Source organism: Fundulus heteroclitus, unplaced genomic scaffold (assembly GCF_011125445.2).
Source record: "Fundulus heteroclitus isolate FHET01 unplaced genomic scaffold, MU-UCD_Fhet_4.1 scaffold_28, whole genome shotgun sequence".
Lineage (NCBI taxonomy): Eukaryota > Metazoa > Chordata > Actinopteri > Cyprinodontiformes > Fundulidae > Fundulus > Fundulus heteroclitus.
The window spans coordinates 1,734,900-1,806,988 of NW_023396689.1; the positions used below are offsets into that span (position 1 = coordinate 1,734,900).

The window sequence follows — 72,089 nt, forward strand, 5'->3', positions numbered from 1 at the left end:
GTGTGTGTGTGTGAGTGAGTGTGTGTGTTTGTTCTTACATCAGAGTGAGGACCATCACCAGTTTTTAACCAACAAAGTGAGGTCAATTTTGGGAAGTGAGGACATTTTCCTGGTCCTCACTTTGTTTCATATAGTAATGAGCTCTACTAGCCATATAGATGTTACGCTGTCTTTTTTATAAAAGGTCCTCATTTTTAATGTAAAATGAGTCTGAAGGTTCACACTTCTCTTCTCCCTAGGTCCCTCTAGTGTATAGTTCTGCAACTGCACTCAGGTTTCCACCAAACTGGTTCTCTACTGCTCCCCCTATAGGTGTTCTTTTGGCACTGCACCCAAATTGGACAAATCTTACCAGATTGAATGCCTTTTTCAGTGATCAGTTTATTATTTAATATATAGGCAGTACATTTTTTATAGTGTAGGCAAAACATAGATTGAATAAGTATCAACCAAATATGTATTTCCAGGCTTTATGCATAAATAAAAATTGTTATATGCCTTCAGACTTATTCAATGCCCAGACAGGGAACATGATATTCAAGCTAGACATGATGATGACATTTTTTGTAATATAATTAAACAATGTGTAGATGACAGAAGAGTCCCGGAGAAGCAGGTAACAGGTAGACATGAAAACAGACTGGTAACAGCGGGGATGATGGGGTTAACGGGCTGGTGACAGGCTGAAAGCAGAGCTCAGCTCATTAAGGCTGCTGAACTCTCGGGAGGACCATTGAGCAGGAAAAGACAGCGTATATTTGAAACTTGTACTGAGAAACGGTAAGAACAAGGTTGTATTCCGCATTACCAGGAGATGCTAAACTGTGAGATGAATCAAAATCCTCCACTGAAAAGTGCCTCAAAAGGAGGAAAAACCTCAAAGGTCACAAAAGGTCAGCAGTCAGATTAGCCTCATTCAGTAACAGCATCACCAAATCTGGGTCAAAACTGAACTTTTGACCACAATGGGATCTAGTGTCATTTTCTATGGGTTGGTGACGCTATGGTGCCCAGAGTTATGGTGCAAGGAGCCTCCAACCGGCTCCTGGCAGGTTCAGAGGCCAGACAGCAGATGTCTCTGACATTGATGGAACCCCTATTCAAACTTCTGTGCGTGTTCCTAGGGTTCAATTGCTGCACCCAACTCAGCCCCAGAAAAAGATAGCTTTTAAGCTTTTGATGAAAAAGAGTCGTTGCTTCAAGCCTATACCTGATAGAAGGCCTTAGTTATCATGTTAGGGTTGAGTTCTGGCACTTGCCAACTGGTTATGGAGGAAGGGGAGGTCTCGTTTTAATCGTCTAATCAGGCTTTTCACAACTATAACATGCACATCCAGTTTAGAGCTTCCTAGCCGTAGCAGCCGGGTCAAACACACTCCCATTTCTGGTGTATCAGTGGAGCATAGCAACCTTCCTACAGCTACTTCAGGTTAGCTACATGACAGTCCTTAGCCGCTAATGGGGTTGTGTTGCGCAATACCAGGAGATGCTACATTGTGAGATTAATCAAAATCCTTCACTAAAAAGTGCCTCAAAAAGGGGGAAAACTTCAAAGGTCACAAAAGGTCAGCTGTTAGATTGGCCTCCTTCAGTCACAAAGCCTCACCAAATCTGGGCCAAAACTGAACTTTTGACCAAAAAGGGATCTAATGCCACTTTCCATAGGGTGGTGACGATATAGTGCCCGGGTGGGTAATTTCTGGGCCTCTGACCGGTTCCTAGCAGGTTCAAAGGCCAGACGGCAGAGGTCTCTCTCTCTCTGACATTGATGGAATCCGTATTCAAGGTTCTGTGCATGTGCCTATGGTTCACTTGCTGCCCCCCACTCAGCCCCAGAAAAAGATAGCTTTTAAGCTTTTGATGAAAGAGAGTCATTGCTTCCAGCCTATGCATAATAGAAGGCCTCAGTTGTCATGTTAGGGTTGAGTTCTGGCACTTGCCAACTGGTTATGGAGGAAGGGGAGGTATTGTTTTAATCGTCTAATCAGGCTTTTCACAACTATAACATGCACATCCAGATCAGAGCTTCCTAGCCGTAGAAGCCGGGTCAAACACACTCCCATTTCTGGTGTATCAGTGGAGCACAGGAACCTTCCCACAGCCACTTCAGGTTAGCTACATGACAGTCCTTAGCCGCTAATGGGGTTGTGTTCCGCATTACCAGGAGATTGTAAACTGTTAGATTAATCAAAATCCTCCACTGAAAAGTGCCTCGAAAGGGGGGAAAACCTCAAAGGTCACAAAATGTCAGCAGTCAGATTGCCCTCCTTCAGTCACAAAGCATCACCAAATCTGGGCCAAAACTGAACTTTTGACCAAAAAAATAATTTAATGCCACTTTCTATAGGTTGGTGACGGTATGGGTGGGTCATTTTTGGGCCTCCAAACGGGTCCTAGCAGGTTCAGAGGCCAGATAGAAAATGTCTCTATCTGACATTGAGGGAACCCCTATTCAACCTTCTGTGCATGCTCCAATTGTTTGCTTGCCGCGTTCCACTCGGCCCCAGAAAAAGTTAGCTTTTAAGCTTTTGATGAAAAAGAGTATTTGCTTCCAACCTATGCCTAATAGAAAGCCTGAAAGGCATCAGTCGTCATAATAGGGTTGAGTTCTGGCACTTGCCAACAGGTTATGGAGAAAGGGGAGGTCTCATTTTATTTGTCTAATCAGGCTTTTGACAACAATACCACGCACACCAAAATCAGATCTTCCTAGCCTTAGCAGCAGGGTCAAAGACACTCCCATTTCCGGTATGTCAGTGTAGCACAGCGATGGACCATTCTGCAGGCTGTAGGATATAGTTAAAATGTCATGCATGAGCCAGTCTCTTTATCAACTCTTCCCCTACAAATGGTACAATGCATTCCAGCAAAAACTTCTCCCACCCGCAGCAGGACGGCAAAACAAGTGTTTCACAAAATGGCAGATTTTCCCTCATGACTCCGTTCAAAGATCTTGCTGGTATCACTTTAAGCCCTATATCAAATCACCTTGGGGACCAATTAATGCTTATTATGGGCAGATATTTAAGAAATCATAGAGTATGCTGTTTTTCCCCGTAAAGTAATCATTTTAATTTTGGTTTCCTGAGTTTTAACATTTTGGACAGTAGATTTCTTTGCTGTTTAAAATATGTGAAAAGAAGAATTGCTGTTATGATGAAATTTATGACAGCCTCAGTTAAAATTATTACACAAACCTTTTTCTATAAATTAATCAAAATGAGCTTTTTAGGACAGTACAGCATGTTTATTGTATATAAACAAAATATTTCTATACCAATGATAACTAAATTAAAATTAATTATACAGAAAATCTAAAAAGGATCCTAAACAATATGCCCCTAGAATAAAACTCAGTGCAAAGTCATGGCTATTTTTACTTAAGAAAACATCTCAGACTTAAGTCAGAGCCAGCAACCACTGAGTGACCCCTCCCCGACCCTCAACTTTGCAACATTCACAACCTGCAGATGGCCCATCAAGCTATTATCCAATCAGAGTCATGCATGTGGATTCTGCAATGTGCAAGAGGAATTCATGCTGCAGATTAGGAACAACGGTGTTAGGCTCTGAATAATGTTTATTTCAGAAACAAATAATTTTTTGTGAACATTAGCAATGTACAATGGATTATTTTGTTAAAATTATTAAATTATCATGGGGTAATAAATTAGAGCCACACAACCTCAAGGTTTAATTTTATGTACAGCATAGGTTTGTTCTTCAGTGCATTAATCAGTAAAATGTAAAAAACATGTTTATTTTCAAATCTTAAGGACATTTACTTCTCAATTACTTACAATGAAAGAAAAAAGTTGGTTGGACTCCTCGGTTCTCACACTGATGGTAAAAAACTTTTTTGGTAAATTAATTCTCCATGCATGCCCTTGCTGCTCCCCACTTGGCCCCAGAAAAAGATAGCTTTTAAGCTTTTGATGAACGAGAGTCCTTGCTTACAGCCAATGCCTAATAGAAGGCCTCAATTGTCATGTTAGGGTTGAGTTCTGGCACTTGCCAACAGGTTATGGAGGAAAGGGAGGTCTTGTTTTAATTGTCTAATCAGGCTTTTCACAACTATAAGAAGCACATCCAGATCAGAGCTTCCTGGCCATAGCAGCTGGGTCAAACACACTCCCATTTCTAGTGTATCAGTGGAGCACAGGAACCTTCCCACAGCCACTTCAGGTTAGCTACATGACAGTCCTTAGCCGCTAACGGGGTTGTGTTCTACAGTACCAGGAGATACTACACTGTGAGATTAATCAAAATCCTCCACTGAAAAGTGCATTAATAAGGGGAAAAACTTCAAAGGTCACAAAAGGTCAGCAGTAAGATTGGCCTCCTTCAGTCACAAAGTCTCACCAAATCTGGGCCGAAACTGAACTTTTGACCAAAAAATTATTTAATGCCACTTTCCATAGGTTGGTGACGCTATGGGTTGGCCTTTTTTGGCCTCCAACCCGGTCCTAGCAGGTTCAGAGGCTAGATGGCAAATGTCTCTATCTGACATTGAGAGAACCCCTTTTCAACCTTCTGTGCATGCTCCAATTGTTCGCTTGCTGCCCTCCACTCGGCCCCAGAAAAAGTTAGCTTTTAAGCTTTTGACGAAAGAGAGTATTTGCTTCCAACCTATGCCTAACAGAAAGCCTGAAAGGCCTCAGTCGTCATGTTAGGGTTGAGTTCTTGCACTTGCCAACAGGTTATGGAGAAAGGGGAGGTCTCGTTTTAATCGTCTAATCAGGCTTTTGACAACTGTAACACGCACATCCAGATCGGATCCTCCTAGCCCCAGCAGCAGGGTCCAACACACTCCCATTCCTGGTGTGGCAGTTGAGCACAGCGATGTACCATTGTGCGAGCTGTAGGATATAGTTACAAGATCACGCATGTAACAGTCTCTTGGTTAGCTCTTCCCCTTTCGCAAAATGTGTTTCGCAAAATGGCGGATCTTCCCTAATGACTCTATTCAAAGTTCCTGCTGGTACCAGTTTATGCCCCATTTTAAACGGCCTTGGGGACCAATTAATGCGTATTATGGGAGGATATTTAAGGACTCATAGAGGATGGCACATAACAAATGATGGCCTCCGACGTCCATCACCCCCCCACACACACAGCACAATTGCTTTTTGGGGTCTCCGTGGAGCCCTAAGGTCTAATGTTCTGGTGCCAGATTTATATCTTGCAGAATGAAGTGACAAAGTCATGCATGGGTTTTTGTTCTTCATATCATTTAGGCTTTTAACGGTACCAAGCATGTCCAGATCAGACTCTGCAGTGTGAAGCAATGGATTTAAACACACTCATTCTGAGAGGCCTTAAGTTCCTTTTTGACTACATTCAAATGTATTAAAGGGCCCTTTTATGGTCTAATTAAAATTACCTTGGTGATAAATTATAGCTGCTTGTGGGATATAGAAGTGGCTAATTAGGAAATGGTTGGTGTTGTTTTGATGGTCTGATTAGCCTTGTTTCAACAGTGCCAAGAAAACCTCAAAAGAACAAACACACTCCATTTTGGACATGTTACTGAATAGTATTACTTTAGTGAGCATTTAAACAGCAGTCCCTCAGCCCTGGAGCAGTTACAGACCCCAAATTCGCAGGGCATGTTTCTCTTGCAGCCTGGAATGTGCTTGGAAATCTATGTGGCTCTATATTATATACAATTTTCTCAGGTGTCTCTTCAGTAGCAAAGTGTCTTTTGGTTCTCCTACAAACCTACCTGTATCATTTAGGGTTACAAAATTGGTTGAGTTTGTCGTAGAGGGCTGATTTTCAAAAATGCTGTTCAGAGCATTAGCCTGAGTGGATTCTGAGAGTTTGGTATCACTGGACCATTTTGTCTGGGCGTGGCAGGGGCAAAAATGGGCAAATAATTTACCTTTGACACATCATGACACAGAGACGCATTGTCCAATGTAGCCCGCATTTGTTGTGCAGCTTCCCCCTTAAAGCTTCTACAAAGTAGGTAGAGCCCAACTTTCGATGACCTTCCTACAGCTACTTAGGGTTAGCAACATGAAAGTCCTTAATGGCTAATGCGGTTGTATTCTGCATTACTAGGAGACACTACACTGTGAGATTAATCAAAATCCTCCACTGAGAAGTGCCTCGAAAAGGGAAAAACCTGAAAGGTCACAAAAGGTCAGCAGTCAGACTGCCCTCCTTCAGTAACAAAAGCCTCACCAAACCTTAGACAAAACTGAACTTTTGACCAAAAAGGGATCTAATGCCATTTGCTACAGGTTGGTGGCACTATGGGAACGGGTGGGTAATTTCTGGGCCTCCAACCGGGCCCTACCAGGTTCAAAGGCCAGACGGCAAATGTATCCCTCTGACATTGAGGGAACCCCTATTCAGCCTTTTGTGCATGCTCCTATTGTACACTTGCTGCCCCCCACTCAGCCCCAGAAAATGATAACTTTTAACCTCTTGATAAAAGAGAGCATTTGCTTCCAGCCTATGCCTAATAGAAAGTCTCAAAGGCGTCAGTCGTCATGTTAGGGTTGAGTTCTGGCACTTACAACAGGTTATAGAGAAAAGGGAGGTCTCGTTTTAATTGGCTTTTAAAAACTGTAACACACACATCCAGATCGGATCTTCCTAGCCCTAGCAGCCGGGTCAAACACACTCCCATTTCTGGTGCATCATTGGAGCACAGGAACCTTCCTACAGCTACTTAGGTTTAGAAACTTCAGGTTAGCTACATGACAGTCCTAAGCCGCTAACGGGGTTGTGTTCCGCATTACCAGGAGGTGCTACACTGTGAGAGTAATCAAAATCCTCCACTGAAAAGTGCATCAAAAAAGGGAAAAACCTCAAAGGTCACAAAAGATCAGCAGTCAGATTGGCCTCCTTCAGTCACATAGCCTCACCAAATCTGGGCCAAAATTGAACTTTTTACCAAAAAATAATCTTATGCCACTTTCCATAGGTTGGTGACACTATGGGTGGGTCATTTCTGGGCCTCCAACCTGGTCCTAGCAGGTTCAGAGACTAGATGACTAATGTCTCTCTCGGACACTCAGGGAACCCCTATTCAACTTTCTGTGCATACTCCAATTGTTTGCATGCTGCCCTCCACTCAGCCCCAGAAAAAGATTGCTTTTAAGCTTTTGATGAAAGAGAGTCTTTGCTTCCAGCCTATGCATAATAGAAAGCCTCAAAGGCCTCAATCATCATTTTAGGGTTGAGTTCTGGCACTTGCAAATGAGTTATGAAGAAGGGGGAGGACTTGTTTTAATCATCTAATCAGGCTCTTCACAACAATACCACGCACATCCAGATCCGATCTTCCTAGCCTTAACAACAGTGTCAAACACACTCCCATTTCTGGTATGTCAGTGCAGCACAGTGATGGACCATTCTGCAGGCTGTAGGATATAGTTAAAACGTCATGCATGAGCCAGTCTCTTTATCAACTCTTCCCCTACAAATGGTACCATGCATTCCTGCCAAAACCTCTCCCACCTGCAGCAGGAAAGCAAAACAAGTGTTTCACAAAATGGCAGATTTTCCCTCATGACTCCATTCAAAGATCTTGCCTGTATCACTTTAGGTCCTATATAAAATTACCTTGGGGACCAATTAATGCTTATTATGGGCAGATATTTAAGAAATCATAGAAATCATAGTGTATCTTGTTTTCTTCCTGTAAAGTAATAACTTTAATTTTGGATTCCTGAGTTTTAACATTTTGGACAGTAGATTTCTTTGCTGTTTAAAAAATGTGTAAAGAGGAATTGCTGTTATGATGAAAGATATGACAGCCTCGGTTAAAATTATGACACTAACCTTTTTCTATAAATTAATGAAATTGAGCTTTTTAGGGCAGTACAGCATGTTTATTGTATATAAACAAAAATATGTTTATACCAATGACAACTAAATTAAAAATAATCATACAGAAAAACTAAAAAGGAATCCTAAACAATATGCCCCTAGAATAAAAGTGAGAGCAAAGTCATGCCTGTTTTTACATGTAGCCCGTGTTGTATTTTGGGTTCATTCATTTCAATTCAAGTGACGTTAAAAATAAAAAAAAGCAATTTCCAAACACTAGTAATATTCCTATGTCAAATGCCTTTGTTATGTATAAATTTGTATTTTATTTCCGTATTTAATAATTGCCAAATTATTTTACTAATTTGTAATTGGTTAAGGATACTGATCCTTGAACTGTGACGTAATGGGAAGGGAAAGAAAAAGAAGAGAGTTCGACAGAGGGGGTGAAGGAGACAGTCTGCTCAGTTGCTCCTCCCAGTTAGCATGTGCTAAGCAAAGACTTTTCCTAGCTAAGGAAAGGCAGCTGCAGTCGAGTGTTCGGCCAGAACATTTATAAAAGCAGTGGACTTTAGTTATGTGCGGTGGGACACTTTTCCCCTGTTGTTTCAAGAAGTCGCAACCTGGACTGTTGTGAAAACTGACGCGACGCACGCGAGAGCACGCTGGGTTAAAAGACAGCGAGGAGGGTTGGCTAACACTTTGGTGAGCTACACGACTGCTGTTCTTTGTGAATCTGGATGCGAGAATCGTCTTGGACACCGGAAGAGTTGTGGTTTCGTTTGGAAAAGACGACCGAGATCGACTACACGGTGGGGACCGGGGGATTCAGTGCTGCGGGAGTCCATGCAGGAGGCACGTGCGGAGCCACGAGCCACGACAGGTCCATGCTGTGAGCACATGAACGCTCTACTCTTCACCTTCCAACACAACGAGTCAGGTACAGAGTCAATTTATTTTGTTTGCTCATTGAGTGAAGCGGCCAGTATTTAAGTTTCCAGGCCTCCACGCACACAAGCGACGTTCAGGCCTGCAACGGGTACTTGTGGGTCATTTTAGTTATTATAAAGCCGGCATAGCTTAGGATTTACTAGTGACTTGGATGATTTTGCTTATTGTGTTTGTTTGTTAATGCCCTGAAAGTGACTGATGGACAACAAGGGTTTGATTTTTGAACTTTAAAGGGAAACTTTAATTGTAAGGTTTTGAGTTAAGACACATTCCTTATTGACTGTACATTGATATACAGGTAATTTGAGTTATTTTAAGTTGTGCCCACTTCTTCGAGTGTGTTTATGGTTTATTTACAAATGTAAGATATTTCATTTTTCTAAATTCCGGGTAATTTCATTTGAAATATATTTTCATAAGTAAAAAGAAAAAAGACATTTACTGTGTCAATCCATTATTTCATTAACAGATTTCTTCTTGGGTAAAAAACGGGTATATTTACAAGGCATTTATAAGGAAACTCATAACTAATCTGATAACAACGACTACAGTTTTATCATCTTTTAATGATAAGAACTCAGGGCGTCCCATATTTGGTTATTTTACATGATTTTGGATGTTTTGCCAGTAACATAGGCAAGGGGGCGCTATATACAGAAAACATCTCAGGCTTAAGTCTGAGCCAGCAACCACTGAGTGACCCCTCCCTGACCCTCAACTTTGCAACATTCACAACCTGCAGATGGCCCATCAAGCTATTATCCAATCAGAGTCATGCATGTGGATTCTGCAATGTGCAAGAGGAATTCATGCTGCAGATTAGGAACAACAGTTGTTAGGCTCTGCTAATGTCCACAAAAAATGCTTTGTTTCTAAAATAAACATTATTCAAAGTACAATGGATTATTTTGTTAAAATTGGTAATTTATCAGGGGGTAATAAATCAGAGCCACACAACCTCAAGCTTTCATTTTTAGCACAGCATTGGATTATTCTTCAGTGCATTAATCAGTAAAACATAAAAAAACATGTTTGTTTTCAAATCTTAAGTACATTTACTTCTTAATTACTTAAAATGTCAAAAAAGTTGGTTGAATTCCTCGGTCCTCACACTGATGGTAAAAAAACTTTTTTGGTAATTTAATTCTTTTGCAAAATCTGAAGTGGTGTATTGTGTGTCTGTGACACCTAGTGACAGAAAATAAAAACGTTATCTTTCTAAGTAGCTCAGAACTACCGGTCCTCACTTTGTGAGTGCTTTTACACGAATGTGTGTGTGTGTGTGAGTGTGAGTGAGTGAGTGTGGGCCCACATGTAAGGTTTTGTAATGTGTAATTCTTTGTAAAAGAATGGAATACTGTTAGTGAAGAAGAAAAAGTTGGATTCCAGTGTTAAAAAAAAGTGTTGAACTAGTTTTTGAAAAAAAAAAAAGGGTTGATAAAGTGCTCAAACTTTATTTTATATTGGTTTGAGGGATATTTAAGTTTAGGCAGTAGAAGCCTATGTGGTTAATAATATTATTTGTGCCATTTAACAGAGTGGGTAACCTGAGTCAAGGCTGAGCATTTGATGTTTATATTATTTTTGAGTTTTCATTAAACGGAACTGTTTTCTGTAGCAGGTTGTCTGGAATTGTTTAAGTTATTTCCTTTATAAGTCGAGTGAGTGGTGATCAGAGGAATACATTTTAATTTGATTTAGGTAAACCTGAAGGGTATCTACCAGAAATTAAAGAACCCAAAAAAATAGGCACCCCACCAGTTTATTTACGTTTGGGTCCCAGTTATTCCATGACAGGGCAGTGGGGTGCTACATACACAATGGCTGATTCAGAACATGGGCGTGCACAACCTAAATACCATAATGTTCAACATGTCTGGTACGTAAACTGAGCTTGAAATAAAAATGCCCTTGAGATCAAAATAAAACCCTTAAAAACACTTATTTTTCTCTGAAACAGCCATACGCTAACAATGTTGGAGTAAAATAAGAACATTGGTCGGTATTCACTTCAAAATACAACTTTGTATTCACTCTTCAAGTGCAAATTTGATAAAATGTCATTTTTCCCTCAGAAACAGCCATATTCCAACACCGTGAGAACATGGGCCATCATTGGAACTTGATGTAACCAACACGCATTTCAAAATACAGCCTCATCGTCAGTCTTACAGTGCCAGTTTGTTTTTCAGAGATCATACACGCTGTGTGCATTTTGGACCAATCTCCATGAAGACATTTTGCAAAGTATCGAAGGTATACTTCAGAGCCTTTGGGTAGGAGATATTCATGGCATAAAGGAAGCCAAAAAGGTATGCCAGAGCAGTTGGAGTATCTGGCATATCTTCCAAAACAACTCTCTCTTCGAGGATGACGGCAATGTTTTGCACTCGCGTAGATGTCCCTAGACCACAGTCTTTGAGAACATAAAGAATGGCCACAGCCACGCCCTGGAGAGCCACATCATCTGCATCGGTCTCCTGCAGAAAACAAAAGCACAAAAAAAGGATTTTTACACTCACATTGACTTTGCAAATCTGCTCTGCCCCCTCTTGTACCATCTACTCATGACAAAACTCATGGGGCTGGGTCCCATTACATGACACTACACAACACTAGTATTATACACTGCTCCAAAAAATAAAGGGAACACCAAACCCAAAGCAATGCAACTCCCCGTCAATCATACCAGAAAGGAAGCACTCATTGTGAATTAATTTTGCCTGCAGTTTTGTAAATTTAACAACCAATGAGCAGCAATTATAGGTAATAACCAAACTACGCCCCAGAAATATTTGTTTTTTGTCTGCAGGTGGTATCCACAGATCATTCCAACCCCCACCCAAATACTTTCCATCTGATTTTTGGTCACGTGTATTCACACCCCTGTAGCCTACCTCCAATGTAGGTTAAATGAGGCAGAGTATCATCCACTGAGGTTGCTCAGTTATTGGTTCTCAAAGATGACACATCAATGTGTGGCAAGAAAATTTGTCGTGTCCACCAGCAGTGTCCAGAGCATGGAGGGGATGCCAGGAGAAATGCCAGTACCACCACATACACACACACTCACTTATTCAGTCTGTGCCACTCTACCCTCCCCAATACCACTGCATGTTTTATGTTGAATTTCTATGCATTCCCCCCCCCCCAGCTGATCAATGACACTGAGATGTTTGAACTGTTGCCTTCAGGGAGGTGCCACAGGTGAATCAACAAAGACACCCACCCCTCTTCTATTCATTACCTCATCTTACACTAATACTCTATTTTTATTCTCTGTTGTATTCTATTACTCTGTCCTACATGTGTCAGCATACTTTCAGTTTGAGTGTGCATGAGTATAGTATACTCAGTATAAAAAAGGCACTGTAAGTCATTATATGATTTGTTGGAAAAAGCGTAGTTCCTGTTTGATGCTAATGACTACTTACAAGGCATTCTTTGAAAAGTTCCTTAGGGTCCTCACGGAGAAATACTGGAAGTCCTCGAAGAGCAGCATCTTTGCGGTGCCTGAGGATGTCAGAGGTCTATGCCAAAAAAGCAGGAAAAACTGTTTAGTGATTATGGTTCAAACACTTTCTAATAGTAAAAATATTTTTACTCATTAATTTTTTTTCTACTCCCATATTAATTAAAGATTTTCCCCAGCAACTACACTGTTCCAGAAACATAAATGGGACACCAAAAACAAAGCAATAAAACTCAAGTGAATCATGATCAAGTCAATCTATGATATCAGCCTGTCCAGTTGGGAAGCAACACAATGTGAATTAATTTTGCTTTCTGTTGTGCAAATATAACAGGCAATGGATAGAATTTCGAAGTAATAACCAAATAATGCCCCAAAAATAGTTATTCCTCTGTGGCATCCACAGATCATCTTTTTTGGTCATGTGCATCCTGACTGTTTCATATCCCTGATGGTATCATGAGGCAGTGGATCATCCACTGAATTTGCTCAGCTAATGGTACTCATCCAAGATGGCTCATTAATGTGTGCGGTACCCATCAGTAGTGTTCAGAGTATGGAGGAGATACCAGGGGACGTGACAGCACACCAGGGGACGTTGAGGACATGGATGGTTTACAACCCAGCAGCAAGTTTGCAATCTTCTTCCTTGCAACATATGGCACAGGAAGAATACTGCCAGAGCCCCGCAAAACGAGTGTTGCCGGCCACTACCGTGAATGTTTCTGCTCTAAATGATCAGAAACAGACTTCATTTAGAGGGCATGAGGTCCGGGGAGTAATTTGCTTATACCACAGGCAATGCTGCCTACAACATTTGTGAAGAGCATAGGGCGCCAATGGTGGATGTGACAATTTCGATGTTCAACAGCACACGATGTGCCATCTTGGATGAGCAGCACTACCTGAGCAAATTCAGTGAGTGATCGACACCGCCTCTCGGTAAAATCATCTGCCAGAAAGAAAGAGAAACGATCTGTGGCCACCACAACAGAATAACTGTGGGCTGTTTTTTTGTTAGCACCTCTAATTTCTACCCATTGCCTCTTAAATTTGCACAAAGACTCTTTCACAACAATTGTTTCTTTCTAGCTGGACAAGCTGACATAGGAGTATGGCTGACCTGGGAGTTGCATTGCTTTGGTGTTCCTTTTAGGTTTTTGAAGCAGTGCAAAATATGTCCATTGTTTTTAATATGATCAGTTTAAAATAAAAAAAAGCCTGGCCTGGTTTGAGCAGTCTTCCAAAAAGCTAAGAATTTCAACCACAACATATCTCATCATCAAGCTTCGCCATGACATCATCCATATCCTTTCCAAAGGCTGCATTTCGGGCACAGTACAGACGAAGTAGTTTGGGAGTGTAATTGTCCACTGCAGCTCTAAAGGTCCTCAATAGCATCTTGTTTGTGATGCGAAAAAACTCAGCATCAATCTGGCAAATACACAAAGCAACATACACAAAAAGGAACAGGTCAAACGGGTTCTCAGCATATGGAAATGTAACCAGATGTCTACAGCAGTATCAAATTTGTAAATTCTTACCTGCTCCTTGAAAAATAAAGCAGGCCATCTGTCTTGCACTTCTACCACCATTGGCTTGTCATCAACAATCTCCCTTCTCCTCAGGGAAAGGTAATCTCCATCGTTTCTCTTACAAATTTCTCATCTATTTTGGCTGTCTTTGATGCTTCCACCAAGAGCTTTCTATGCTGTTCAAGTGAGGAATCATCCTGCTGATTTGGATGTTCAGGAAAATGGTTGATCTCCCCACGCTTGGCCTTCATCAGTGTGTATGGTCCAGTCTCTCCATTGGCCTTCCTTTTGCTGTTGAGGAAAACGTCACTGCAACCTGCCAGTCCCAGTTTTGCTCTGAAGTTGCTGAACTTGTTCCGGATACTGCCAAGCCAGCCATCATAACCGTTGCCATCAACATCTCTGAGGCGTGGGTATTTGGTGATCAAAGCAACTGCAATGGATTCTACTTCGTGAGGCTCAAAGTACGCTTTTATATCAAAGGCAGCATGGGCAATTTTGTCAAGAATGTCTGTCTTAATGTCTCTTGTAACATCAATGCTTTTCTTGGTCTTCTCATATGCCTCATTGCCTTTTCTTAACTTCAGCTAAACATCCAGAGACAGAGCAAGGATAGGGAATGGAGAGGGCCACTCTGACGCACTGCGCAAAATTCTTGTGGAGGTGGTTGAGGGGCTGGGTGAAGTTGCAGGTGAGCTTAGACTTGCAGTGTCGAGTGACGAGATGGATCTACGGGACTTCGATAGATCCAAGTGATCTTTATAAGCTGAATGCCCTTTCCACTTAATGTGTAGAACTGCACGTTGAGGTGGAAGTTCTGATATCTCTGACAAATTGCAAAGGGCATTTTGAAATTCAGGGTCCTCAAATTGCAATTGGAAATCCCTCTGAAGTTGTAGTTTTTCTTTAAGGAAATCCACAAGCGCATCCACAGACTCTGGCAATTCTGGAAGTTGGACACGTCTTGCTTCATCAGCAGATAGTGCAACTCTAAGCAACAGTACCTATGGAACAGGAAACATTTAGGTTAAGGAAAATACACTGCTCGAAAAAATAAGGGTCACACCAAAGCAACACAATGCAACTCCCAAGACAATTATATGTCAGATAACAGCCTGTCCAGTAACAAAGCAACTCATTGTGAATCCATTTGCCTACTTTTGGTAATATTTAACAAGCAATAGACAGAAAGTACTGGCAATTACTAAAATACGCCCAAAAAATTGTTATTTGCCAGGTGGAGTCTCAGACCATCTGTTTTTTCATCCTTTCTGGCTGAGTATTTGGTCACATGTGTATTTTGGACAGTTTCACACCGCTTTACTAACCACGAGGCAGTGTCTGTCACCCATTGAATTTGCTCAGTGACTGCAACTCATCTCAGATGAGTTGCAGTCACTGAGCAAATTGAGAGACACTACCTCATCATGACTTCAGGTGTCATAATGCACATATGACGAAAAACTTTGCCAGACAGGAAAACAGTAAGCAAAATCAATTCACAATGCATATTGGTTCTTAACTGGACAGGCTGGTATCACAGAAGTATGATTGATTGGGAGTTGCATTTCATTGTTTAGGTGTTCCCTTTATTTTATGAAGCAGTGCAATACATTACACAATACAAACACATTTATAGAATTGGAATTTATGAGACTAGTTTGGGAATTACGCAAGACTCACCATGATTCGTCTAGCAATGCGTCCTCAGCGTCACCCAGAGCTTTCCCCCAACAAGGTAAGCTGCCAAAGGATAGAAATGATTCAACTGATTGACATCAACAACCATGATTTCACCATAGACACTGTCCTCTACTTGAAAAGACCTATATTGCTCAAAGTACCAGGCAACAAGCTTCTTTGACAGGAATAATACTTTGCCACCATGGACAATGATGCTCAAAATTTTGAAAAACTCTGGTTGCCCATTGCAATGGCCAGCTGTAACAATCATGCCTTGAGAATATTCTGTTTCAAACAGTTCGAGTTTACGAGTAATAGAAACCGTGTCAACATGTGGAAATTTTCTTAACACCGCAGATCTCTGTGCACTGTCCAAAGTTCCCACATGAACAGCTACAACTTTGTCGATGTATAAGTCAGGCTTAAAGAGGCTTTCTCCAGCCAAATTGTATGCCATTAACTGCTGATGCTTTGCAGCCAAGGAAAGCAATACATTCTTTGTGTTTTGTACATTCCGAGCGACAGTTTTAAAGACTCTGTGCTTTGATTCGTACCTCATGGTCCATAGTTCCACTAACGGACCATAACAGCGTATGAGGTGTGGATAATGCTCAATTATGTGATGTCTTGGTTTTAAGACAAAATCAGGAAACGTGGCTTTAAGTAGTAAGCGATGATCTGATAACTTAAATGCCAGATAACTTAATGTTTCTTCTGTGAATTTGTCAGAAACAACTATTTGAACAATCTCTTTCAAGTCCATTAATATTTCCCATGACGGTTCACTCTCTGGGACGAGCCAACCAACCATGAGAGGTAGCAGCCGCAGCAGCGCCCAGTTTTCATGCCCATTCCCCCAATAGACTTATTTGAAAGGGCTAATTTAGCGATGACCTTAGGCTTGTTGACTTCATCTGTGTATTTATAGGGGAATGATCTGATGCTGTGGTTAAGTCGGTCCAAAGTGAAAAAGCCTTTAGAAACTAAGTCTGAAAGGCACAATGCTAATTCGAGCGGAACAATGCCTTCAAAAGCATCGTGCAAGACATCAGGGGGGAAACCCGTTACAGGATGAAAGTTAGACAAATGCTTACTCAAAACACACTCACGTTTAACACCATTTACATTCTTAAGTGTTGCATTTCGCTTAAGCTCGTCTACAAACTTATTGTGCTGTTCAACAGTTCTCAAAACAAAATCCCCTGATCTCTATGACTCACTAAGCAAAAACGGCAGAACTTATCCACAAAAAAGCTTTCCTGGAATCCTGCTAAACTATGTGCTCTGAGATTATCTGCACAGACACAAAACAGCTTCACATTAACAGTCGTCTTCAAGTTCTCCACAAAGACCCCATGTTGACCAACCAGCTTAAGATCCTTTATAAGGGGGTCTAAAAAACTCTCATAACCAAACTTCTTGACATCAACACTCTTTCCTAAAGCTCCCAACTGAATGGATGTCAAACCTGCCTTGAACTTCGCTGGTAAGTTTAGGATGACCCAGTACACCCCAACTACTTTGTGGACCTTGCGTGATGTTGCCAACGGGTTGCACAGTTCAAATTCATCAATATAAAGGGCTATACTGATTTCTGTCTCTTCACCAAGGGAAATATTGCGCTGCCTAAAGTACTGTCCATACTGGAAGGTCCTGTAAACACCAGGCAAGTGCTCTTGACTCAGAACTAATGCACTTGAATAATCTGGGCGTCTCAGCAAGTTTTCAAGCACCAAAGTAAATGGTACATAAACAAACGTGTTTCTACTATCTTGAGTGTATCGATATTCCACTGCCTCAATCAAAGAAAAATGCTGTGCAAAATACAAGTTTCTTCTGTAGTCAGTAGATAGGCAGCCCTTTTCAGAAATTGTTGACAGTAATGGATTGGAAGCAAAAACAGAGTCAACTATCTCCTTAACTAGTGTGTTCTCTGATGAAAGGTTGTGTTTTGCCAGAACCTCTGAAACTGCCTGAAATGCGTTGGATTTGGAGCAAATCAATAAATCACGGGGACCCTCAATTATTGTTTGAACTGCACTTCGTGAGACATGCAAGACAGTTTGCATAGACAGTAAAAGACTTGCAAGTTTGTTCTCAACTGTTGTACCATCAAAATGTTCTACTGCATGTTCCTCCAACACATGACTCGATTTTTGTTGAATTAAAGTTGAAGCAGCACCAATATCAATACTTCTAGCTGCAGTTACAGCAAACGGCTGAATCACAGTTCTAAGGTCATTAGTACTATACTGCTTGTGTTTTCTGCTTTTATGTGAACTGAATGTTTTGTAAGCATTTGTTTTAAAGTCACAACCTAAAAAGGGACACTGGACGGTTTCCTGAATTTTAAGATGATTTCCCAGGTGTTTAAAGAAGTCCCTTTCAGAACATATTTCCTGAAAATCACAACATTCACATTTGAAGGTGAAATTAGACTGATCATGAACAACTGCACCTTTGTCATGATGTCTTGAAAGGTGTGACTTTAAGGCTCCTCGAGTTTTAAACACACAAGGACAGTTGGAATGAACACAAGGCCAGTGGTGGGGTCTCCTGTGGTGAAGCTCCTGGTGTCTGACAAGATTGTCCTGGTCTGAGGAAAAAACGCATTACTTGCAGAACATTGGAGATTTGGTATTCCTATCTGAAACATGTAATCAGAAAGAAAGAAAGCAGTGAGCTCCAATAAGTGAATTTGCAAATTACAGCAGGGCCTATGGCATGACTAATCACATTTGCCAATCCCACGATGGCAGGTGAACACACCAAAGCTAACCAGGTGACATTGTACTTATAAAAGAGACCAGTGTAATTAATCCAATTCTCTGAACACAACTAATACACTGGTACTGAAATCCAGGATTGTGACACCCAAAGGCATTTGTGAGACAAAGTCAGCAAACAATCATACATTGTCAATTTGGGTGTGCTGAATTCAAATCTGCCATATGCCGAGCTCTATCTGGTCTGGTAAATTATATGGCTAGTGCCAGATAGACAGGCACCGTGGGACAGGACTAAATGCACTTAACTTGTGAACATTGCATGACGCATGATCATTGTGCAAACTGAAATCAGAAATACCACACTGGTTCAGGGTTTCCCGCAGACGCTACCGCTTCGCCAACATTCCAAAAAAAAAAAAAAAACCTAACTCGATATGCTTGCATGTTTGACGTTAACATGCGTTTTTTTGTTGTTGCTTTCGCGCGTGCATATAGTGAATGGCAGGGGAAAAAAACACATGGATACGCCCCCCCCCCCCCCCCCCCACCCCCCGCGCAAAACTTGTACCCCCCCCCCCTCGGTCGGTCCGTGCAAAACTAGCACCTGGTCAATCAAAATCTGAAATTGATAAAAACGCACACAGACATGTTAAATAATTTCTTGAGTAGGACACAATGAGGAATACATGCTTAAAGCCTGTTACACACGTACCTTTTCAAAGTTTGGCCATCCTGCTAGTCAAGTGGAGAAAACTTCAACCGGAGAGAAGCACGTTGTCCAGCCCTTCCGATGCTGAGAGGAAAAGAAAACCCGTGTGTTGGCCAGCAAGCGCATGCGCTGAATAAACACCTGTGGCAATTAGGTATTTTTAATTCGGAATATTCACTATTGTATATTCACACATCACTGAGATGCAACCTATCAGTTTGATGTGGATTTTTCTATTTGTTAATAATAATTCCTATTTCCTGTCCATTCAATTGTGAACATGTAATTACTTGAACAATGCGTAATTAAATTTTTTACGGTGTGTTGTTCTGTGGTTGCCACTGATTTCCAAGCAAAATACAACAATTTTGTGTTTAAGTAAAAGAAGTTTAGACAATTACTGCCATTATTCAGCAAGAAAATAGCCACTTCCAAACCGACTGATTTAACCTAAGTTAAGATAAGTGTTAGTACAAACAGACTGCGTGGTTTGTGTGACGCCAGACGGCAGTGCCAATGTTGGCTCTACGGATTTCCAGCCAACAGGTATTGCTGACAGCGACCTCTGCATTGTTACTGTGCTGCAGGCCGGCCTGTACCCTGCATGGTTTTCTGTTGCTGCTCGCAGCCGCCTGATAATCAGCAGCCTTTATATCCACCATATAATGGATAGATGTTTATACACCGTAAAACCAAAAGCTACTGACTGGATACTTCTGCCATCACAATTAAAAATCATGTTCTTCTCACTTTGGTTACCTATCTTTTACTTGTCTGGTACAACACTATACTGTTCTGCTGTTTTTAATGGTGAAAAAGCAATATTTTGGTAAAAATCCCGCTGGCACAGTTAACTGCACACACCCCTCAACACACCAAGACACCTACTGCAAAGATTAGCCCAAATTCTGGGGAAACCCTGTGTCCCATAAAATGAACTATTGGGGGGCAGGCAAAATCAAAATATCTGGTTTTTAGTTTAAAGATGGAGATGACATAGTGGAGCTCTTTCACTGCAGCGTAAGCAGGTTCCAGTGAAACCCTGCAGAGACTTATCAGAGCGATATATTTAAAGGAAAGTCTGGTTCTGTTCTGTGGAAGTCTTTGCAGTTTTTGTTAATTTGTGTAACAAAATATGTTTAAAATATTACATTACTCTGCAAATCAACTTGTTTTTTTATTTTTATTTGACTAGGCGTTATGTATTAATAATTGCAGTTTGTTTTGTTTTTCTTCTGTTGTACGGCTTAACTTTAAATTGGGCTGTGTTTCATTTTAATCAGTATTGTCTGTAAATCTGCTGTCATCTGAATCTCCCCACTGTGGGACGGTACAGCTAACCTGACCCTAGCCATATGGATTTTGCTCCGCCTAGCTCCACTCACATCCATCTGGGACTGATCCATAGGAATTGCTTTTTTTTAAGGCTGGGCCTTATCAAAAATCCTTGCATATGATTGGATAAGCCCCTTGTCTGTCATCTTTATCGGCGTGCTATTTCAACCACTCACACCGAAGCCAACCCGTGACGCTGTGAGAGCAACACAGGAAAAAACAAAACTTTTTTTTTTAAATGTGTTTGCGGCTCTAATGGCACGCGTTTTATTGACAGTGAGCTGACAGGAAGAGGGGGGAAAAGACAGGCGGCAAAGCGCTGCAGGTCCAAGTCGATCCCGGGCCGACTGCGTCGAGGACTAAAGGCCTCCTAATATGGTTCGCGCTAACCGCTCAGCCACGAGCGCGCCTCCGCCACGGGCGCGCCCCGGAAAACAAAACTTGCCAAATCTGGTCTGGAGAAGGGCGAAAACATCGTTTCCACCAATAAAAGCCTTCAGAGCCGTTCTCTGATGTTCTTTTAATGAAACAATATTAGGTAGATTGGATTAATGCTTGCTTCCCTGATGCGATCCGCCATTGTCTGAATCAGTCTCACGGTCGCTTCTCCACTACAACACATCTATGAAACTCCAGCCCTGCGTCCTGATTGGCTGGACAATAAAATTGGTTGGAGAAATCACTCTCTATGGGAGGGATCCCAGATGGATGTAAGTGAAGGTAGGCGGTGCTAGGCGGAGCGATATCAATCTGGCTAGGGTCAGGTTAGGGTACAGCTATTTCCAAGTTAAAACTTGGTCAGAATGATATGAAAAAAAGGTAGTATTTATCATGCATTAATTTAAGCTAGATGTTTACCTTTCTTGATAAATGTGTCATTATCATCATATTATCATTCATAAACTAAACAATAAGTTTAACTTTGCCCCTGCAGTACACTAGAAGAATCTGTTTTATATAAATAGAATAAAATCTATTCTAATCTAAAAAAGAAAAAAAATGTAATGTACAGGTGGAACTTAATACTTTCTGTGACTATTTTGACTACAGAGGCATCTGCACTGTTAAGTCAACCAGAAAAGGCTGAACTTTTAACATTTTGATCCAAGAACTTTTTTAGTTTCAGAGTGAAGTATTCACCGATTAGCAGTTTTTTTCATTTCTATTACTCATACAATAAGCTTTAGTAATTATGTTAAGAATCAGCAGAATGTGTAAATTTTTATCGATTACACAATTAATTGTCTGAATAATCATTAGAATAATCATTTATTAAAAGAACTGTTTATAAGAGCCCTAGTTAGGACGTATACAGTGTTAGATATAAGTACCGGCCTGCTGCTGCATATCTTTGAAGGCCCATCTTACCCCGGTTCCAGATTTGGCAGTAAATGAGGAATACGTTGATCAGAGGTAAAACATTGCAATATGCATATTTGATTTATTAGGAATTAAATATGGAGACAGAGTATTACATTACAATTTGGAGTATTCATTATAAGCTGCTCTCATGGCAATGCAGGATTCTGTCGGCTTTTTCACAAGTCTGAACGCATTTTAAAAGGCCAAGTCCCCTCCCATGTTTTTTTCAGAAGGAGGGGGAATCTGTTCGAACAGAGGAACTGTCATTTTCTGACCTACCCCCTCCTGCAATAAAACTAAAGCTGCATGTTATCTTACCCGGCAACAGAGAAGAGACATACCTGACTGCCTGACTGAGATATTTTCCTCAACAACAGGTAACATCCACGGTCATTATTGACTCCTAAACATTTTAAAGGCTAAAAAAAATAACAGTCTCAACAGAAACGTTTAGCCTGGTTTATGCTTGTCATTTTTATTTTGGCTCTCACGCCCTGTGTGTGGCCAAAAGCTTCCGCTCCGTGCGCCGAGGAAGGTTTCCAACTACGCAGGGCATACTGCACGGGCATACTACAAGGTACGTACAGAGTGAAGCTTGGCCAGAAATAGTGTGTGTGTGTGTGTGTGTGTGTGTGTGTGTGTGTGTGTGTGTGTGTGTGACTTTTTGTTAAACAGTGAGCAGGTGGAAGTGAGGAGCAAAGGAACATTTATAACCTAAAAGTACACCGGCTCAGTGTGAATCAGCATAGTAAGTCATATAGGAACATCACAAGTTTGGTGTCTGAGAGATAAAAAATCTCTTGGAGATGAAAACGTAGAAAAAAAGGAAGGAAAGAAACGGAATGGAAACTAAGAGGCGCAGCGTTACGCAGGGGACACAATTTAGTGAAGGACCAGATAAACGCTTGTATGATCTAATTTGCACAGCTACTTAGAGGGAAAACTTCAGCTAACACTTCCCACACTCAGACGCATTTTGCGGTCCCACTTCCAAGAGAAGAGTGCCACAGAGCTTTATAAGCAGCTATCTTCTGAAGCACAGTATAGCAAAAAGACCTCTCAAAGCTTTCTCATGAGAGTTTTGGATCTAAGGCAAAAAGTACTGTTTGCATCCCAAGAATCAGAATCAGGGCTTAAGTATGAGCCAGCTCTAGTCCAGTGTATGTGTTTACATACCATACTTACTGGTCTCTAGAATGACAGTATTAGGATAGATATGCAGCCCCTCTTGATATACACTGAGACTTCAGATGAGCTTTTACTTGAGAAGTTAAATATTGCCTGTGCTAATGAAACAGAAAGAAGGAACAAAAAGAGGTTTAGTGCCCCACACCCAGTTACAAGTGCATGTGTTGTCCAGTCACAGCAAAAGCCCCCTGCAAAGAGCCATGTGCAGGAAGCGAAAGTGAAGGTATCCCGTGAACTGTTGACAGAATTAGCAGAACTTGAAAGAGGTGTTGCGTCTCTAAAAGGCCACATTCCTGTGCCCAACCATTAGCCAGATTTCCAGTTAGGGATCCACAGCCACCTGTACCACCACAACAGTAGTATTATGACAACTACAGCCAGCCCCAAGCACCTGTACCTCAGTATGCACCTCACCTACACCCTAACCACCCTGCATACACTCCAAGGAAGTGTTTTGGTTGCCAACAGACTGGAGTAGATGAGTGTTGCATGCATTGCTACAGATGTGGGACTGGAGAACATTTCCAGGCAGGGTGTAAAACCAGAGAAATGAGACTAGTGAGAGAAGCCCCTTTAAACGGGAAGTGGTTACCCCTGCGCGACGAGTGTTAACCATACCCAGCGAAATGTGTACGTTTTGGCAAAGGAGGTTCCCTAGAGACACTGAAACAATGCTTATTCTGTAAAAAGGCACTGTATTGTTCCAGAGCATGCCAAAAACAAAAAATAACAGTGATAGTGAACAGCAGCACTGCAGCGAGAAAAACACCCAATATTTGCCCCCCACAGTTCAATTTGTCCATCCTCACAAAGTCACATCGCCAGTTGGTAGATCTAGCAGATATTGAAGCAGTAAGGACTTTGAAAGACAGACTAAAAACGGTGGGCCAGCTCAGGAAATTTGCTCGGTCTACTCACCTATTATAGAGAGCACATCAAAGATTTTTCCAGAAAGGCCAGCAGTCTGTATGACCTCCTTAAAGCAGATCCAGATGAAGTTTGTAACAACCCAAAGAAAACTAAAAGTAAGGGAGTAAGTCATGTCGTGCCCTCAACTAAGCCAATCACATTAATCGATGAGCACCAACAGGCACTGGAACAGCTAATTGATTGTTTGCTTCACGCACCAGTGTTAGGTTTCTCTGATTTTATTCAACCATTCGTTGTACACACTGATACATCACACCAAGGCTTGGGAGCAGTTTTATATCAACAACAAGATGGCAAACTTGCTTATGGCTCTCGCACCTTAACAGCAGCGGAGAAGAATTATCACTACCATAAAAGCAAGCTAGAATTTCTAGCACTGAAATGGGCAATAACAGAGAAGTTTTGCGAATACTTGTGTTACGCACCAACCTTTACTGTGTATAGCGACAACAACCCACTAACCTACATCTTGTCTACAGCAAAACTAAATGCATCCAGATGGGTTGCAGAGCTGGCTGATTTTCACTTTACAATAAAGTACAGATCAGGAAGAGCGAACGGTGATGCAGATGCCTTGTCGAGGATGCCGCTGGATGTAGAGTCAATGATAAGCGAATGTTGTAAGGACCTGCCAGCTGGTGCTATCACTGCCATGATCCAGGCAGTTGAGGTACAGAAAGAGGGTAATGTAAATTGGTCACTTTCAGCTGTATCTATGTCAGTTTCAGTTAAAGATGATAAAGCCACTGCATCAATCAACCCCATACCAAAGGATCAGTTAAGAAGGGAGCAAATGTCTGACCCTGTCATCCGTCCCATGCTTGATTGTAAACAGACAGATTTGAAACTGCCACTACGGGAACTGAAAGCCCAAAGATAAGATGCCTTTTTAGAGGATGGGACAAACTGACAGTAGATGGTATTTTATACCGGGCCACAATTTCTCGCAAGCAGTTGGTCCTACCAGAACAATAGAAATAAACAGTGCTTGAAGAACTGCACAATAACATGGGACATCAAGGTGTAGACCTCACAATTTCTCTGGTACGTGATCGCTTCTTTTGGCTGAATATGCATTCTGACATTGAACATTATGTGACTAAAGCCTGTACTTGACTCAAGCAGAATAAGCCATGCCATGAAACATGAGCTCCTCTGACTAATATTGTGGCAACACAGCCCTTTGAACTGGATTGTATTGATTTTCTCCATCTTGACAGATGCAAAGGTGGATATGAGTACATCCTTGTTGTTGTTGATCATTTCACGTTTTGCACAAGCTTATGCCACCACATCAAAGTCAGGAAAAACTGCTGCAAATCTCATCTTCAATGACTTTGTCCTAAAGTTTGGGTTTGCCTCCCGTATCCACCATGATCAAGGGGGAGAGTTTGAAAACCAGCTGTTCTCTCAGTTAAAAAAAAAACTCAGTGACATGGCCGGTCCAGGACGACACCCTGTCACCCCATGGGAAATGGTAAAGTGGAGCGAATAAACAGGACATTGTTGCAAATGCTTAAGACACTGACTGAGACACAGAAATCAAACAGGAAGGAGTCTCTGAACAAACTGGCGTACGCCTACAACTGTACCCGTTGTGAAGTGACAGGTTATTCACAATTTTACCTTTTGTTTGGTAGATCACCAAGGCTTCCAGTTGACATGCTTTTTGGCTTGTATGCAGACTCAATTTTCAGCAACCAGTGAGAGTACGTGGAGAAATGGAAACAAGGAATGGAAGAAGCATATGCTATTGCAAATGAGCACGCTCAAAAGGCTGCTCAAAGGAGTAAAAGGCACTATGACACAAACATCAGGAGTTGAGTGCTACAGTCTAGTGAATGCGTCCTGATCAAAAACCTGACATCAAGAGGAGGCCCAGGGAAACTATGTAACTATTGGGAGGACACAGTTCACACAGTGGTAAGACAAATGGGACCTGACATGCCGATTTATGACGGGAGTTCAGAAAAGGGTAAGGGACGTTCCAGGATCCTGCACAGAAACTTGCTTATGTCCTGTGACCACTTACCTTTAGAGACGTAGCCAGAAGTAACTAAAGATGTCAAAGGTAAGCAGAAAGGGAGGCACCAGCATGCATCTGAGCCACAAGAGTCTGATGACGCTAGTGGAGATGACTATGACTTTCATTATAAGCCACTTCAAGCCCCCCCATTTCCGGCAGAATCAAAAGAAAAGGAGTGCTCAACCAGATATGGAGCCTGAATACAGGCCTCCACCTGTAAAACTGAGTGTTTCAGTCCCTGCTACACCACCAGTGCATTCCTTTGTTGGAGAGCAGCAGGGGGAGCTCAACACAAAATATGCCGGATTAGGAAGAAAACATACCTGCTGTGAATCTGCCTGATGATCTCTCACCAAATGCCCCTCCTTCATCAAATACTGCTGCCGAACCTGAGGAGCCAACATACCAGTTGACACCAAGGGAGAGACGCCCACCAACGTGTATGACCTATGATCAGCTTGATGTCCCTTCCTGCTACAGTATTCAGCCACCACCACAGTTGTTACCTGTCAATCCTGGATTAGGATTAATCCCCTGGATTCCATTGCTACTCCCATACTACTGGCAACCACCTTGTATGTATGTATGTATGTATGTATGTATGTATGTATGTATGTATGTATGTATGTATAAACTGCTACAAGCATGAATCTACAGCATTGGCATGTTACCAAGAACTATGAAGTGTCCCCATAGACAATTCATGGCCTGTTCCACAGACCACTCCTCTAGATCATTGACACCTATGGACTGTTGATCAAGAATATGTGGAAAAAGTGCTTATAGAATGCTTATACATTGGAAAATCAGCAGTTTGGACTGTTAATGACAACTGAGGGTCGTTTTTGAACTGTGAGCCTATCCTTTGTTAAAGCATCACCTTGTAGATAAGAACCTCTAATTCAAATTCAAAAGACTTTGAATTTGACTATTTACTACATATATGCTTAAAATCGGCATAATTATCAGACAGCATGGGATTAATTTCCACTGTTATGCTGATGATACTCAGCTATATTTATCCATAAATCCTGATGAATCCAAGCAGTTACTTCGACTGCAGTCATGTCTTGATGACATCAAAAGCTGGATGACTTTAAATTTCCTGCATCTAAATTCTGACAAGACCGAAGTTGTAATCTTTGGGCCAGAGTCCTCAAAAAATAAACTTCTTAACCAATCACTTAATCTGGGTGGCATTAACTTGGCCTCTGGTAATAAAGTAAAAAATCTTGGTGTTATTTTTGACCAAGACATGTCATTTAAATCCCATATTAAACAGGTTTCCAGAGTTTCCATTTTTCACCTCCGAAATATCGCCAAAATTAGAAACATTCTGTCCAGGAGTGATGCTGAAAAACTGGTCCATGCATTAGTTACTTCAAGGCTGGACTATTGTAAGTCTTTACTATCAGGAAGTCCACAAAATGCAGTTCAAAGCCTTCAGCTGATCCAAAATGCTGCAGCAAGAGTTCTGATGAAAATCAACAAGCGGGATCATATTTCTCCAATTTTAGCTTCCCTTCATTGGCTTCCTGTTAAGTCAAGAATATAATTTAAAATTCTCCTTCTCACGTATAAAGCCCTTAATGATCAAGCTCCATCATATATCAGAGCTCTTATTATCCTGTATGTTCCTAACAGAGCACTCTCAGACCAAAGATCCAACGGCAGTACAGCAGGGATATCCAAGGTCGGGTTCAGGTTCGGTCCATGTTCGGCGCACGGGGAAACAGTCCAGGGGGAGGGTTTCTAAACAGACAGGCATCGGACAGACAGGATCAGAGAGGGCTTCGGCAGGCTCAGGAAAACCTAAGGCAGATCATGTCGGGCAACAGACAGGCTTGATTCAACAACAGGCTGGAAGGTGCTCAGCGAATGGCTAAAGACGTTCTGGCACTGGAGACTGAAATTGACGGGGCTTTTATGCAGCTGGAGACAGGTGGAGCCAGTAAGGGTTAATTGCAGAGAGGTGGAGACTGAGCAGGTGAGTAAAAAGAGAAACGGATTAGCTCCAGTGCCAGGATCATTACATATCTCTTGACAAACATCCATCAAAGGTCAATTTAACCTAAAGAATTTCCAGGTGACAGACAAACATAAGGTGTGATTAATTGTTGAGTCCAAACCCTTTGTTAGCAGAAAAACAGACCAATCAATGCAGGGGACAGAAATAATTTTAACCAGTTAGAAGCTAATCCTTCCTTGTAGTATCGTGATTTGTTCAAATTCCTGCTGAATGATGCCTTTCTCTATATTTTTTCTTAAATTTTATGTGTTTGTGAGAGAGACAAAGCGTAAGTCGGTATGAGTGAAAATCATTATGCAATGTATGACAGAATGAGTGAAACTTAATAGTGAGAATGAGTTTGAGTGAGGTGCGCTGATTGGTCTGGATGTAAGCTAACAGAAGGATCTTGACTCACAATAGACACTTTCCTGAATGTCTCACAGCAAAAAAACAGACTTGGCAACATAAAGTCTGTATAAGTTTAAAACTGAAATAAAACTGTTTTGAAACTTGATAGTTTAAACAGCATTATTACATAGAACTATATTTGTACACACATCTTTAAAGTCTTAAGTGAACACTTCAAGAACTTTGATATATTTAACCTGTGTTACAGAGGCTCACTACATTTTAATACTAAACCCAACAGACTGTATGCTCTTTTCCAACAGTTTTTACTCACTGGAAATTTTGTAACACATGTGCTGATGGCATGGTCATGTGATCTTCTCCTGCCTTTAAACTATTTTTAGGCTTTCAAATCACAAATGCAAAAATCAGCCAAGAAATACAACAAGCAGGTGTCTCAATAGATACTTACAGGTAGTGTTGGGCAAGCTACTTGTCCAGTGTAGTGAGCTAAGCTATCAGTTACTCAACAATAACTTAAGCTTCACTACACAAAAGCTACCACCTATAGAAATATAGCAAGCTAAGTTACACAAATGTGTTTAAAGTAGCTTAACTACATCAGAAGCTACTTAACGTTGTACCAACCTAATGTCAGATCAATTGAAAATTAGTCTGATACACTGGTTAAAACATTTATTAAAGATCAGCCAATGACCTAACACAGTGTAGACATTGCTTTATGAAAAGCATAATAAAATACAAACTGAAGTAATTACTGCTAGAACTAAAACAAAAAGGTTATTTGCCTAGTACAGTACCCAGTACTCTATGAAACAAACTACTGTTATTAGTACCAAATTAAAGGTACTGTGTAGTGTTCTCACTCTGTTCACTAAATGTTGAAAAGAAATTAAAAGCTAAATAAAATAAACCAGGTCACCTAATAAAGCTGCATTTTCTGAATGCTTTGTATTTATATTCACATGATAATATTTTCAGAATTAATAATAATATTTCTGTTAAAGATTTCATTTATCTTCTGCACCAAGGGCATAAGTAGGGAGAACAAGCAGAGTGAGTTTTGTGTGATATCAGACTTTATTATTGAACTAAGCAGGATTTAGACAGGATCAGAAAGGAAGGTGCATCTTCTTTCTGCCTTTCCCCAACGATCAGGGACCTCCTGGTTGTGTCTGGTGCTGCAGTGTTCTAATTGGGTAAAACACCTTTAAATCTAGTGGCTGAGCACATAAAAGACAACCTCCTGATAATATAATATGCAAAAAACGCCACCAAACGTTATTAACGCCACCGCACGTATTTTACGAGAGCGCGCGTTTTTTACGTCACCGCGCGTTCTGGCTGGAAACGCGCAGTGACGTAAAAAACGCGCGCTTGCGTAAAATACCGGTTGGAACTGCACGTTATTGTACGGACGATAATTTGCCTAATCGGCTTGCCATAAATTCCTCTACGCATGCGCATGTTTCGATAGATACAGACAGGAGAGGCAAAGTAGAAGCTCGCGCATGAACATGTCCAACCAACAACTCAGATTGATTGTTCACTCTGAATGTTGTTTCAAAATAGCAAACCTGGTTTCATTTCTTAGTTATGTCCTGGATTTTGTAGCGTTTGTGGACGCTACGTCGCTACTTGATCAAAAAAATAACGTCACCACAGGAAAGTTACTTGATTCATAAAGCAGCTACTGGAAAATGTAGTTTAACTAATAGCTTCGCTACATGTGGCGGCGCTACTGCCCATCACTGCTTACAGGTTTACTTTTGGTCTCCAATAACCTTTTTAATACTGCGGGCTCCCCAAGTACCTCCTCCCTTTCAGCAGTTATGAGGTAGCAGTAACATAACACCCATAATACTGAATCAGATGAGCATGGAATGAAATGAGACTGAACCAAAAAAATTAATAAAATAAATAAAAACGCTGCCATTATTTTGAGTTATTGTGACGATTATAAATTTGTGTTAGAAGGATCATTAGTGTGTTGTGTATCAAAAATCTTTGATAAATAACTATTACAGTTATCCCTAGCATTACTTAGGGGACTGGCCTTTTTTTGACAAAGGGGAGCACTTTTTGGCGATTTTTTTAAAAATCCTGGGGGCCATACCAAAGGTCACAGGGTCACAGGGTGTGGCTCACATAATAGCCCCACCATGCCCCCGTGACAGCCCCCCAAAGAGGGCAAAGTTCACTCAAGAACTCAGTTAATTACTCCCGATCGTCATAAAATGGGTGATTAGGGTTGTAATCCCACCTTTTCACCAGCAGATGGCGTAATGACAAACTGTGGGATTTAACATTTGACAGATGGTTGCACTTATCATTATGACAGACGGTGGGACTTAACTTATGACAGATGGTGATGGGTACACACCCGGTTAGGGTGCAACTTGTGACAGATGGGTACAGCACTTTATATATACACAGTGACACCCGGTTAGGGTGCAACTTGTGACAGATGAGTACAAACCTTAACTTAACCATACACACACATACATATACACAGTGACACCCGGTTAGGGCGCAACACGTGAGAGATGAGTACAACCCTTAACTTAACCATACACACACATAAATATACACAGTGACACCCGGTTAGGGCGCAACACGTGAGAGATGAGTACAACCCTTAACTTAACCATACACACACATACATATACACAGTGACACCCGGTTAGGCCGCAACATGTGACAGATGAGTACAACCCTTAACTTAACCATACACACACATACATATACACAGTGACACCCGGTTAGGCCGCAACACGTGACAGATGAGTACAACCCTTAACTATATGACAGACGGGAGCAATGACATGTGGGAGGAATACATAAGGATATATGGATCATGAGCCCTCTATATATAGGGCCTAAGGGGTGTAGCCCTAAGGGGTGTAGCCGAGTGGATAGCAAGATTGCCTCCCACCCAAAGACGCAGGGTTCAAAACCAGCCTTGGCTGATTTTTCCAATGGTCAATGACGTCACTGATGACATAGGAATAATTATTAAGCAACCAATAGCAGGCCAAGGGGTGTGGCTGAGCACATAACCATTTAATGATTACCATGGCGATATTAACGTTCATAGTGAACATGTGTCTCATTTATATACAGCCTAAAGGGTGTAGCCGAGTGGATAGCAATCCCGCCCACCACCTAGAGCAGCGGGGTTCAAACCAACCCTCAGTTGTATTTTATTTCCCCTTTTTAATGGCAACATTGATGGAACCAATGTGTACCTTGCCGTCAGTGCATTAAGTGCTATATTTGCATTGCACTTAATGCACTAATGACAAGTTATATATTATTTTATGTTATACTGATAATATAATAATACAACTAATATAATGAATGGAGAAATGTCTTAAAAAAGGTTTATATTTATTAAAGACACAGCAAACAAAATTAAAATAAATACTTAAGGTGCAAACAATATCAAGATAAATACAGAAAACTTAAGGTGCAAACACAGCAAACAATATCAAGATAAATTCAGAAAACTTAAGGTGCAAACACAGCAAACAATACGAAAATAAATACAAAAATGTAGAATGCAAATGGATTTTTTTACACTATTTACATTACTTGTTAGCTTTTTTGATTATCCTACGTGGTCGTCTGACAACAGGTCTCGCTGGAGTTTTAGTTAAAATGCAGCGTTTTCTTAGTCTGTATGCGAGAAGTGGAGAGACACTCTTTCTCTTTTTGGCCTTTTTGGGCAGGGTGAATGATGGGTCCTGGTCAGATGGAGGAGATGACTGGGATTCGGTGGACTGGCTGGAGGAAGACCTGGAGCTGGACTCCCTCTCCTGGCTGGATGCATCAGGCAGGATGGACGAAGCAGCCTCTAGCTCCCCCTCCTGTTGGATTTCCTTAAATATAAAAACACCCTCATTTATTACATGTGAATATTTGTGTATGGCAGACACTTACTGCAAATAACATAAGACAAACCTACTTTGGAGATCCGTTCCCCTGTTCCTGCTTTGGAGATCTGTTCCCCTGTTCCTCCAATTCGCTGGAGGAGTCTGACAAGGTCAGGAGAGGACATTCATCCGTGACCGATGACATTAAGTGGGAAGGCTTGATGGCTAGCTCAAAATCATCTCTGATTTCAGCTAGCTGAGGGGCTGTGAGGTGGAGGGCATAATATTTCTCAGCAGTCCGGGTGTCATGGCACATTGTTTTTGAGACTTTTGCACAGGAGGCTGGAGACAGAACGTTTCTGTAAAAATAAAGAATTTGTTCAACATTTTGTTTTGATTTTCACTTTATTAAATAGGAATGTGATATCATTACTTACATATGTCACTATGGATGTTCTAAAATCTGTGAAGGAAGGGATTCCAGGCAAACCCATGTCTGCCCAGGCAGTCTGCATCAGCCCAATGAGTTTTTCGACTCTCGTGTTGTTCTCTGTGAAAAACACCAGGTCTGAGGAAGGGTTGATTTTCCCCCTGATGATGATCCACTGCTCCAACCATGAAAACTCTTCCAATGTTAGATAGAGTTGTGCCGGCCCAAAGGCACGATTTGTTTTGTGCTCCTTCACCTGTAGTGCAAAGGGGAGGTTATCTTAATGGACATATGACACGATATATAAAGGATTTATAACTTCTATATCAGTACACTGACATTAATGACAAAGCCAGCATCCCCTGGTTTGGCTTCCATTTGGGCCTCGTCTACCTCTGCCACTGTCATGTTCTTTAACACACCTGTTCGGTGACCATACAGGCTGGCGATGTAGACACTGAGGTACCCAAAGAAGGTTCTGCGGGTCTGCGGCTTGGGATCCTTTGAGAGTTCATCTAAAAAATAAATTAATTGTAGGGTTAGGACAATCAGGAGCAGGCACAGACGCTGCTGGATCTCAGTAAGTCAGGTAAATCGTTAAATATAGTACAATTTTACATAAGTCTCACCAAGAATTTCGGGGATCCTGGCTCTTGCAAGGACACTGCACAGATGTAGATGCTCTCTTGGGATTGCCTTGCTCATCTTTCTTTTCTTGATGCGGATCTGTCGGATGACGACGGGTGTCCTCAGCTTACTAATGCAAGACGACACGGCTCAAATCACCAAGAACACGGCCGTTTTAGGGACCCTGGATGCGGAGGGAGGGGTGTGCCTAAAAAAAGCCAGGAACTGTGACAAGTTGACCAGGTAGGCCCTCACAGTTGTCTCTACTAATCCCTCATTTAGAAGAAATTCCGGCCACCTGCTCAGAAGAGAAAGGAATTGCTATCATTTCACATGGTGATATTTTATATTAGCTAAAATACATTAGAGAGATGCTTACTGGTTTATTCTCTTAATGTTCGGGAGAAACATCCAATTTTTCAAGATTGTCCTCCCTTCTGTCATGAATGTGAGGAAGTTCATTATGCGCCCTAACTTGGATTTCTGGTTTTCTAGGTGCTTCTTCTGACCAGTGCAGCTCTTCAAGTGCACCCAGTAATCCTCGATGTATTGCACTGAATAAAAAAAAAAAGAAATTTCAAAAATTACTTAGATGATTTATAAAAATAGATAAAAATCAGCAAACAGTGACATCACTTACAGATGCTGGGGGGGAATTTGGGATACTGTTGCAGCACTGACAAAGAGGTGCGTTTGGCCGGGTTGGGTTTTGGTTTGGTGGGCCTGGCTTCTTCATCCGAAGAGGAACCATGCTGTCCTTCATCCCCCAGTGCACCCAGGTCTATCGGTTCCACAGGGCCTGAGGGGGACTTTTCCAGTGCCTGTTAAAGGTTTAAAGTTAAAGATTAGCATTCGAAAAGACATAGAGAGAAGGGGCATCTGGGTACAGATGTACTAAAATGTCATTCAGGTCTCTGGTTCTTCATGGTTCCTACAGACCCACTGTTGTCTGGAGGAACCAGGGAGACCCAGAGACATGAAGGACATCTGGGTACATCTGTGAATCCCAAACTCAGTTAAGTAATTGAATAAAATACACATTTTTAAATACCTCCTGCAATCGATTTATTGCTCTCCTTGCCCTTTTGGCCCATCTGTGCTGGAACCGCAGTTTTTTACGAAGGTCACCCAGCTCGTTGGTCAGCTTCACGTTCTTTGAAATAAGTTCACTGCAGGAGGTGCAGGAGGATGGATCCTCAGGAACAACTTCCGCTTTCGGGAGAACCAGTTCTACATGCTCCATTTCTTGCTCCGTCCCGATGTCAAGACATGAGATCATGGGAGGGTCCGGGTTGGTCTCCCTGAGAGCTTTGAGGCGCTGGATGGTGGCTTGGTAATTCAAAGTATTGATGGCTCGGGAAATCCTCTCCTGCTCCACCTCAGGATGTGCTAGTTCAAAATGCCTGTCCAGCCTAGAACTTAAATAGTCACAGCCATCAAATGGACATGGCATGGATCATATATTAATCCTGCCATTGGCTAAATTTATCAGTATTTTGCACTCATCGTGGTTCTGTAACCCATGAGCACGTCACAAGTGTTTGCCCAAATACTTGAATACGGAGTGACACAATGGGCAGCAGAGATTGGACTTGGGCGGTGTCATCTTGATATATGACTCTGAAAGATAGGATGAGATTTGTTAATACCAGTGTGGAGTAATTCACTGGTCATACATTGGCGCAGCCCCTGCTTTCTCCAGGACCAAGAGGTTTCTGGAGAAACAGGGGAGACATTCAGCATATCCACCCCGCATAAGAGCTCTCTTTCCCCGCATGGAGGAGGGCTGAAGAGCACATGGAATTCCAGAGAACCGGGGGGGGGGGGGTGCAGCTTCTCTTTCCCAGGAAAAGAGCACATTTGCCCCGCATCCACTTCCTCGGAGCAGCCTCTGCTTTCTCCAGAACCACTGGGGCCAATGGACCCGGAGCGGTGGTTCTGGAGAACCAAGGCAGGGGCTGCTCCAGGGAATCGCGGCATTGTGCTGCTGCGTTCCTGGGTAGATAGATCCGCTGCACGTGGGCCACCCACCGTGAATATGTGGAGGAGGGGCGGCGCATCTGAGACCATGCCACGAGGTGGTATAAACAATGTAACAAAAACAACACAGGCTACTACACGGGTTATTACACAGCATATAACATAGAATTACCGTGAAAGTGAAAAGGACAACGACTGATAAGAGCTTCACACTCAAGTTAACCATACTTTCAGACGGTTATTTTCGGAAATATGTGCTTCTAAGTTACATTAAAAACAACTTACCGTTCAAAAAAGTGAAAGGAGGGTGGGGGAGGAAAGTCCGCTCTGCTCCTTGTTCACTCGGGGGAAAACCAAGTCGGCTCTGAACGACCTTTTAATTGGTGAAAAACTACATGCGCTCTGCTCCTCGTGTCTTAGGTGGAAAATTACCGTCCGCTCTGCTCCTTGGTCTGTGGGTCTAAACACCTCCGGTCCGCTGCTCTCTGGCGTTATAGTCCACAGTAACGGAAGTGGCCGGACAGGTAAACAAGTTTCCAGCCGAGGAAGCATCTCGCATCGGTCGGACACATCACAAGGACACGGCCCGTTACCAGGTGTGGCCCCTGTAGTCCAGTGGTCAATGCTCCCGCTTGACTTGCGGGAGACCCGGGTTCGAATCCCTGGACGTGACTATTCTTTTCACATTTTATATGGAGACGGTTAAAGACATGAGAAGGAAGTGGGCCGTTGTGTCACATGACCACCGTAGTGGAGGGGGTAGTGCTACCACTTGTCATGCAGGAGAACCAGGATTGTATCCTGGCCGGGGCTGACAACATTTTAGATTTTTTTTCAATATGTGGAAAGTCGAGGATATAATCACTATGAGCCGTTTTATTGTTATGGTTCTGATAGTCTAGTGGTCTGTGCCCCGGCTTGTGGCCCCAGCAACCGGGGTTCCAATCCAGCCTGTTGGAACCTTTTTTCCCCATTTTCACTAAACGGGAAAAGAGCAGTCTTGCCCGGCATGAACTTCACTGGAGAAGCCACTGGTCCCACCGGTACTCGAGTTTATGTTAAACACCGATAATACACATATGTTACACGAATGTCAAGCATTACTCCCTTATGAACAGCAAATTCTAACCTATACAGTTACCATGTTAAATACACACGTTGCACGAATGTCATGCATTACTCCCTTATGGACAGCAAACCCTAAACCCCCCTAGGGCCAAAACCAAAATTTCCAGGGCAGGCGGGCGGAATGAGACCTTCCATTTCCGTACAGCCCCAATGCCCAGGTATGCACGGCGGCGTTCCGACGCTCGCCGCGGCCGGGCCGGCCCCCTTAAAAATCGGCAGGCGGGCCGGCCGGGTGCGGAGCGGATCCCCGCCCGCCCCGCCGGCGTCTTGCCGCCGCGCACAGCGGCCGTGCAGCGGCCCCCCAAAGAAGGCCCTTCTCCGCTCGCAGCGCGGGCTCCATCCACAGTGTGGCGCCCGGGGGTAGGGTCGTGAACCGTACGGCCCGTACGCAGGCGGGCGAGGGCCGTACAGCCCACGTGTCTGTCGAAGTGGCGCGATTTTGGGAGGGGCCAGGCGGATGAAACGTGGACCGGCCGTACAGGACCCACAGATTCCCTTTGCCGCTGGCGTCGGGCCTTCGGCGCCACCAACCTGTCGGAGCGGGGATGGCGCCAGCGCGGCAGGGGGCGGGAAGGGAAAAACGGGAAAGGTTCACGCATTGGCCGAGCCCGCACGTCCGTCAAAGTGGCGCATTTTTGGGAGGGCCAAGCGGCCGAAACGTGGACCGGCCGTACAGGACCCACAGATTCCCTTTGCCGCTGGCGTCGGGCCTTCGGCGCCACCAACCTGTCGGAGCGGGGATGGCGCCAGCGCGGCAGGGGGCGGGAAGGGAAAAACGGGAAAGGTTCACTCATTGGCCGAGCCCGCACGTCCGTCAAAGTAGCGCATTTTTGGGAGGGCCAAGCGGCCGAAACGTGGACCGGCCGTACAGGACCCATAGATTCCCTTTGCCGCTGGCGTCGGGTCTTCGGCGGCACCAACCTGTCGGAGAGGGGATGACGCTAGCGCGGCAGGGGGCGGGAAGGGAAAAACGGGAAAGGTTCGCCCATTGGCCGAACCCGCACGTCCGTCGAAGTGGCGCGTTTTTGGGAGGGCCAAGCGGCCGAAACGTGGACCGGCCATACAGGACCCATAGACTCCCTTTGCCGCTGGCGCGGGCCAGAACTAAAAAAAAATATGCCACGTATTTTAATATAATGTTAAAATTATTATTTAACCCGTTTGCAAATATAGCTTCCAGACCCCTAATGTGAAATAAAAAAAAAATGTATCTCCCACTTCCAGGCTGGGGGGGTCTCAGTCAGAGACTTCTACCCAGGAAGAGTGCCTCTCGCTGGGCTAGAGTGCTTGACTGGACCCCCCCTTCTGGAAGTCTGCCTTACCATAGGCACAATTAGAGCTACTCCTGTTGATTTCGTATCCACCCCATGCTGGAGATAGAACTAAAAAAAATACGCCACTTATTTTAATATAATGTTAAAATTATTATTTAACCTGTTTGCAAATATAGCTTCCAGACCCCTAATGTGAAAAAAAAAAAAAAAAAAAAATCTCCCACTTTCAGACTGGGGGTGTCATAGTCAGAGACCTCTCCCCAGGAAGAGTGCCTCTCGCTGGGCTAGAGTGCTTGACTGGACCCCCCCTTCTGGAAGTCTGCCTTACCATAGGCACAATTAGAGCTACTCCTGTTGATTTCGTATCCACCCCATGCTGGAGATAGAACTAAAAAAAAATATGCCACTTATTTTAATATAATGTTAAAATTATTATTTAACCCGTTTGCAAATATAGCTTCCAGACCCCTAATGTGAAATGAAAAAAAAAAATTTATCTCCCACTTTCAGGCTGGGGGTGTCATAGTCAGAGACCTCTCCCCAGGAAGAGTGCCTCTCGCTGGGCTAGAGTGCTTGACTGGACCCCCCCTTCTGGAAGTCTGCCTTACCATAGGCACAATTAGAGCTACTCCTGTTGATTTCGTATCCACCCCATGCTGGAGATAGAACTAAAAAAAAATATGCCACTTATTTTAATATAATGTTAAAAATATTATTTAACCTGTTTGCAAATATAGCTTCCAGACCCCTAATGTGAAATAATAAATAAAATAATAATAATCTCCCACTTCCAGGCTGGGGGTGTCTCAGTCAGAGACCTCTCCCCAGGAAGAGTGCCTCTCGCTGGGCTAGAGTGCTTGACTGGACCCCCCCTTCTGGAAGTCTGCCTTACCATAGGCATAATTTGAGCTACTCCTGTTGAATTCGTATCCACCCCATGCTGGAGACAGAACTCAAAAAAATATGCCACTTATTTTTTATATAATGTTAAAATTATTATTTAACCCGTTTGCAAATATAGCTTCCAGACCCCTAATGTGAAATAAAAAAAAAATAATAATCTCCCACTTACAGGCTGGGGGGGTCTCAGTCAGAGACCTCTCCCCAGAAAGAGTGCCTCTCACTGGGTAAGAGTGCTGGAACGATGACCCCCCCTGCTGGAGCTCTGACATACATCAGGCAACATCTCTAAATGTTTGGTAGAGCAGGTTACAGTTTGTAACCCCATTAGAACACATGCTCTGAAGAACTGGGCACTCTGGGAAAGTCCAGTGGGATCCTGACAGATCATAGCACCGGGGACAAGTTTTGGCAGGATCTCATCCACAAAACCTGCGCTGTTTTGAGAAAACTGTAGGAAATAAATGAATGATAATCTAAGTTAAGCTCTTACCACTACTCACAGACATTTTGACACATATTTAAAAATTCCACCTCCAGGCTGGGGGGGTCTCAGTCAGAAACCTCTCCCCAGGAAGAGTGCCTCTCACTGGGTAAGAGTGCTGGAACGATGACCCCCCTGCTGGAGCTCTGACATACATCAGGCAACATCTCTAAATGTTTGGTAGAGCAGGTTACAGTTTATATTTATCATATTTATTAAAAATAACCTACCGCAATATGTACACTTTATATGTACGGCAGCTACGGCGTTATGTACACTTTATATGTACGTCAGCTACCGTGATATGTAGTTTATAATTACGGCAGCTACTGCGTTATGTACACTTTATATGTACGGCAGCTACCGCATTATGTACACTCAATATGTACGGCAGCTACCGCGTTATGTACAATTTATAATTACGGCAGCTACTGCGTTATGTACGCTTTATATGTACGCCAGCTACCGCGTTATGTACACTCAATATGTACGGCAGCTACCGCGTTATGTACACTTTATAATTACGGCAGCTACTGCGTTATGTACACTTTATATGTACGGCAGCTACCACATTATGTACACTCAATATGTACGGCAGCTACCACGTTATGTACACTTTATATGTACGGCAGCTACGCTGTTATGTACACTCAATATGTATGCCAGCTACCGCGTTATGTACACTTTATATGTACGGCAGCTACGCCGTTATGTACACTTTATATGTACATCACCTACCGTAATATGTACAGTTTATAATTACGGCAGCTACTGCATTATGTACACTTTATATGTACGGCAGCTACCGCGTTATGTACACTCGATATGTACGGCAGCTACCGTGTTATGTATATCTAGGACCTAAAAAAAACACCACTTTTTAAAAGATAATGTTCAAATTATTATTAAATCTGTTTCTAAATTTCCCTTCCTGAGTCCTATTAAGAAATTAAAAAAATATTTCAAAGTCTAAATTGTTTATTTACTTTAATGTTGTAAATGAGAATATGATGGCTGAGGTGAGATTTGAACCCTGCTCCTCTGGGTGGAAGGCAATGTTGTTATCCACTCTGCTACACCCCTTAGCCCCTATATATAGGGGGCAGAGAGCCGTTTTGTACTTCCATGTTGCCTGTACAGCCTCGCTCCTTCCGTACACCTTGGCCCTCTGTGTTGTCCTGCTCTAACTCTACTCCTCAGGTGTGCCTAGTTGGCTGAGGGGGCGTGGCCCACACCTGCAGCTCGTTGCAGGCGGCTTCCTCTGGCTTCTTAAGCAGAGCGCTGACAGATGGAAGACGCTAGAGCCTTAAGCAGTGGTGGTACGACGTGGCTCTGACCCAACTCCTGAAAACCTGCTTATGAGTTTTTTCGTCTTTGAACTTTGACTAATTTTGGATCTCCCTGTTTTGTCACAGTTTTTGGTGCTCCCGGATTCTGCTGGTTCTTCCCTCACTCTGGTCCATCCATCTGTCACCCACTTCCGAGGAGGCTCGCTCTGGATCCCTCACCAGTAACATCAGCCACCCTCAGCCACTAGCCGCCGAACACCAACAGGGGTAGGATCACAGAGTTCCCTTGGCGCTACTTCTCCCCGGTTAGGTCTGCCCAGCTTTATGGTAAGCAGTGCAGCTTCTAGTAGTTCTCCTGGTTCACCTTTCAGAGTCACTTACTCTTCTTCTCTTTGCAGTCTCTCCAGCCGTGACGTTCTGACCCTGCCGAGTTGTCCGTAGTCCCGTCCGTTATATCTGGCTGTTTCCTAAAAACAGGCAGATATCTACCCCGCAGAAAAAAACAGCTGCTTGGAGACAAAAGAAACAGCCACATGTGCTCAGGTGGGCTTGTTTCGATCGTCTCTATTTACTGTTTCGTTTGGTACCAAGTTTGTGAGGCTACGATGCTGCTTTGCTAAACAGTGGCACAAAACACTGGTTTCTAGGAGGCCCCATTGAGGCCTCCTAAGCAAGGTGAAAAACCCTGCTTCTGGGAGACAAAGAAAAAAGCTACATGGGCTCAAGTGGGCTTGTTTCGATCGTCTCTATTTACTGTTTCGTTTGGTACCAAGTTTGTGAGGCTACAATGCTGCTTTGCTAAACAGTGGCACAAAACACTGCTTTCTAGGCGGCTCCATTGAGGCCTCCTAAGCAAGGTGAAAAACCCAGCTGCTCGGAGACAAAGGAAAAAGCTACATGGGCTCAAGTGGGCTTGTTTCGATCGTCTCCATTGACTCTTTTGTTTGGTACCAAGTTTGTTACCCTTTGTTGCTCCTATGCTGAACAGTGGCACAAAACACACTGCTTCTCTGTGTTTTATGCATCTCTTTTTCATACTTCAAACGGTTGCCATTCTTAGACGCAAGCACCCAGAGGCACAAAAATCACAGACGGCGGTTGAGGGGTGAGCTAGAACTCATATCTAAAATTTGGTATCACTGTGCATAAATAAACCTTTCTTCCTCAGCTTTTGAGACTCAAATACTGTCTTGAGCCCTTAGGAAGTTGGCTGATTTTTTTCGGGGCAAACAGCTTTTGTTGTTTTTTTCACAGAAGGCTGATTTTAACATATTTTGTAGGTGACCTTATGAGGAGCAGAACCTGTGATTTTGAACTCCCTGGGTGGTTCCACGGGGACACAGTGGGGGTCAAAAGGTGAAAATTTGCAACCTTTGATGGCACACAGCTCACACACGGTTTGTCTGTTCCAGCTCGGCATACAGGAGCCCCTTTGAGGCATCTACCAACAGGTACGAGCTCATACCTGTATCCCCTTCCTATAGCTACTTCCTATTAGCAATGAGATAAGAAGATGTGGTTAGTGGCATGTTGTAGAGCACTTCCAGGAAATGAGCATTTATAAGTTTGGTCCAAATCCATGAGCTGCAAAGGCCTCAATTATCAAAAATCAAATATTGCTTGGCTGGTGGCATAGCTCCAGAAACAAAACGGGCCCAGATTTCCACTCTTGGCCATATGCTGCAGTACCATTTCCCACCACCATTGGTGATATTGATATTTGGACAGGCCTGTACACCATCCCTCCTTCTGTACACCTTGGCCCCTAAAAAACGCGCATAATTAAATAAGCCACGGCCTCGGCCAATAGCAGAAGCTTCCCCACTTTTCCTGTCCCGCCCGTAGTTGGTTCGTGCAGTGCTCTTTCCGACACGTTGGTGGCGCTATGCTGGGTGGGCTAATAAGCCATTGTAAAGCAATGGAACCAGTTCTGTACAGCCTCCCTCCTTCTGTACACCTTCCATTGTAAAGCAATGGAACCAGTTCTGTACAGCCTCCCTCCTTCTGTACACCTTGGCCCCTAAAAAACGCCCATAATTAAATAAGCCACGTTCTCGGCCAATAGCAGAAGCTTCCCCACTTTTCCCTTCCCTATACAGTTACCACATTAATTACACACATGTTACACGAATGTCATGCATTACTCCCTTATGGACAGCAAACCCTAACCTATACAGTTACCATGTTAAACTAAGACAATACCATTTCATACCTGACTGTCACACATTGCTCCCTTATACACGCTGAAACCCTAACTAAATGTGGTTGACAGTACACCCCGCAAAAGAGCTCTCTTCCCCCACATGGAGGAGGGATGAGCAGCCCTTGGACCTCCAGAGAACCGGGGGGGGGGGGGGGATGCAGCATATCCACCCCGCAAAAGAGCTCTCTTTCCCCGCATGGAGGAGGGCTGAGCGCAGATGGGTACAACCCTTAACTTAACCATATGCTCACATACATATACACAGTGATACCCGGTTAGGGCGCAACACGTGACAGAAGGGTACAACCCTTTATATACACACAGTGATACCCGGTTAGGGCGCAACACGTGACAGATGGGTACAACCCTTAACTTTCCCCGCATGGAGGAGGGCTGAGCACAGATGGGTACAACCCTTAACTTAACCATATGCTCACATACATATACACAGTGATACCCGGTTAGGGCGCAACACGTGACAGAAGGGTACAACCCTTTATATACACACAGTGATACCCGGTTAGGGCGCAACACGTGACAGATGGGTACAACCCTTAACTTTCCCTGCATGGAGGAGGGCTGAGCAGCCCTTGGACCTCCAGAGAACGAGGAGGGGGGGGGGATGCAGCATATCTACCCCGCAAAAGAGCTCTCTTTCCCCGCATGGAGGAGGGCTGAGCAGCCCATGGACCTCCAGAGAACGGGGGGGGGGGGGGGTGCAGCATATACACCCTGCAAAAGAGCTCTCTTTCACGAAATGGAGGAGGGCTGAGCAGCCCTTGGACCTCCAGAGAACCGATATCCACCCCGCAAAAGAGCTCTCTTTCCCCGCATGGAGGAGGGCTGAGCAGCCCTTGGACCTCCAGAGAAACAGGGGGAGACATCCAGCATATCCACCTGGGAGCAGACCACCACCTTAGCCACCACCCATGAACTTCCATGGAGAAGCCACTGGTCCCACCGGTACCCGAGTTTATGTTAAACACAAACACACACACACACACACACACACACACACACACACACACACACACACACACACACACACACACACACACACACACACACGTTACCCTATTGTCACAAAGTACACCCTTACGGGCAATACCCCTCCCCCACACACACTCCCAATGGGCCTGCAGTACTAAAACACACATGTTACCCAATTGTCACAAAGTGCACCCTTCATAGACATTTGTCCCCCCCCCCCCCCCCACACTCACACACACACACATGGGACCCCCAACTGTCACACACATTGCTGCCTCCTGAACACCCACAAACCCCACCGGACACACTCAAATTGGACCAGCAGTAGTACTCAAACACTTAGTAACCCCATATAATACACGTGATACCCTGACTGTCACACTCAAGGTCCTCCCTGCTTGACACCCCAAAACGTAAGGCAAGACTGCCATCCAGTGGATTTTACGTAGATTGCAGTTACTCCCATATTGAAAAACCGTAACTAATCTGTCCAATTCAAGACAATACCAATCTGTCAAAATCCGCGCTCCCCGAAATTTGGGAGCACAAACTTCCATGTCCGTGGATTTAACAGGTGACAAATGAGCACCAAAGGACGAATCTCCTAACCAAAATATCTAGCCCAAAAGAGCATTTTTTAATGGAATGCAGTATCTCTGCATTACATTGTAGAGATTGGGCTGAGCTTTTGTGGTCCAAGGTTCAACAATATCTTCTGGATGAACTCAAATGTATTATTCATACCTTTTGGGTAATCCAGGTGGAATGCATATATCAAGCCGAACATAAGACAAAGTGCTCGACAGGTTGTGGGAATTTCATCCATGACAATGTTTCCTTCAAGGATGATTGCAATGCTGTTAATCTCTGGTGGTGTGTCCTCAGTCATGACTGTTAGAACGCCAACAGGCACATGGGTGAAGTCATAGTCTGTGTCCAAATCCTGCATTCAGAGTAAAAGAACACAAATAAATTCAGGTAGAAGGCTAAGACAAATTTACAATTTTACTCCCTAAATCATTTACAATAAAGTTTCATATTAAGTACCAAGAGTTTTAACAACCATAATGGTGTGCTTGTGAAAGCAGATCTGTTGGGCTCATCTAGCTCTGGGACATCGATTCCCACAGTTATACTGGAAAAATACTACAAAAAAAACAGAAAACAAAACAATTGTAATTCAGGAAATTATAACAGTTCCAACTAGGAATGTTATTCTGACCAGGAAGAATCTTATTTAAGTGATCTACAAGGAAAAACAGGGATAGAGATTTTAATAAGTGTCAAAACAGTTTGCCATAGAAGACTACGTATAAACGAATGCATTAACTTAAGGAGCAATCTTCTCCTACTCCATCTCCCTCTCGTTTGCGGCTGTAGCGCTCTTTTAAACACGTGCTCCATATTTTTTTTCTAATTCTTCATTAAAATATCTAGTTCCAGTGATGTGAAATAGGCACTTCCTCTTGCCTGTTGTGATGGTGACTTGATTAAACTACCGTATTTTCCCGACTATAGAGCTCACCTCTATATAAGCCGCACCCACTAAGTTTTAAAAAAAAACTAGAAAAGTACATATAAAAGCTGCACCGGGGTAAAAGCCGCTGATAACAACTGAAATAGTTACCTGTACCTCGTTTAACAGAACACAACTGAACAGACTGTAGCACAAAAGTAAAAGTGCTGATCAAACAAAACAGAAAAGTTATTGATTTATTTATTCATCGTCCTCCTGCGCACTGAAACCACTGAAGTCTTCTTCTTCAGTGTCGGACTTGAACAGCATCAGAAGATCTTCGTCACATACCTTCTCTGTGTGGATATCAGAGTTGCTCTCTGTGTCGCTGTCATCCCGGGGTGAAGCTGGCTCTGAAGCTGCGGTGCCCTCTTCACGCAGCAGTCCGGCCTTTCGGTCCTGGTCAGCGGCAGATCAAATGTTAATGGCACTTCATCCATATTTATAATGTCGTCTGGTCCTATGGCGTTCTCCGCAATTTTTGTTTCAACAAATTGTCGGAAATTTGCTACTTTTTCCTGGTAGTCTGGGGGGAGGTGCTGACAGAGAGTTGTTTGCGCCCTAATGGACAGGTTCTTTCTCCTCATGAATCTGAAACACCAAGACGGTCCTCCGTTGAAATCCTCAATATTCATTTCGCGGGCGACTGATTTGGCTTTCAGCCGGATTTGCACGGTGGATACACCTCGGCCACCTGCTCTCTGAGTGTTAACCCAGTCATCAAGAACATTTTCAAGTTCAGGCCACCTGCTTTTATGTCCTCTGAAAGCCTTTCTAGTTTTTTTTACATTGGATGAGTTCTTCCCGGTGCCGTCTCCAGCGCCGAACCATGGATTCGTTCACGTCAAGTTTACGTGCGGCAGCTCTATTCCCTTCCTGTACTGCCAGATCGATGGCCTTCAACTTAAAAGCGGCATCATAAGAACTTCTTTGTGTGGTTTCCATGATGAGTGGGTATGGTTTTGAATAAAATTCTCCGTCGTGTCTGCTGCTTACAAGTGCTAAATAAAAATTAGCGCTATCTTCTTCTTTGATTTCCAACTTTGACTTCCCTACCGTCTAGTTTTTTTTTTAACTTTCTGCTAAAGCGCCCCCTGGCGGGTTATGAAAAATCCACAGAAAAGCTGCACCACATTATAAACCGCATGGTTCGAAGCGTGGGGAAAAAGTAGCGGCTTATAGTTGGGAAAACCAAAAACTCTGAGTTTCCAACCTTAGGCTAGATCAATTTAAAGTTGAGGTTTTGAGTCTGAGTTTGTTAAACCTGCTTTATGAAATGAGTACCTGCACAAAAAGAAAACCAAACCTAAAAAAAACTACAACTCCATCTGGTAAACTCAGATTTGCCTAAACTTTTGCATGTATTTTAAACATAAATGTTTAGTTGCAATTTAGTGATGTAACTAGGGCTGGGCAAGTTAACGCATTATTTTCACATTAATTCATTAGACTATTAACGCTGATATTTACTTTATCAGACATTAATGAATGTTGCTCAAATGCTTTTATTTTGCGAAAGTCTAATGTTGGCTGCTGCAAGGCAAGACAAATTTATTTGTATAGCATATTTCAGTACAGAGACAATGCAAAGTGCTTTACATGATTACAATATAGACAAAGAAAATAGAATAAAAGCAAGTAGGAATAAAATGTAGAAATAGAATATTAGCAAATAGAAACTAAAAGCAAACATTAAAACCAGTTAGAATACAAAGCTGAACTAATAATGTTTCAGTAAAACAGTTCATCTAGAACAGTCAAAGTCAATCCTAAACAAATGTGTTTTTAATCTTGATTTAAAGGAACTCAGGCTTTTTGCACTTTTACAGTTTTCTGGAAGTTTGTTCCAGATCAGTGGAGCATAGGAACTAAATGCTGCTTCTCCGTGTTTGGTTCTGGTTCTGGTTCTGCAGAGTAGGCTGGAGCCAGAAGACCTGAGTGGTCTGGAGGGTTGATGCACTGATAACAAGTCTGTGATGTATTTAGGTGCTAAGCCATTCAGGGATTTATAGACTAACAGAAGGATTTTAAAGTCTATTCTCTGAGATACAGGGAGCCAGTGTAAGGACTTTAGAACTGGGGTTATGTGCTCTACTTTCTTAGTCTTAGTGAGGATGCGGGCAGCAGCGTTCTGGATCAGCTGCAGCTGTCTGATCCACTTTTTAGGCAGACTTGTGAAAACACCGTTGCAGTAATCAATTTACTAAAAATAAAGGCATGCATAGCTGCGGTGTAGTGGTTTGACTCATACTCCGGAACAGTAGGTGCCGATAATGCACTAATGACCTGGTTCACTATGGAATAAGGGAGCTGTCAAAAAGATGTTATTAATATTCATATTTTTATATGAATACATTTATTTCCCAAAATTCAAACGCAAAATTCTGCTGTTACATGCATGTAAAAAATTTGTGTGAAAGCTGTGTGTCTAAAGTCTTGTGAATATAATTAATTTCTGTGATTACAAGTCTGCCTTGCTGTGAACATGAATTCCACTTTGTGGGTTCGCTTCCAATTCTGCTGCCGTTCCAACAGTGTGTTATAGCACTTTCGTTCATATGGCAGCAGAACATATAAATAAAAGTGGTCTTTACACTACTTTTGAATTCATTCTTCGAGTTTGCATATAATTGTGAATAATCAGGTAAATTATGCAATTCATTTTGATTAAAGATTTTAAGATAAGATAGACTTTAATGATCTCACAGTGGAGAAATTCACTTGTCACATCGGCTCAGTAATCAAAAGAAGGTACCAAAAGGAGGAAAAGGTGCATGAGGTATATACAGTGAATCGTTAATTTTTGCCCAGCCCTAGATATAACCTTTGAAACCAAATTTATATCAGGAAGAAATTGAAATAAAACATTTTCACCATAGACTAAGATGGAAAATTGCTTTTCTTCTGCGTCTGATGATGTCTTAAAATCTGCACTGTATGATGGTCACATAATTATCATTATAAATGTACTTACTGGGCAGCTGACGAACTTGTTGGAATTATCTCCAAGATACAAGGGCAGGCATTGAAGGACGGCAGTGAGTATTGTGGTGATGTCATTGGTCTAATGGGGAAAAAATGACAACAAAAAAAAAACAATAACCATAAGACTATATGAAAGCACACCTATTGGGGGAAAAATGTCTGTGGATGTATGTGTGCTCCAGTTAAACCGTTAAATTACAAAAGAATTACTTGTACTGTAGTAGCAGCTGTAAGCTTAGTTGAAGCTTTCAAGCACACTACCATACGGTGGTAATGATGAAGAAATTAAAATAAAACTTACTTGTGAATTGATTGGCTGGAGGAGGTGATCAAGTGATTGGCCAACAACTCCTTTTTTGGATTTGAAGAAGTCAATGAGATGAGTAGTATGGTGGTCCAGAGCTTCATTGAAGTCTTTCTTGAGGTTCTTACTGGCGAGTCTGTAGAACTCGGCAAACACCTTAAAGAAACAAAAGAAACACATCCAAGGGACCCTAAGTATTGACCAGATTTATTCGATGATAAATCATTCAAACAATCTAACAAAACAGAGTAATCTAAAATGAAAATGATTACTTGTGTTGTGATTCAGTATAGTGCAGTGTCAATGGGTCATACCTGACCTTTTGTGAACAGTGCATGCCAGCGTTTTATCATTCTTTTAACTGGAGGCTGTTTTTCCACGATTTCTTTACGTCGCAAAGAAAATGTCTGCTCCATCATTTTCTTCACATTGGCTGAGTCTGGAATCCTTTTCTTTGATTCACTTTCAATCCGTCTTCTAACAGACTCAATAGTATGTGCATTTTCACCATCAGGAAAATTTGGCAAGAAATTCGTCTCACTCCTTTTTGGCCTTTTTATGTTACTACATGATGGCGCTCCTTCAAGAAAATCCCTAGTCCTCTTGTTGCCATTCACCTGGACATCTCATTTTCGTATGGAAATTCCCCATCTTAAATTTAATGCCATTCCTCCATCCACAATATCTAGTGGGGGATCCAGCTTCTTTCAGATGGGGATGTTTTGCATTCAGTGCAGAGGCCACGTCTTTACAGTGTTCCTCTGTGGGGTATGCTGTGTACTACATTGTCTCTGCAAGTCTTTCTAAGATCACGTTTCATATCCATCCAAGTTCCATCCTTCATATAGGCCAGGTCTCCCTGTCCCAATTGGAAATTTACATCCACAGAGAATTCTGGAACATCAAATGCAGATGGCCAAGGATCCTGCCTCATCAACTGAAAATTTTCTTTACTTGTACAGGGTATCTCTGTATCAGATGTGCTTGGTGAGGACAGTATGCCAGAGACTGAAGAGAAATATTCAAGACTTATAATTTTCAACCTGTCAGATTGCAGAGTGCATTGTTAAAAAGTGGGTCTTCAAACTGTAGTTTGAAATCATATGGTAGAGCCAGTTTAACTTTTAAGTGTTCCAAAAGGGACACAAGGTTGACTGGGTTTTGATCAATGCTGATTTTTCTAATGTCACAAAGACTCTGATTGGCCACTTCTGTTCCATAGTGCTATAAAGAAGATAACCATAAAGTGAGTGAGGCTAGCATAATATATAATTTTTCAAAGAAACAAACAAAACACCTTTGACTCGGTATGCCAACCATAGGAAAACATCATTAAAGTCAGTCAACTGAGAGACACCCAAGCCTGTGCTGCTTTGTGTCAATTCATAAGCACGAAGATGTTCATGATACCATGCAGTCATTGGTTTGCACAAGAAAATGATGTCCGCACTGATTCATAGCATTTGCTTAATCTGTCTGAATTTTGGAAGCCCTCCACATGAACCTACAGAAACCACCATATCTGCAGCATAGTTAATTCTATCAATATTTATAGACGCAGCTGACAGGACCGTATTTTGGAGACCACATCTTTGGTGCAAAATTTCTTGAATGTTCCCTGGGAGGGAAGAAATCATTATGCTCCTTACTTTGTATGCTTGGAGTGCTGGTTTGAAAACTGAAGCACTGTCCAAAGGGTACGCCATATCTTTTGATGTCGCCTTGCTGGGGGTTAGGGGAACATTTTTGAAGTTCTGAGTTTCATGAATGACTTTTTTGAAGAACTTGTGCTCCCCTTCAAATCTCATTGTCCACATGTCTGTGAGAGGTCCAAACACTTTTGTCAAGTGGGGATAATGCTCAATATAGTGATGCTTTGGATGGAGTCTGCAAGCTGGAAAAACATCCAGTAGTAACTTCCTGTGCTCTGATATTTTAGACTCTAAATAAAACAAAGATTCATCTGTGAATCTCAGAGATACAACCAATTCAAGCACATCTTTTAAAACCATGATCACCTCCCATGTCTCATCTCCCTCATGAACAAGATGCCCAATCATTAAGGGAAGCAATCTTATTAGACACCAGTTTTCATGATAATTCCCTCCTATTGTCTTCTTTAAAGCAAATGTCTTTGGAACTAGTTGAGGTTTGTCTGTTTTGTCAGGAAAGGTGTCATGGTTGAGTTTTGGTTTGGCTTTGTTTTTGTGTTATTTTCATTTTGTCATCTCTTTTGGGTTAGGTTTGACTTTATTTATTGTTAGTTTTCATTGTCATCAGTTGTTTTCTGTCATCTTCACTTCATCTCCTCAGCAGTCAGTCACACCTGTTAACATTTACTAGTTAATTAGCCAGACTCTTGTTCCACCTGTTAAGTGCTCTATTTAAACCTCCCTTTGCCTTCAGTTCAGCACTGGGCCATCTTCTGCTATCCACCACTCCATGCCAGTCCCTCTGTAAGTCTTTTTATTCTGCTGTTCGTTCCTGGAGAAGCTCTGCTCTTTGTCCAGGTTTCTTCGGTGAATTGCTAACCTGACAAGCTGCTCTGGAGAAGTTCTGCCCTGTGCCCTGGTGTCTCATGTGAATGGCTAACCTGACTAGCTGCTCCGGAAAAGCTCTGCTCTGTGTCCTGGTGTCTCCTGAGAACTGCTAACCTGTCAAGCTGCTCTGGTGAAGCTCAGCTCTGTGTCCTGGTGTCTCCTGATAACTGCTAACCTGACTAGCCGCCCTAAGTCCTGGTGTTGTTATGAGAGAGAGACATAGGAGACACCTCCTGTCACTTTTTAATCCGATTTTGATGGATTAAAAAGAGGCGGATAAATAATCCATCAACTTGCCGGATGTCCCGCCTCCATTTCCGGTCCCCCCACCGGAAGTCCCGCCTATATGACATTATTATTAATATAAACCATTAATTTTACTATATTGATTATTTAATTCCTTTAATACATCCAATTATTTAATTCATTTATTCACATCGATCGAGTTGATGGCCCCATCCTCCACTTCCGGATTTCACTCCAATACCACACCCATTTCCGGACCCATCCCCCACTTCCGAAATTCACACCCCTCCCCCACTTCCAGAAAGCGGAAGTCCCGACCACCGCCTCACCCCGCCCCCGGTCGCTTCTCTCATTGTATAAGGCCCTTTCTCAAGCCTCGACAGCAATTGAATCCTTTTCAACATGGCGTCCGAAAAAACCAAGCTCCAATCTATTATTTCTGACACACCCGTCACGATCTACAACTATGAGAGCGGTGCTGGGCTCAGCAGACCCCTCGCAAGGCTACACTGTCTCTATGCAGAACTCAGATGCCTCCGGCCTTAGCTCTGCAAGAAGAATGGCCTTTGGAACCCTATGGAGTTTGCGGTAGATGGGGATACGTCTTCAAGTACGAAACCGGCGATATGTGTCTGTACCAGCTGGATGAAGGAGCCGACAAGCTGCAGACTATCCACTCGTTGTGCATGCTAACCTTAAACGATTGGGCTGTTCTGAGACTCGTCATGCTCCGCAGACTAAACCCTCAAGATTCGAATGCAGCAGACCCCGCTGTGAATCAAGAAACTGAGGACGGGATCATGGATTCACCCGCCACTAAGCGCTGCAAGCGGGTGCAGACCCTCCTGAATGAAACTGACACAGATTCAACAAAAAAGATCTTGACAGCAACATGGCAATCAAGGACGGGGGTTACTGGCCGATGGTTTTTCCGTGCAAGTCTGAGACAGGCTCAAGATAAAATGGTTATTTTTGTGCTTGACTATTATAATTCAGACTGTGGCGTGTTCAGAACTTTGTTAACCATTCCCTTTGATGCGTGGCGTGACAACATGGCTGCAATAGGAGATCGGATTTCAACGCTGTTTCACGAATGTCGCAACTGGAGAGACATTTTGGCGGTTAACAAAGCGCTGGCTTTTTAGACCAGCCCTCTCACAACAGCCGATACCACCCCTATCACAGTGAAGCACGCCCCTTCTGAGTATAAAAAACCTCCGGGACTCCGTGCAACTTCACTGACCAGACTTCTAACATCTGAGACCATGAAGAACTACATGGATAGCAGTGCTCCTACTCCACCGCCGTCTCCTTCAGCCGGTTCAACTGCTTCAGCATCACCACAGCACGGCTCCCCGGACAGCGACAAATTCTTCCCGGGGCCGTACCACCCACCCTCGCCAACCCCTGAATCGTCTTATCCCCAAAGCGACAGTGAGAGTCTCCTCACATTGCTGCAGAAGCATATCAAGGACTGGGCCAGTGCCCGCGGAGGTGTGCAAGTACGCCACGAGTACTTTGTTTTTAGGAATAAGAATTCTGCGCTTCCAGCCAGGCTTCCAGCCATGCCGTCTCTGTTAGAGACCCAGGAGGAAGATTCACAACTTCCCTCCGGCCAAGGAGATGCGGCCTCCTCGGAAGCGTCTCAGCCCGAGGACACGCAAATTCCCTCCAGGCAACCAGACGGTGAGAGCGGGGTGGATGAAAACGATGGCTGGATTCGCTTCGGCTTCATCAGAGCAGTGAAAACTGTGGTGCACCATCTTTTGAGCGCAGCGATCAACAAGTACATGCGTGATAATTGCTACGGATGCATCAATGATCGTCCAAGTCAGAGAGACCATGAATGTTTGGAACAGCTTGAGGACGGGTTCTTTGAAAGCAATTACTATCGTGTAATGCCAGTGCTTTGTAACGCACGTTTCATCAGAGCCATTCAACAGTTTTTAGCAACATCCACCAAGACAACGACACAGTCAACGCCGTCACACAGGCCTATCTGTACGAATTGACGCTGGTCAAGCAGGTGTATGACCCCATCGACGAGGTGTGTGGTCAGGTCGTTCAAGAAAGCTCTGAATTCAGAGATCAGCTTGAAGCAGCCTTGCAGTACTGGAGGGGATGCTGAAAACCAGTGAATGTATGTTTTCTTTAATATATATGAAATGATTGTTTTCTACAATGTGATATAATAAATGAATGTTAATAAAAATATATATAAAACCCAACCGCATTCCTCATGTCCTTCATTCAGCATCACTACATGTATGTAGGAAGGTATGGCTGAAGAAAAGTTAATGAAATGGGTATATTACATGCCTTCGGACCCCGGTTCTTTCGGTGGGGTAGATAGATTACAGAGAGCTATGGGAAGTGAAACGGGCGAGAAGGTACCAGTTGAAAAGGCTCAAGACTTTTTATCAGAACAAGATGCTTATTCTTTGCATAAACCCGCGAGAATAAGATTTCCTAGAAATAGAGTGTTTGTCACAGGGCCTCTGAAGCAATTCCAAGCCGATCTTTGTGATATGCAGAGCCTGTCCAAAGAAAATGACGGTTACAATTATTTATTAACCGTTATCGACGTATTTTCCAAAAGAGCCTATGCCAGGGCTTTAAAAAGGAAAACAGCCTCTGACGTAAAAGCTTTTGAATCCATTTTAAAAGAGAGTCAGATTCCAAAGAAACTTCAAACGGATGATGGAAAAGAATTCTTCAACAAATCATTCAAAGCGTTAATGGATAAAAACAGTATTGAGCATTTTTCCACGGCTAGTGAAATAAAAGCGTCGGTGGTTGAGAGGTTTAATCATACATTAAAATCAAGAATGTGGAGATATTTTACCGCAAACAACACTCTCCGATATCTAAACGTGCTTCAGGATCTGCTCAAAAGCTACAACCACAGCTATCATTCAAGTATTAAAATGGCGCCTATCGAAGTCACCGTTAGTAACGCTTTTCAAGTGTTTAAAAATCTGTACGGGGTTAATTCCAAACGACGTACAAAATTCAAGATAGCGTTTAAACCAGGCGACCATGTCAGAATCTCCAAAGTTCGTGGAGTGTTTGACAAGAAATATGAACAGAGTTTCACGGATGAAATTTTTACAGTTACAGAAGTGATACAACGATCGCCCCCCGTCTTCAAACTGAAAGATTTAGACGGAGAGCCCGTCCAGGGTTCTTTTTACGTAGAGGAGCTTCAAAAGGTGAAAATGACAAAAAACAAAATGTATCAAGTGGGTGAGATATTAGACAAACGTACCGTGCGAGGAGTCAAACAGGTCTTAGTACGCTGGAAAAATTGGCCGGAGAAATTCAATAGCTGGGTAAGATCCGAAGACCTGTGTGATGTATAAAAGAAAGCGTTGCTGATGACCGACATTGCAGCATGGACCCCATAACTGAGGAGCAGGGATTTTATCTGACGCTGCCGTCCAACGCTAGCCTCAACGTTTTTAAGGATAATAACATATCGAGTTTCCGTGTGAATTTAGCCGAGCCGATTAAAGGCATACTATGCAACATTTTTCAGTTAATGTGTTCCATACCGTTTTGGATGATTAAACCAGTCATTTCAGGTCGAACAAAGGTTTTCTCGGCCGCCCTGGTGGTCTGTGGGGGAAATACCGCACTTGCAATTGCAAGAGCCCTCGGCCCGCACACACAGGCTCAGAAGTCTCGCTTTACGGTGAGAACTCCATGTGTTTTTGCCCTGCCATTCACTATATGCACGCGCGAAAGCAACAACAAAGAACCACGTGTTAACGTCAAATAAACATGGAAGCATATTGAGTTTTATTATTATTATTATTATTATTATACATATTTTTTATGTTGGCGAGACGCTACTGCGGCTGCGGCGGCTGCGGCTTGGCGAGGCCGTGTCGGTAGCGTCTCGGCAACATAAAAAAAAAAAAAAAAAAATAATAATAATAATAATAATAATAATAATAAAACTGGCGAGGCGGCGGCAGCGGCCGCCTCGCCAAAATAGCACTGTGGGAAGCTTGATGTTCATACATTCACTGTGTTAGTCATTGTTTGTACTGCCGTTTTTTCCACTTTTCGTTGCGTTCGCCTGTCTGCTAAGCTCAAAACAACCGCGCCTGGCTTGACGGAGAAACCAGAACAGCTGAGCATCTTTACGACAGTGCACTTTTACTTTCACCCTCTGGGGGGAGCCTCGCTGGAAAATCAACCCCGGTTGCATAGTATACCTTTAATTTACATGGTCAGTGGCAAGTGGCTTTGACAGAGGTTTCTTATCCACACACATGGCCCAACGTCCCCTCAGAAAAAGCTTATTTTGAATTGCGGAAAGCGGGCGAGAAAAAAGTCCAACGTGGACACGGATACTACAATAATCTGAATCAGCTTATCACAGAGATTGAAGTCCATCTGAGAAAGATAGATACAGATATTTTTTTTAAAGTTAACCGACTCGCAAACATACTAACCTACCAGGCTGGCGCTCAGTACCACCTACGTTTTCACGCGCCGGTGGCCTACATGCTCGGCACGGAGCCCGGAGAATGGATCAAATTCTACCACTGGCATGCCCCTCACCCAATAGATTTTATGGCCAGTTTATACCATCTGTATTTCTACATCGACATTGTAGCCCCACAGATGGTGGGGGACGCTCACGCCCCCCTCCTGCAGACAGTTCAGGTCCAGGGTGTCTTTGGAGATATTATCACACAAACCTTTCATAACCCCTACTTTATCCCGGTTGCCAAGAGACATATTGAAAATATACAAGTCGAAATTAAAACGGATCAGAACACCCCTGTGAAATTTACATACGGAAAGTGCATCGTGAAACTGGATTTCAGACCCACTGCCTCACACCAAGCATTCAGGTGAAACAGATTGTGCTTATAAAAACACACACGATTTTTCACGGAATCATTCATAGCTGTGTAACCAGTCGCATCGACAACGCTGCATCATTCTAAAACGTGAGGAAGAGGCCGCAAGAATCAACAAAGCACGATTCAGCTTTGTTCCCTATTACCAGGGACAGGTGGGGGGTGCTTTACCCGGTTTCTATGGTGCCCCCATTATGTACGGTCGGGGGATAGGATCCATATTTTCAAAATTATTTCACTTTGTATCACCCTTAGTTAAATCCGGCTTCATTATTGCTAAACCGCATCTGAAAATGGCAGCTACAAATATTGCTTCTGATGTCATAGGGAAAGCTATGACGAAAATAACCGGCTCGTATGAGGGTGTGAATAACCAAGAGGGATCGGGGGTTATGGTTTTATGAAGAAGAGCTATAAAAAGACCTCCGGGGCAACGTGTTTGGCGTTCACAAATACTTGTGCCGCGTAAAAAGAAGAAATCAGTCGGCAAGAGCCGAGCTAGAGGGAGGACGTCCGCTGCACACAAGGATATATTTAGTTGAATTAATAGTTTCTAATAACAATCAATCATGACTCTTTTACATCGGAAATCATCAGAATGCACTCTGGCAGAACTTGACTTATTTTCAGCCCCCATGACACAGCTATCTATCAAAGATAAGGTCTACACCGAAATATTACCGGTGTCAGCGATTACAGATACTGGCCCGATCAAGTTTTTTATTCCTGGAAATGGAAAGAAATACTTGGATTTGAACGATACTTTGCTGCACGTCCGTCTAAAGATCACCAACGCAGATGGAAGCAACCTGGCAAATGATGCAGCCGTCGGGCTGATAAATTGCCCGCTGAATACAATGTTTAGTCAATGCGACGTTATTCTGGGAGACAGGTTCATTTTACAGAGTAGCGCGACTCACCCATACAGAGCAATGATTGAAACTTTGCTCAACTATTCGGAAGACACATTAAAGAGCCAATTTAGTGCAGGCCTCTTTTACAAAGATACGGCGGGGGCTATTGACTCCATTGTTATGGTCGATGGCCCAAATTTGGGGATGAACAAGAGAGCCGCTTTCACCGCTAATTCCAGAGAGTTACACCTGATGGGACCGCTTCACGCAGATATTTTCTTCTGCGAAAGACTCCTCTTGAATTCTGTCGACATGAGGGTTAAACTAACCAGAACCAGTGACGCGTTCTCTCTCATGGGACCGCGTGATTCAACCTTCCACCTTAAAATTCTAGGGGCCTCGCTTTTTGTGAAAAAAGTTTCAGTCTCCCCGGCTATCCGATTAGGGCATGCCTCAGCATTAATGAGGGGAAATGCCCTATATCCTATTTCGCGCGTGAATGTGAAAACGTATTCTATGCCTGAAAATTCCAGGATATGTACACAGGAGAATCTGTTTTTAGGAACCATGCCTAAATATGTAGTTTTAGGTATGGTAAACCACGAGGCATTCACCGGAAGGAGAAGCATGTCCCCTTTTAACTTTAAGCATATGGATGTGGAATATTTAGCTCTCTGCAAAGACAGCAGACAGGTCCCAGCCAAAGCGTTTCAACCTCATTTCAACGACGGTATTTCAGTCAGGGAATATTACAACATGTTCACGGCTACAGGTCGTCATTTAAAAGACCTTCCTTTAAGCATCGCTCGTGAGGAATTTAGCTAGGGTTATTCCCTGTTTGTCTTTAATCTCAATCCGAGCGAAGACGCTGATGCTCTGTCACCGGTGTGTAACGGAAATTTGAGACTGGAAATGAGATTCAGAGTTCCGCTGCCTCAACCTACCACCCTGATTGTGTACGCATGTTACGACTCAATTTTGGAAATCGACTCAAAAAGGCAGGTCCTGGTGGATTTTTATTAACATGAAAAACCACGAACTGGAGAGCCTGATGCATCACCTGCTGGGGGACTTATTTTGTGGTGTTTGGGCATGTGATCAGCTCCCGCTACTCAGACATACTTACAGAGGACCGGCCTATTTTATCGTCAACACTCATCCGTCACACATGCCTGGAGAACACTGGCTGGCTTTGACCTTGGAAGAGAATGATGAAGCCACCTTTTTCGACTCTTACGGATTTCCTCCGGATTTTGAATTTTATCCCCAAAGAATAGTATCATTTTTGAAAAACAGATCGTCGAAAATATTGTACCATAATCGTCAACTTCAAGACACTCTATCCACCGTATCCGGTCACCATTGTGTTTATTATCTTTGTCATAAAGCCTGTGGGTTATCGATGCACGATATATTGGCTACTCATGAGGATGATGTTTATAAAAATGATATGAGGGTATTTGATTTTGTGAAAAAATATCAGCGATGTATCAAAAAGAGGACCTCGTGCTCGTTTAATCATGGAACCTGTTCTTTACAAATATTTAAAAATTGTTACAAACTGTAACTAGTCTAGAAGAAAAACACTGTACGCATCAATAATTTGAAGCAATAAAAGTATCTTTATTACAAAATTTTATTTCATGAGTTTTCATTTCATACAGAGTTTTAAGGCGAAAATTTCAACCATGCAGGGTTCATGACTCTTTTGCTTCGAGGACGTTCGTTATTGGTGCTTGGATGCTCAAACTCTAACCCTGAGAATTTAGGGGACAACACGATATTTCCTCTTCATTTCGCGACAGGTTTATCCCCCTTCTTCTCCAATACACCCGTTTTAGTCAGGCGTCTGTATTGCTCTTGGGCCTGTGGATTGCTGACTGACGATACAGGGATGTTTAACTCCTTCAGGGTGGCGATAAAATGGTCCCAGCCTACAGGTTCCCGGGTTTGTGTTTTCCTCTTAAAAGGTAGCAGAAGGTTTTTCAGCAAATCGAGCAAATGTGAGCCTGTCATCACACGATCCTGATAAAGAAATTCACTCTTGGACGTCCAACTACCACCACTTTCGAATAACTTTTTCAATATGTATTTTGCGTTTTTGCAATCTCTGTTAGATAGAGCTTTTAGAACTTCGTCAGCGGTTTCGTCCAATTCAACAGGAGAGGGTGTAGAAGCAGTAGAATCAGAGTCTGTCTCACTGTCATTATTTTCAGGCATCGGGATACGTTGCAAAGTTAAAGTCATTCGTGGTTCCTCCAGCTGACCTTGTTTCATTAGAGTCAGATATCTCTGCAGCAGAGCGTTATACCTTTTAATTTTTTCATAAGAACTCAGTCCCGGTTCATTCAATATCTCCCTCATTTTAGAATCTAAATCTTCTTCAGCCGCCTCTCTGATAGAAGGCTCTGACGGGGTCAAACGTTTGAAGTGATGTGGAGAATTGAGGTACATCTTTTGTGCCGTCCTAAGAGACATTGTCTCATCTCCTGATGAGACCCCCCACCACTTCTCCGATTAAAGGGGCCACAACACTCAGCAGGGGGAGAATAAACCCACCCGTTTGATTTTTCAGAGCTAACTGTTTGCGTTTTAAACCCGTTTTTTTTATCAGCCAGCAGTCTGATAATCTTTTTCTGCTTTTCCAGTTTTTTATGTTGAGGAGGAGATATTTTAACGTTACCTTTTAAGATATTCAGAGCTATTTCACACAAGGCTTTAAGAAAATCCGGTGAGCAGTGAGCGAGAATGTCTTTCCGTTTCTGAGGGGTAGCGTGATACAGAGCTCTGAATAGAGGTGCATTCCTTTTTATGCGCGTCGACATGGTGAATTAATTTAAGTTGGGTAAATACACAGCGGGCCACTGACCAGGGAGCATTCCTGTTCTCAGTCTGAAACGATCTGGGCAAGTGGGAGTCAGATCCACGATTAAATATCCATGGGGTTCTCTGGTGGCATCTTGAAAACTCTCCATAAGGAACGTTTTCTCTGACGGGAACATCTGATGGGACAATATATTCAGCTGCAGTTTATCTCTGGGTTTCTTAAACAACACCATATAATTAGTGTTTAAGCTGATGGTACGACTATACTTGCCTTGATGAAACACATTCTGAGTCAACATCATCACGCTCATATTTCTGTGATATCTGTATTGCGTAAAAATCTTGACCACTTCTGGATGCTCCGAAGCCTGGAAAATTACATCGTCCAATATAACCAAATGATTCTGATCAGGAGGAAACAGATTTTCATCATCAAAAGAATGAGGTAGTCCTTTCATGAATTTAATCCTTTTATTGGTTCTCTGCAATTCAGCGTACATGGGTTGAAGGGATGTGTAAATCCATACAATATTTACAGGTACAACATCCATATCATGGTTACAATTCTGCAAAACACTTTTAACAAAAAAAGATTTTCCACACCCGCTCTGACCTACTATAAGACATGAAAAAGGGGTTTTGAATCTAGGGTCAAATTCAATCTCCTGTGTTTCACCGGAGAGCGACATTGTTCTCAGTTAACCTTTTTAGTAACCAAAAGGGAGAGTTGTTCCGTCAGGAAAAAGCCTTCTCTTGTCATACACCACGAAAACTGTTTCCGAAATGTCACATTTTGAAGCTGGAAGTTTCTTTTATCCCTCCTGATGGTATGCTGCGGAGCTTCTTAAACCTCCCCTGTAGACCCCTGCAGATAGCCTTCTACCAGGTCTTTCACGCTGTCAAAATTCACCCTCTCACTGCATTCCTGAGTTTGAGTGATACCTTTACATTGCATCACAACTTTTTTCTGCTTTCTTGTCTGGTAAGCATAGCTTTTGGGGACTGTTGAAACAAATTGGTGTATCGAGTCACCTGAAAGTTCATCGGTTAAATCCCCCAAATAATTTCCCAGCTCGAGGGAGGTCTGACCCGGTTTAACCACATAGATCAGGCTGTCTGTGTCAATGTACAAAACACGTTCTTGAAGTCGTTCAAGACAGGTGAAGAGTTTCAACCGCGCGTGTGCCGTGGTGAATGCTGCGATAAACACATTATTCACCTTGTTGGGGGGAGAGATGCACCGCTTGTTGTATTTCCACTGAACCATACACATCTCATCGTTCAGAAAGTGAAAGTAGCTCACAGTATATTTACCTGAAAACAGGAAGTTAAAAAACTCATCGAACTCTTTCACAATGGTAGTTTGAGCCAGGTCGTTTCTCTGTGCAAATTTCCCCCAAAAACTGTTCAAACACAGTTTAGCCACTTGCCTTTTAGCAGGATTGACCTCAATCTTCTCCACATCCAGCTGGATGCCTTGGTTACGTTTGTAGTCTGCCACATATTCTAACCTGCTCTCCTCGTCCGTCGCTTCAGTGGGGAAACCTGAAGCTTCCTGCTTACCCTTGAGAAAAGTGTGGATATGCGGTTTAAAGATTGAACTGCTTTGTTTTTCAAAATGCCAAACCTCTGTGATTTTAGTGAGGCGATAACCAAGTTCAAGAGCTTTGTTGAATTTAAGGGTTACCCATACCCCGTCAGCGCTCTCTCTTGGTCATAGTGGCTGCAAGGACCTGTCTGGTAGTTAATTTCGGCGCAAGCACGGCAGAGAGTAAACACAAGTTTACTGGTAGATGTCTTGTACGGCAAAACGGGGAAAAAACAGACCGCGGGGTGGAAACACAGTTGCCCTGATGAACCCGAAATAGTTACGCGGATCGTCAAAATCTTTGCAAATGATTTTGGGGTGCCCGACAGGATAGGGGCAATTTGCGTTAACGTACGGGTACAACTAGGTGAAATCTACATAATGAACCGATTCCTCCTCCCCAGCCATGTACCGGAGTCATACAAGCTGAGGCAATAGTGATGCACTTTAAAGGAGCCACGTTCGTCTCTTTAAAGAACTCTTCTCTGAATTTCACACAAGCCTTGAAAATAATCTCCACATCATTTTGACAATAATAAAGAGCTTCTTTCTGAAAGTCAAAGGGTTGTTTACAAGCCTCGCTGTACCAAGTGGAAAACCGTTCCTGTTCAGCGGGATTCATGCGCTCTACCCCATAGAAGCTGGGGGGAGGAAGCGGACCCACGTAGTTTAAAGTCTTCTCAGAGGAGAACAAGTGAGGGAAAAACCCTTTACAGTGATCGGTGAAGCCTAATGCTTTTGGCATTTGACTGAGTTTCATGGTAAGGAATGAAAGACTGTCGATGAATTTCAAGCCATAATCAGGTTCAGTAAAACAGAGGATTTTGCTCCCCTGTGTGATGAGGTAGGGTTTAATACCCAGCTGAACCATTGCACTCAGAATCAAGTAAGAGTCAAACCCACGACTGTTGTGGGCTAAGAAATTGGAACCTTTATACAGGGGTCTCCTAAAATGGAGCAGAAAATCCCTCACACAGTTCAATCCGTAAGAGTACCAGACATCTCCCGCCTAAGTTTTTGCGTAGACAAGGAATGGAATGTGCTTACCGGTTTTATCAGTAAAAGTTTCAAAATTAAAAAAAACGAGTTTATTGCCGAGCTGATGGTCTGTCAATGTGGGTTGAATGTAACACTGGTGTTCGTTTAACGTTACATCAGCTCCGCCAGACACTTTCTGATGACAGACCTTGCATTTTATCGAACACTCGTGAGGTTTGCTACCCCCGCCTGCTGCTAGATCATATAGCTTTTTACACAGAGGACAGAATTTAGTGGTTTCGCAGTTACTCACATGCTTCCTGAGGTTAGGTCTCAGTGTGGGTTGTTTGTGCTTATCAAAGCAGATTGAATTACGACAGATCCTGTTACAATCTGTGCATTGTACAGAGTTGTACTGTTGGAGAGTACAGTTTGAATCGAGGCAGACTGAACAACAAACCTTCCTGTTGAAACTCTAATGAATTATTTTGAGGCGAGGATGGTTGAGAGAGAGAATCGTGTATTCGTTCGATGGCTCGTTCTACAGATAGTAAACGTTCAAGATCCCAATATGGGCCCGTCTGAATTTTGACGGGGGAATTTGGGGTTAGATTGAAAAATTCGGTTGCAGGCTGCACAGGGAGATTACAGAGTTCATTCACAGCTTGACCAATTTGATACAAAGCATCTCTCATTTGCTGACTATCCATGTTTACAGAGGTCACAATTTAAAAAGTTAACTCTACTGTAGTGTCGAGGCCTTGGATATTTTTTTCAGGAGAAATGTGCAGGTTCTCAGAAGCTCCTCAGATTTCAAGCAGTAGTAGGTAGCCTCATGATCGTAGAATGGGATTTGTTTATTATATTACAAGATAATTCTAGAAAAAAAGGTGATTTCATATATATATATATATATATATATATATATATATATATATATAAGAAGAGGTGAAAATATAATGATATCATAATTGTACCTATAGATATTTATTGTATAGTATGAACAGGAATTTATTATATGTAACCTAATTGTAGAAGAAAGGTAAATGGTAAATGGGTAAATGCATTGATTCATTATGATATAATGAAGAAAAGAAGGACACAGGTTTTATTCACGTTATTATGCGGTGCCCTAATTGTAGAAAAATAGTAAATTCATATGTGGAAGGAAAAAAAACACTGATTCATTACGATATAATAAACTAGTTGTAAATACCAACATTTAGTAAAGAGGGACACAGGGATTTACTCATATTATTTATTGTATGGTATAGAAATGAGTTCAAATTAAGATTTACCCACAACAAAGTGGTTACGCTTTGAAGCGTAACCACTTTCTTGACGAGAATCGGAATTACTTGGTGGAATTTCTCAAGAGTAGAACATAGTTCAACGAGGTTGGGTCTTCTCTGGATTGCATCAAGGGCTGCAAAAAAGTATAATTATATATTAAATAAGTAAATAAACAAAATTAAATAAATTAATATATATATATATTGATTTATATATAAGAAGGCTAATTATACAGCATATAGGTGAAAAGTGGTGAAAGGGTGCAAGGAGCAGAGGTTTGATTCAAACACACACACACACACACACACACACACACACACACACGAGGAACATCCAACATGTCCTCACTTTGTAGAATGTACTCAGTAAGATAGCAGAACAAACACACACACACACACACACACACACACACAGTAAGTTTGAACCGTACAGAAAACTACTTTAAACATTTAGTTTAAGACTATAACAAAATAAATGAAGAAAAATAAATGAAGAGAAAAAATTAAATTTGTAACTCAATGTTTGATGGAGGGGTGCTTGTTGCGTGTAACTCAGTGTTGTCTCCTGCAGCAGCAGAAGCTGGGGGATCTCTTCCTGCAGACGAGAAACATTGCTTTTAAGCGGAGCGCATTACACGCATACATTGGTTGCAGCAGAAATAAATACATAAGAAGGAAAAACTAATAGATTTAGGTTTACCGGGGTTTGGAACCCACGCTTGCTGTGCACAAAACTACGTTTTTTCAGAGTTATAAAGAATAGTAAACTTACGAGGTGTTGTTGGATTTGCTGGTGGAGTCGTTCGGATGAGAGTGTTTTGCGGGGAGGTTTGTACAGCAGCTGTGGCCGGCGAGGTTTCGGGGCTGCTGGCAGAATCCCGGGTGCCGATGTGTGAGAGAAGAGAGGTCGGCGAACCGGTAAAGGGGTAACCAGATCTATGACTTGTACCGGTTCTCGTTTAGGGCTGGACTCTTGGCGGGTTTCGCTTCTGGGCCGGCTTCGACGCAGCTTGTTTACGCGTTGAATTCCCCCCACTGCAGTGTCAGAGCGAACTGCAGGCTGGCGAGTGTTGAGCTGTTGGTAAGGGTTTTGATATGAGTTTTGGGCGAGTCCATCTAAAAAGTCTAAAAGGAAAAGAAAGGAAAAAAAGAAACATGTTTAGAATGATGTATTAGGATTTTATCGCGGATATATTTAGAAAATGAAAGTAAATATCACCTAAATTTGTCTGTGTCAACACAATGTCATCGAGGTTGCGGCCTGCGAGGTCTGAAAAATAATTAAAAATATATTATGATACTGCCGTGACAATCCTACACCATCACATAACGTCAGAGACAGGATTCCGTAAAACGTCACGGAGGGATTCCCCCTACGCTGTGTGTTCAGCGTCCTAAACAGACCCGGTTGGAAGAACTAAGACATATAATCGTTACATTATATTAATTTAAAGAGCGGACTTACCAGCGAAACGCATGCCATGCTGTAGCGTCTGCGTGGACCCTGTGCTGTGGCCATCGGCGTGAATCTGAGCGTTAGTTGTGACCCGTGCTGCTTCTGACATGATGAGCTTTCATCCCGTGAATGCATTGCACTGGATGGGGCATTTTTATACAAGTCTCTGAGAGGTTGCGTTTACCAAGACAGTGTTGAGTTTTAGTGACATAATCTGAAACCGTTGTTACGTGTATCAAGATACAGGATACGCTGAGCTGGGTTGGTCTGTCTGTTCAGCTAGATAACTGATTTGTTTCCTGCTTCTGCTTATTACATATGTCTAAAAAAGGTGTTGTGCGCTGGTCAGTGGCCGTGATGCGGTCACTGCGAAATAACTGATTTGTTTCCTGCTTCTACTTATTAAATATGTCTAAAAAAGGTGTTGTGCGCTGGTCAGCGGCCGAGCTGCGGTCACTGCGAAATAACTGATTTTTTTTCCTGCTTCTGCTTATTACCTATGTCTAAAAAAGGTGTTGTGCGCTGGTCAGCGGCCGTGCTGCGGTCACTGCGAAATAACTGATTTGCATCATTCAACATCCAAAGCCCACACGCGTGCTCTTTCCCTAACAGATCTCCTGAGTTCGTGATCCAACTGACACCGCTGTAAATGCATTTAGTTTGGAGGGAGGACTAAAGACGAATAGGTTTTCTTAAAGGGTCTTCTGGAATATTTCTGCGCAAACGGTGTGGGAGGTTTTGCTCCGTATGATAGGAATTCAGCAAAGATTACGTAAGTCTGGCTTCTATGCTGCTGCTGAGCGTCAAAATTGAGCAAATATAAGATAAATTAAATAATTTAATGTGTACAAATTAAATACTTGAATGTGAATAAATGAATTAAAATATTTGGATGTGAATAAAGGACTTAAATATTCAATATAGTAAAATTAATGGTTTATATTAATAATGTCATATAGGCGGGACTTCCGGTGGGGGGACCGGAAATGGAGGCGGGACATCCGGCAAGTTGATGGATTATTTATCCGTCAACTCGATTAATTAAATTTTGACATAAATTTGATATCAATTAATATAAATTTGATATCGATTAATATAAATTTGATATCATTTAATATAAATTTTATATAATTTAATATAAATTTGATATCGATTAATTATTGCTTAAGATAAGAATACATCTTTATATCGATTAATATAAATTTTATATTGTTTAATGTAAACTTTATATTGTTTAATATAAATTTTATATCAATTAATTATTACGTCATCTAAAGGTCAATTAAAAAATAAGCCCCGCCCCTTTTTATCGCCCCGCCCCTTTTTAATCCATCAAAATCGGATTAAAAAGTGACAGGAGGTGTCTCCTATGTCTTTCTTATGAGGCCCGCTAGCCGAGCAGCACCTAGTGATTGTGGACTCTCTCTCTCCGGGCCGTCAGCTCCTGCCATCACCTACAACCCTGACCTTCTGCAGCCCTGAACCTCCGGTCTTCATCATCAGCCATCCACCACCCTTCCTTTAAATAAAAACTCTTAAACTTTAGTCCCGTTTGCACTTCCTGAGTTCATCGATAAACAAACCCTGACAAAAGGAATATGGGAATTATTTGATGGCCTGATTTAGTGTCTCAATAGAGATGTATTTCTTTTTTATCAGATCTTGAATGCACAGATGCAGTTCAAATGGGACCACTCCCTCCCTGGAGGAAATCCATCTACAGCATGAAAATATTTCAAGTTTTCTCCGAGCACACATTCATCTTTGACTCCACAATGTGCTAATTTAGATGCGTCCTACTTGACTTGCTGAACCTGTCTGTCATGGGCATCTTTGGTTCTCAGCGTGTAACAACCTGAGCTGACATTTTTTGATTGGATTTCTTCTCGTGTAGCCATACAAAACCTGCACATTCTCTCCACAATAAAGCTCTCTTGAAATCCCACCAACGCATGGGCAGCCAATTTATATGCGGCAATATACAGCACAGTCCCTTTAATGCTTGCTCCCAACTTTTCAAGATAGACGCCATTCTCCTCAAGTGTTGCTAGGTCTTCAATAAGTGGGTGTAGGACTTCATGATATCCCTTCTCTCTAACAGTGTTTACCTTGCATAAAACTGTCAACTGTATGGTATGAAGGGATGAGCGGTATTTTGGGTGTAGATTGGCAAGAACCCAATATACTGTGCACAGCTTATGCTTCTTCTTAGATGTTCCGAGTGGGTTTGCAACTTCAAAGTCATCAATAAACACCCCCAGTGTAATTCTGAATTCTTCTTTTGATAAAAGGACATGATTACTAAAGCAAGAACCATCCCTATAGTTACTGTATCTACTTCCTTTAGAGCTGCTGGTGTCAAGGGAAAATCGTACGAAACATGGCCTTCGGCCGTATGGCTGCAATGCTTTTGAATAGTGTATGTACGGATCGACACATACAATCAGTTTGCATGTGTCCGTTATGCGGTAGTGTACGTACGTGCGCAATACAAGCTCCTACAATTCGCCCGCTTGGTCCAAGTCGTCGTTTCGTACGGGCGTGATGCCGTCCGTGCACAATGTGATGGTGCTCTCTTCTCGATTAGGCAAATCGGGGGGGATCGGAGGGGGGGCATGTACGAAAGGAAGGATAGTTGTACATTACAATGGCTTATTAGCCCACCAAGGATAGTGCCACCAACGTGTCGGAACGTGCACTGCACGAAAACAACTACGGACGGGAGGGGAAAAGTTGGGAAGCTTTTGTTGTTGGCCGAGACCGTGGCTTATTTAATTATGCGTGTTTAGGAGGGGCCAAGGTGTACGGAAGGAGGGATGCTGTATGGGCCTGGTTCCATTGCTTTACAATGGCTTATTAGCCCACCCAACATAGCGCCACCAACGTGTCGGAAAGAGCACTGCACGAACGCAACTACGGGCGGGAGGGGAAAAGTGGGGAAGCTTTTGCTATTGGTCGAGACCGTGGCTCATTTAATTATGCGCGTTTAGGAGGTGCCAAGGTGTACGGAAGGAGGGATGCTGTACGTGTCATGGTTTTCAGATGACGAACCCACATGCAGATACGATTGGGAAGCAAAGCACAGTTTTAAGATGTTTATTTAGGAAGAGGCAGATATAATGGACGGGACTACGGGCAACTTGGCAAGGTCAGAACGTCACGGCTGGAGAGACTGCAAAGAGAAGAAGAGTAAGTGACTTTGGAAGGTGAACCAGGAGAACTACTAGAAACTGCGCTGCTTACCATAAAGCTGGGCGGACCTAACCGGGGAGAAGTAGCGCCGAGGGAACTCTGTGATCCTACCCCTGTTGGTGTTTGGCGGCTAGTGGCTAAGGGCGGCAGATGTAACTGGTGAGGGATCCAGAGCGAGCCTCCTCGGAAGTGGGTGACAGATGGATTGACCAGAGGAAGAACCAGTAGAATCCGGGAGGGGGAATCTCAGGCCCCGCTGGGTAACATCCAGGGAGTATGAGGGGTGAGCCAGAGCAAAATCTGAGCGAGAGAATTCTGAAGATCTGGTTCTTCGGACAAGACGTAAAGACAGGTGAGTGCATCCAAGCAACAAAAACTGTGACAAAAACAGGGACGAAAAACTCACAAGCAGGTTTCAAGGAGTTGGGTCAGAGGCCACGTCGTACCACGACTGGTTAAGGCTCTGGCGTCTTCCATCTGTCAGCGCTCTGCTTAAGAAGCCAGAGGAAGCCGCCTGCAATGAGCTGCAGGTGTGGGCCACGCCCCCTCAGCCAACTAGACACACCTGAGGAGTAGAGTTAGAGCAGGACAACACAGAGAACCCTGACAGTACGGACCTGGTTCCATTGCTTTACAATGGCTTATTAGCCCACCCAGCATAGTGCCACCAACGGTTTGGAAAGTACACTGCACGAACGCAACTATGGACGGGAGGGGAAAAGTGGGGAAGCTTTTGCTATTGGCCGAGACCATGGCTTTTTTTAATTATGCGTGTTTAGGAGGGGCCAAGGTGTACAGAAGGAGGGATGGTGTACAGGCCTGTCCAAATATCAATAGCACCAATGGTGGTGGGAAATGGTACTGCAGCATATGGCCAAGAGTGGAAATCTGGGCCTGTTTTGTTTCTGGAGCTATGCCACCAGCCAAGCAATATTTGATTTTTGATAATTGAGGCCTTTGCAGCTCATGGATTTGGACCAACCTTATAAATGCTCATTTCCTGGAAGTGCTCTACAACATGCCCCTAACCACATCTTCTTATCTCATTGCTAAAAGGAAGTAGCTATAGGAAGGGGATACAGGTATGAGCTTTGCCCTGTTGGTAGATGCTTCAAAGGGGCTCCTGTATGCCGAGTTGGAGCTGGAACAGACAAACCATGTGTGAGCTGTGTGCCATCAAACGTTGCACATTTTCACCTTTTGACCCCTACTGTGTCCACGTGGAACCACCCGGGGAGTTCAAAATCACAGGTTCTGCTCCTCATAAGGTCACCTACAATATATGTTGAAATCAGCCTCCTGTGAAAAACAAAAAACAAAAGCTGATTGCCCCGAAAAAACTAAACTGATTGCCCTTAGGAAGCCAACTTCCTAAGGGCTCAAGACAGTATTTGAGTCTCAAAAGCTGAGGCAGAAAGAATTATTTATGCGCAGTGATAACAAAATTCAGACATGAGTTCTAGCTCACCCCTCAACCACCATCTGTGATTTTTGTGCCTCTCGGTGCTTGCGTCTAAGAATGGCAACCGTTTGAATTATGAAAAAGAGATGCACAAAACACACTGCTTCTAAGAAGCAGTGTGTTTTGTGCCACTGTTCGGCATAGGAGCAACGTAGGGAAACAAACTTGGTACCAAAGGAAAGAGTAAATCAAGACAATCGAAACAAGCCCACTTGAGCCCATGTAGCTCTTTCATTTGTCTCCCAGCAGCTGTTTTTTTCACCTTAATGAGGCCTTAATTGGAGCCACCTAGAAAGCAGTGTTTTGTGCCACTGTTCAGCATAGGAGCAACGTAGCCTTTTCACCTTAATGAGGCCTTAATTGGAGCCGCCTAGAAAGCAGTGTTTTGTGCCACTGTTCAGCATAGGAGCAACGTAGCCTCAAAAACTTGGTACCAAACGAAAGAGTAAATGGAGACGATCAAAACAAGCCCACTCGAGCCCATCTAGCTCTTTCTTTTGTCTGCCAGCAGCTGTTTTTTTACCTTAATGAGGCCTTAATCAGGGACTCTGGAAAATAAGTGTTTTTTACCACCGTTTGGCATGGCAGCGGCGCAGCCCTACAAACTTGGTACCAAACAAAAGAGTAAATGGAGACGATCGAAACAAGCCCACCTGAGCCCATGTAGCTCTTTCTTTTGTCTCCCAGCAGCTTTTTTTTCACCTTGATGAGGAGGCCTCAAAGGGGCCCCTTAGAAAGCAGTTTTGTGCCACCGTTCGACATAGGCGCAACGTAGTGTTACAGGTCCGAGGTTTAGGGATTTCTATAGTTAGCGGCAGGACTTATGAGTACTGTGGCCGAAGGGGAAAGAGCAAACAAACCAGAGTTAGCTTTCCCAATCTTTATTGTGTATAAAAATATAATGGCCAAAATTTTAAATTTTGGCAGGAATATGATCGTACAGGAAGTGGCCAAAACAAGCAACCAAAATGAATGGAAAATTGTTAGCCAGCCCTTACAAGTACTCAAAGGAAAAACAAAACAATCCAAACCGGGCAGACTAACAAAAACAAAAAATCAACCTATAAAAGACAGCAGGACGCAGTGACAACCCTGCGGCTTTGAACACCCACACGCCCAGGCAACACCACCACCCGAACACCAACAATGCGGCCCTGTAAAAAAAAAACAAATCAGCACAAACCTACCGAAGGGGATCAACTCAAAACAATGTTCCTCACAACCTACCCCAGCCAGGCAACAGCGAGGATTCACCACACTCTTGGTTCCAGACAGAGGAAGTGAACTCCTCCCTACCACCCTTCAACTTCCCCTTTTATAAAGGCTCAGGCTACAAGACTGCGCCACCTACTGGTGTCACCCGTTACAGTAGGCTCACAAACTTAAAAAAAAGTAAATTGTGACGATCGAAACAAGCCCACTCAAGCCCATGTAGCGCTTTCTTTTGTCTGCCAGCAGCTGGTCTTTAAGCTTAATGAGGCCTTAATCTGGGCCTCTTAAAAAGAAGTGTGTTTTTGCCACCGGTTGGCATGGCATGCAGTGTCTGTTTTTTGACCTTACTGTGGAAAAAATTAGGCGTACAGAAGGAGTGATGCTGTACGGGCCTATTTTCCATTGGTTAATGGCTTATTTGCCCACCCAGCATAGTGCCAACATGTCTGAAACTGCACTACACGACCACAATTATGGACTGTAGCTTATTTAATTATGCGTGTTTAGGAGGGGCCAAGGTGTACGGAAGGAGGGAGGCTGTACAGGCAACATGGAAGTATAGGTCTGCCACCTATATATAGGGGCTAAGGGGTGTAGCAGAGTGGATAACAACATTGCCTTCCACCTAGAAGAGCAGGCTTCAAATCCCACCTCAGCCATCACATTCTCATTTACAACATTAAAGTAAATAAACATCTGGGACTTTGAAATATTTTTCTAATTTCTTAATAGGACTCTGGAAGGGAAATTTGGAAACAGATTTAATAATAATTTGAACATTATCTTTTAAAAAGTGGCATTTTTTTTTAGGTGGACATATCGTGATAGGTGACGTACATATAAAGTTTACATGTTGCGGTATTTTTAATATATTTTTAACAAATAAATAAAACATTGTTCTATGAAGTTCAGCATGTGGCTACCACTGTTACAAACTGTAACCTGCCCTACCAAACATTTAGGGATGTTGCCTAATGTATGTCAGAGCTCCAGCAGGGGGGGGCATCATTCCAGCACTCTTACCCAGCGAGAGGCACTCTTCCTGGGGAGAGGTCTCTGACTGATACCCCCCCAGCCTGGAGGTGGGAGATTGAAAGTTTTTTTTTATTTCACAGTAGGAGTCTGGAAGCTATATTTGCAAACGGTTTTAATAAAAAAATTAACATTATATCATAATAAGTGCCATTTTTTTGAGTGCTTGGTGCCTTTGGTAAGGCAGAGTTCTAGAAGGGGGGGCTCCAGTCAAGCACTCTGACCCAGCAAGAGGCACTCTTCCTGGGGAGAGGTCTCTGACTGAGACCCCCCCCCCCCAGCCTGGAAGTGGGAAATGTTTTTATTTTTTTTATTTCACATTAGGGTTCTGGAAGCTATATTTGCAAACGGGTTTAATAATAATTTTAACATTATATTAAAATAAGTTGCATTTTTTCTGAGTGCTTCGTGCATATGGTATGGTGGCTGGTGCGTATGGTATGGTGGCTGGTGCGTATGGTAAG

The 72,089-nt window shown here is 42.9% G+C and overlaps 1 protein-coding gene and 1 non-coding gene across 3 annotated transcripts; both read right to left on the reverse strand.

Moving 5' to 3' along the window:
* Positions 1 to 10,755: 10,755 nt before the first annotated feature.
* On the reverse strand, positions 10,756 to 19,171 carry LOC110367338. Of its 2 annotated transcripts, XM_036130121.1 has the most exons (7): positions 18,868 to 19,171; positions 17,885 to 18,073; positions 15,427 to 15,486; positions 13,753 to 14,747; positions 13,484 to 13,642; positions 12,171 to 12,266; positions 10,756 to 11,216 (listed from the first exon to the last, which is right to left on the reverse strand). In XM_036130121.1, exons 4-7 carry the CDS (start codon positions 13,801 to 13,803, stop codon positions 10,932 to 10,934), a joined length of 591 nt encoding a protein of 196 aa, XP_035986014.1. In that variant the 5' UTR covers positions 13,804 to 14,747; positions 15,427 to 15,486; positions 17,885 to 18,073; positions 18,868 to 19,171; the 3' UTR covers positions 10,756 to 10,931. The 2 variants fall into 2 exon arrangements, with proteins under 2 accessions (XP_035986014.1, XP_035986015.1); XM_036130122.1 differs by lacking the exon at positions 17,885 to 18,073.
* A 13,240-nt stretch (positions 19,172 to 32,411) lies between these two features.
* On the reverse strand, positions 32,412 to 33,785 carry LOC105922452. The gene is made up of 5 exons (XR_004928825.1): positions 33,658 to 33,785; positions 33,397 to 33,571; positions 33,020 to 33,315; positions 32,730 to 32,905; positions 32,412 to 32,646 (listed from the first exon to the last, which is right to left on the reverse strand). It is a non-coding gene; the product is annotated as an uncharacterized LOC105922452 (transcript).
* Positions 33,786 to 72,089: the final 38,304 nt, after the last annotated feature.

Coding starts and splice junctions, on each gene's coding strand:
- LOC110367338 (XM_036130122.1), bottom strand. CDS start 13,803: ATGGTGGTAGAAGTGCAAGACAGATGGCCTGCTTTATTTTTCAAGGAG. Junction 13,643..13,752: donor CTTTATTTTTCAAGGAGCAG/GTAAGAATTTAC, acceptor TGTATTTGCCAG/ATTGATGCTGAGTTTTTTCG. Junction 11,217..12,170: donor AACTTTTCAAAGAATGCCTT/GTAAGTAGTCAT, acceptor TGTTTTCTGCAG/GAGACCGATGCAGATGATGT.